This window comes from Nicotiana attenuata, unplaced genomic scaffold (assembly GCF_001879085.1).
Source record: "Nicotiana attenuata strain UT unplaced genomic scaffold, NIATTr2, whole genome shotgun sequence".
Classification (NCBI taxonomy): Eukaryota; Viridiplantae; Streptophyta; class Magnoliopsida; order Solanales; family Solanaceae; genus Nicotiana; species Nicotiana attenuata.
This window is the reverse complement of record NW_017670451.1, coordinates 60301-132389: the sequence shown is the minus strand read 5'-3', so window position 1 is coordinate 132389 and position 72089 is coordinate 60301. Positions and strand designations below refer to the sequence as shown.

Sequence of the window (72089 nt, the reverse complement as noted above, 5' to 3'; positions counted from 1 at the left end):
TTCTCCCGGTATTGTGAAGCTAAGGCACTTTCCTACTATTTTTTTTGTTTGAACATATTATTTCAAGTAATTTGAAGCTCGCTGGGGTCAGATATATGAGTCAACCACAACACTTGAATTGAAAAGTGTCTTCTCTTTCAGGGGCGGCTTAATACATTGGAGGGCCTAAAGCCAAACATTATTTAAAGGCCTTAAGTCTTTTCTTACATTTAAGAATCATATATTTTTATGTAAGATGTATTTTCCTAACTTGTTTGAGATGTAAAGTGGTTAAATAATTTTTTTATAAACAGTTTCTTCTTATAATTCTTTATCAATTGACAATACAATTAATCTATTTAACCTTTTTTTCAAACATTAATTTAAAGAGCTCCACGTTGAGGTTGTATTAACGTTTCAATCCCTCTTTCTCTCTTTTTTTTTCATTGTGTGATTAAGTGAGACGACCCAAAGGGTCATCCCCGGACTTCTCCCTATTTCCGAGCTTCCGAGGCCTTAAAAACCTCGCTTTTAGTTGCCTCGATTTGTGTGCGCAGTCCGAGCGCGAAGCCGGAAAGCTTTTATGTTGAAATATGTGAACTTTGTGAAAAATTTGAAGAATTTTGATATTAATATTGCTAAAGTTGACTTTGGTCAATATTTTTGGTAAACGGACCCGGACCCGTGATTTGGCGGTCCCGGAGGGTCCGTAGAAAAATATGAGACTCGGGCATATGCTCGGAGTCGAATTTCGAGGTCGAGAGCCCGAGAAATGAATTTTTCTGTGAAATTGTTTTTCTGAAATTCTTAAGGAAAATAGAAATGAAAATTGATTAAAAGACTATGGTATCGGGCTCGTATTTTGGTTCCGACGCCCGGTACAAGTCTTAAATATGTGTTAAGCGCTTTCTGTAAAGTTTGATCGGAATCGGACGTCATTTGACGTGTTTCGGACCTAAATATCTAAAGTTAGAAGTTTAAGAAGTTTGAAATGAAAATGATGATTTTGAGGCTTGATTCATGGATTTTGATGTTATTTAGGCGATTTGATCGCACGGTTAAGTTCGTAGGATGTTGTTGAGTTAGTCCATGTGTTGGGTTAGGAGCCCCGAGGGCTCGGGTGTGATTCGGATGTATTTTGGGATGGTTTTAGCCTTAGGAATGCTGCAGAAAACTGCTGTTGCTGGTGTCTGCGATCGCATACATTCTTCTGCGATCGCGTAGGGTTAATTGATCAGGCCCATTTTCTGTTCTATGCGATCGCATGAACTCCTCTACGATCGCGTACCTTAGCCCCTTCATTCTTTGCGATCTCATTAAGCTTCCGCGATTGCATTTCATTAAACCAACCCCGGTATGCATAGCCCCTTTTCTTCTATGCGTTCGCATGACCCATTCTGCGATTGCAGTGGTCAATTTTCCCTTCCCCTATGCGATCGCAAGCCTCCTTCTGCGATCGCATAGAGTAAATACGCCCAGTTATATTTTTATGTCCAGAACAGTAGCAGCACGGGATTTCTCATTTTTTTTCACACGAGCTCTTCTCTTAAACCCTCCATAGACGAAATTCAAGCTCTCCTTCCTCCATAACTCTTTGGGTAAGTAATCTTAACATCATTCCCTCATTATTTCTTCATCTAATTACTAATTTCCTAGCCCTAAATCATGAAATCAAAGTAGAAATTAAGGGTTATGGGCAGAGTTAGGGTTTTGAGAATTTTGGGTGATTCAACCTCAATTTGGGGTCGAATCTTGAAATAAATTATATATTTGAACTCGTGGGGTTATGGGTGATTGGGTTTTGGTCCGAGCCTCGTGTTTGGACCATGTGGGACCGGTGTCGAATTTTGGTGTTTTTGGAAGAATGATAGGAATTTCATTTCTAGGCTATGGGATTATGTTTTTGAGCCCTTATTGATATTATTGAACTAATTATGCCTAGATATCATTGTTTCGGAGTTGGATTGTAGAGGAAAGGCGGTATTAGAGAGTTGATTGCTATTCTTGGACCGAGGTAAGTGTTTGTTCTAACTTTGGCTTGAGGGAATAGGATTAGGATGTTATTTGCCACTTGCTAAATGTGGAGTACGGTGCATAGGCATGGTGACGGTTTTCTATGCACCGGAGTCTAGCATGACCGTGAGTCTTAATTGCTTTTAATTCGAATGATGTGACACAATTTCCTTGTTTAATTGATAAATTTCATATAATGTGAATGGTTGAGGAAGAATTGTGATTGGTATATTTTGGAGCGTTGGCTCGAACAAGAATGTGATAGTTGAGAAAGAAATGATTCAAAAGAGGATGTGTTGTGATTATTCCCTTGCCGGGACGTGTAGACTATTATTATGTACTCTCCCTTGTCGGGATATTTGGGATGTTAGTTGTACCCTTGCCGGGTTAAAGTGTTATGTTGTCGAATTTCCCTAATGGGGCCTTCTTTACAAAGTTAGATATTTTGAATTATAATATGGGATCGTGTGGCACGCCGACCACTTATATACTATAATATGGGATCGTGTGGCACGCCGACCACTTATATATTATGAAAATGGGATCGTGTGGCACGCCGTCCACTTATGAATTAAGAAATGGGATTGTGTGGCGCGCCGACCACTTATATATATGAGCTAAGATATTGAGATAGTTTCGACGTTATATCCTCTAATCTGTATTCGCTGTATTTTTCCGAGCATGCCCCCTTCCCCTTTTTAGTTGATATTCTCTGTTGTTATTTTATGTTGTCTTGTATACATTTATCTGCACAGGTTATTTTTGGTAGGCCCTGTCTAGCCTCGTCACTACTTCGCCGGGGTTAGGCCAGGCACTTACCAGCACATGGGGTTGGTTGTGCTGATGCTACACTTTTGTGCTTTTTGCACAGATCATAGTACCGGAGCAGGAGCCTTTGGTCAGCAGTAGGAGCGTTGGGAGCTTACTTCAGTCCGGAGATTTCCGAGGTAGCTTTCTGGCGTCCGCATGGCCCGGAGTCTCTCTTATCTCTGTCTTTCGTTTGATTTCCCTTGTATCGGATCAGACAGTACTGTATTCTTATTCAGACTTTGTTTTTAGCATTCAGTAGAAGTTCGTGAGTTAGTGACACTAGTTCTGGGTAGAGGTGTACTTGAAAGTCCGCACTTGGTTTCTGTTATTTATGTTTCGAGACTTCCACTTTTATATTAATTGCCTCGTTCTTCTTATACTGATAATGATGTTGAGAGAAATGTTAAACTAATTGGCTTGCCTAGCTCCTATTAGTAGGCGCCATCACGACTCCCGAGGGTGGAAAATCCGGGTCGTGACATTAAGTTTTATTGATATTTTCTAGTTGATAAATTTAAATTTTAAAGTAATATATAATATAAAAACAATACCTATATTAATGGGTAAAAACAACAAATCTCAAATTTAAAAAATAAAAAAGATAATAGACATTGAAACAATAAAGTATGATTCTAGAAGCTGAATTACTTGATATTAAAATATAATTTCATTGCTCCGACGCTTAAAAACTTGAGAAAGAATAAAAAAGTATGTGCAATTTAATCTATCCAATGTTCTTTGTGTTATTATTGAGAGAATAGACAGTTTAATACAAAGGAAAAAAAGACTGTACAAAATATATGCGACCGGAGAAAAAAGAAAATGTATATTGATGACAAAATATAAATAAAAGAATTACAAGAAAATGCACTTGACATCACACCATAACAAAAAATGGCCCATTTTTTTAAGTTTTACTTGACCTAGCCATATTGTACATAATTTGAAAGCACTAGCAAATTCAAAATCTATGAAATTAAATTTATATTCTCACAACCATTGCTTTCACTCTCTTTTCTTCTCACTTCTTCTACATATGTTTCAAGGAGCCGTCTGCCATTACTGCTTCTCCCCCTGTGTCATCTGGTTGCAATGTAAGAAAATTGAAGAGTAGAAGTCCACCATTGAAGGCTATTCAAAGCTTGCTTTCGAAAATAGGATTTTTTTTAGTTTGTTAGTTGTTTGGATTGGGTGTTGTTCCAATTGATTGAAAATATCAAAAGGAGTTCAAAATTTCAATTTGAAGTGACTTTGAGTAGATTTGAGCAAGATTTGAGTTAAATTTCAGAAAAGACGCAAGGAAGAAGACGAAGTCAGCTTTTTGTATAATTATGTATAATCTTGTATAATAGTGTATATGGGTGTATAAACACATCTTATACATTATTATACACTTTTATACACCTTTATGCTAGCGGCTGTAGACGAACTTCTTCCACGATTTTTAGTTGCAATTTTTGTTCAAAACCAGTCTAAATCTCCATTAAATGACTTCAAATTTTATATATAGCCTCCTTATATTATTTCTAACAATTCTAAATAACACCCACTTCAAATTTCTCACAAAATCAAATTCGGAATCTAAACCCACATATTTAAGCTTGTTAAACATCTAATTTTCACCATTCAAATGGACTTAGTTTGTTGAACTAATATTTGAGTATAGCTGCTGATTCAAAAATTAATTTAAAAGCTTGAGCAATCTTTTTTTAAAATTAAATAGTAATTTTGAAAATTTATTGGAGTTAGATGTTGAATCTTAGCCTATTATTTTTGGTTAGTTGGTTGTAAATTGAAATATGGGCTATAAAATTGAAAAGTAGGGGTCCAAGTTGTTCTAATTTTCCCAATATAAATTACTAAATGATCATTATTTAACCACTTTTATATATAAAGATCCTATAGTTTTATTTTAAAATATTCATTACTATTTTAAAAATTAAATATAAAATTCACTATTAAAAAAATGAGGCCTCACTAATTTGGGGGCCTAAGGCCATTGCCTTAGTATTAAAATAGCACAGGCTAGCCAGTTTTCAGACTGGTCATTCAAAAATAGTCAGCGTTTGCCAAGTCATTGAAAAATAATCACTATTTTGCTGCAACAGAGACCGGTCTAGCTCCAGCATAATATACTGGAGTTCCGTGCACCTGTGTATGAACTTCCAGCATATTATGCTGGACCGGTATACTTTGCTGGCTCCAGTATAATATACTGGAGTTCCAGTATACTTTGCTGCAACTCCAATATATTATACTGGAGTTCCAACAAAGTATACTGAAGTTCCAGCATAATATACTGGAATTTCAGTATAATTCCAGTATATTATGCTGTAGTATTTTCCGGATTTTGAGCAGTGTTTTCGTTCAGATTTATCTTTACATGAAAAGTGGCTAAATTTTGATGACTTTTGAAACTGTGGCTATTTTTGAATGATCACTTGTAAATCTGGCTATTCTTGATAGTTACCTCCTATAGCAAAGGTTCATACCTTATTTATTTTAAATAAATACCCTTTTAAAAAATTATATTCCATAGCTACCTTTTGATTTTTATAGCCAAATATCTATTTATGGTCACCTCTTACTCTTAAGCCACAAAATACGCCTTGTATTATTTCTTTCTTTCATTCTTTCAGATTTTTCTCCACCCTCTCTCTTTCAACTCCAGTCTTTCTCCATGAATACAACCACAATTCTCCCAAATACAGATCGAAACGGGCAGCTTTTGACTCTCAATCTGGAATTTTTCAGCAAGAATGGAATGGAGAGAGAAGTGAAGTCAACAACTATGGACAAAAATCAAAAAGCTTCAATATTTGATGCTGCCAAGAACCAGAAAGGCCACCAAAATACCCTTACAACCCTAAACAAACTCATGTGGACGTTGAAAATGGCACAGGCGTGATGATTTAATTTGTAATTTATGATTTATTACAGCCTATTAAGTTGAATTAACTCAATGTGCTATGTTGTGTCCTCTTCTCTTCGTCGTTCTAGGGTTCTGCCCAATTAGGGGTTTTCCGTCCCAATCCACAAGCGCCATTCAAATTCAATTGTAAAGAATAGGTTTTTTGAAGCGCACGTGGGGGTATTATGGTAACAGGAACAGTGGCGTCGATGGAGACAGTCTATTAGAGCAGCTTCTAAGTTTCTTCTTCTCCCCTTCATCACATGCTTTGTCTTCAATCCGGTAATTACGTGCTAATCGTCGGCAACCGGAGGCAACGGTGATGGCGAGCGAGGACTGGATACTGATGCTGCTTCAACGAGACGACATTAGGGTTGTTCTTGAACAAAGACGACAGAGATGGGGGCTGAGCAACTTGAATTTTCTATTAATATATTTCAATGTATTTCACTGTATTCATTGTCTTTTTTTCATTGTATTCCAATGTATCTCGCTGTATTCTATGTATTTCATTGTATTGGTTGTCATTTTTTTCATTGTATTTCAATGTATCCCGCTGTATTCTATGTATTTCATTGTATTCTGTCTCGCTATATTCCATGAATGCATTCATATATTTTTTTTAATTAATATAATTTATGTATTCAGATGTATTATATAATTTCTCTGAAGATTGCTATGTTTTGGGGTGTTTTTCGATTGAGAATCTTTTTTATAACTGAAAATGCAAAATTTGTGTGTTATAATTGAGTTTGTTGAGTTATATTAGGAGTCTATTATGTTAATTGATTCACTTTCCGTTTAAAAACAGTGTAATCCCCTGTTTCGCGCCATGAATACAGTCGAATACAATAATCTGCCCAGCTGTAATCCCATGTTTCACGCCATGAATACAGTCGAATACACTCGAATAAAAAAATCTGTCTAGCTGTAATCCCTGTTTCACGCCTAGAAATACTACTGTATTCATGAATACAGTAGCTTAAATACATCGAATACACTCTAAAAAATCTGAAAACATAGCTATAGGAGGTAATATAGTAAATGTTAGCTACAACTAGCTACTAACCACTAAAACATAGTGGTTTCTGAAAGTTTCTCTTTTTGAATTTCTCCCTAAGTGGCTTAGGCCTTGGAGCCGGCCCTATTCTCTTTTTCTCTAGATATTGACAGAGAATTCCGTCATAAAATTGGGGGATTTGCAGTCATACTCTATATTTATGATACCTTTTAACATGTACCCTATTTTTAAAAACTATTGAATTCGTAGCCAACTAACAAAAAATCCGTAAGAATATGACCATTATACCCCTTCCAAAACAAAAAATCCCTTTTTTTCATATGCTATGGATAGCCAGATATATTCCATGGAAACGAAAGTTCTGTCCAGCGGAATTCGCCACTCTATTATCCCTCAAAGTTATATCCGCCCTCAATCCGATAGGCCACTCCTTTCTGAAGTCGCTGATTGTGAAAATGTTCCAGTAATTGACATGGCCTGTGGAGATAGAAACCTTTTAGTTCATCAATTTGGTATTTAAGAAGTATACCAAATTGGAGGAATCTGACCAAGAGGATTACATAAGTTAGTGAGCACCTGTATTTCCATCTAATACTTNCAAAACTTCAGCTCTAGAGCTGAAGTTCGCCAAGTTCAAAACAAAACTTCAGCTCTAGAGCTGAAGTTCACCGGTTACAAAACAAAACTTCAGCTCTAGAGCTGAAGTTCACCAGTTACAAAAACCAAAACTTCAGCTCCTAAAGCTGAAGTTCACCAGTTACAAAACAAAAACTTCGCTAGTTACAAAACAAAAACTTCAGCTCTAGAGCTGAAGTTCACCAGTTACAAACAAAAACTTCAGCTCTAGAGCTGAAGTTCGCCAGTTACAAACAAAAACTTCAGCTCTAGAGCCAGGGGCGGATTTAGGGGGGCGGAAGGGAGTTCACCCGAACCCCCTTCGCCGAAAAATTATACTGTATATATAAGGTAAAATCTGGTTTTTACCTCTATATATTAAGTTTTGAACCCCTTTAACACAACCCAAAAGTGTAGTTTAGTGATCAAGGGGGTTCAAAACCTTCATAAGGTCATAGGTTCAATTCCCACTAGCTACAAAAAAAAAAAATTTTAACCCCCTTCGTGGAGATCCTGCCTCCGCCACTGTCTAGAGCTGAAGTTCGCCAGTTACAAAATAAAAACTTCAGCTCTAGAGCTGAAGTTCACCAGTTACAAAAACAAAAACTCACCAGTTAGAAAACGGCTCGCAGTATATTTCGACGCCGTGGGAACGTGCAATCACAGGTATAATCTATCATGAAAAAGATGAAGATTCTCTTTCCAGTGAATTCTTCCATGCATGTTCACTATAAAGAGGTAATGGCAAAGGCTTTTTAAGATCATCCTTCTGTAGTGCCAGAAGAAAAGAAAATTTTGAAAGTGAATTTATTGGTGATGAAATCAACTTTTCTCCCATTTTTGGTTCTGAAAAGTCCTAAAACGTGCTTTAACGACTTTGCATTGTTCCTTGAAATAACATAGGTGTACTGTTAGCTTCCTTTGAGAAAATTTCAGTTTTAACATAGAGGACTAGCGTATACTTGGAGAGAAAGTAGCCTTTTAATAAAGAAGGGCAAAATAGTCTTTTTAAAAGGCTTTTAACAAAAAACGGGAACGGGTGCAAACAGAAAAACAAAGCGGCTACAGGTTAAAAAGGGGCGCCCAAATAGGGCGCCCCATGCAATTTTTACTAAAATTAGCAATGGATTACTTAAAGGAGATAGGAACCGAAGTCAATCAAGAAAACCCATAAAGAGAAATTGTTTTCTTCCCCAAAAGATCAGCAACTTCATAAACTATTACTAGATGATTTTCAACTTGAAAACATCATATTATGACTATGAAACCTGCATGGCTTCATTCTACACCAATTTACACTTGTATGTGCAAACCCATGTCATCCATTTATTGGTGGGTTATAAGCACCGAGTGCAGGTAATTTTTTTCCAACCTGAGGTGTTGCATTCGCGATGCTACTTTAGAGTGGCCAACATGGCTCGTGACAAGCTTATGAAATTGTCGTTTTGAGTCACAGCCCCTACTCACTCTTATGTTGACAAAACTGGTGACCAGTAATTGGCTTTTTGCAAAATTAGAATGTCTCAACTATACCATCAAAAAGCTTACTCACTCTCACCATTACATGAAGCAACGGTTTGCCAACAAATGCAACATTGGAGTGTTTAAGCAAGTGAAGAAAAATGATGCTGAGAATCTACTAGCTGAATAAATCAACATATAACAACCACACAGCCCGAGTAAAGAACATGAATATTACAAAAGAGTTGGCAGGTAACACTTTAATACTTTATGCAGATTATCTGAGACTTTGAGCTTCTGTCAGTCTAACAAAAAACCCTCTAATAAATATATATACTGCACACGGGGATAAATCTCATGGATTTACCCCTTAAATCGGACAACAATGCATGAGATATCATCTTTACTTTCTCTGATCAGTGCTTCGATTGCTAACTGCTTGGCTGCCTTCTGTGGGTCCTTGACTTTCCTCACAATGTCAACTGCCTCTTGATTAGACATTACCTGGAGAATCCGAAATCAGAAGCAAGAAAACAAGAAGTTGCACCAGAGTGCCAGAATGGGAAGGGAATAGAGAGAATATTGGAGCAAACCGCACCTTCCATAGACCATCGCTTGCAAGTATGAGGAGATCTGTATCCCCATCGACATCAGCATTTGTTACATCAGGATCAGAGCTCAGGTGCGATTTCAGATTCTTGTCCCCAAAAGCGCGAGATACAGCTAGTTGGCCATTCACTCTAGCAACATCTCCTGAGATTATATACAGTATATATATAATAAGCAGGTCATTAACAATCTCCAAATACAACAATACTTGAGACACCTTTTAAGTCTAGATCAAATCCGTTTAGTTTGGATGTAAGGCACCCCGAAGGACTCTTGTGATTTCTAACTCTAGCTACGAGTAGGTTTTTAAACAAAGATATTAGATCACTATCTTCTTTCTTTCTTTTTTCTTCCTTTCAGCACAAAGCACAAGTGAACTAGCAACAGTGAAATGAGATATTTTAGATCAGATCATATCAGATAAACGAAAAAAGATAGTTGACACATGGTTAAGTTCTACAAAAAACCGACTGACCAGCTTATGCAACTATAAAAAGGAAGTCTATCGATCAAAAAGAATATTTTCGGTGAGCCACAAGCGATAGATATCAAATCATTAATCAGAACAAGCACCTGGTGTTATAAAGGTTGTAAAAACGAGAGGAAAAGACTTTCTCGAAAGAATTTGAAGGAAAGAGCAGTTGTCTCATTTTATGGTCTTCAGCTCCTCACCATATCTGCTAGCTTCTTTGACGTTAAGTTAGGTCCAAAGTCCATTTCTTTTTACATGGTATCAGAAGATCTCAAATATTTCAAGCCTTCTCCCATTTTTCTAATCTTTTTGATAGCCTCTAAACCACATGTCTAGTGAAGAAAAACGAATGTGGGGCTCTCTGATTAATTAAATCACTCTTCTTCTTCTTCTTCTTCTTCTTCTTCTTCTTCTTCTTCTTCTTCTTCTTATTCTTATTCTTCTTATTCTTTTTTTTTATAAGGACTACTCGCCCAGACCCCCTAGACCCCCTCAAGAACAACAGTGGTGATTGGTGATTCTAATTCTCAACCTTGTGGTTAGAGGTGGAGATTCCTTCCACGAGGCCAACACTCTCTTGTCATTCCAATTAATTAAAAAATTTAAACTCCTTTCTACCACCTGCTTCAAGCATTGCAGTTGGAATATTTCTTCTTGGAAGAAAACTTATTGCAATTAGTCGGATGTGGTTCTTCTGCTCTTGTTAGTAAAGAGTTTCTGCTCTATTTACTATTAGTTCCACAATCCATGTCAAAGATAGTCTCGGACCCTTCATGCACTAACACATAATAAACCACCATAAGATTTGACAATCTAAGTCTGTAGCCCGCTTCCGCACTCCAACACTCAAAGGACAGGAAGACCCATTTTTTTTTAATCAAACACAATGTTTGCAAATGAAGTTCACAGTGTACAACCTACAGAACCTATTAAAAGAACCCACTAATCATTCTCTAGAATAAAAACATCAACCACCAATTATTTCATCTAATTTATTTCCCAGTTAACTAACTTGTGCAAAAAAAAAACTTCATGTTTGTTCGACACAAATTCATGTCACTGGCTCATCTTCACAAATAGTTTTGATTATTGTATATTCATCAGGTAATGTAACTGGACCGGACATGTGGATGTAGAAAATGTAAATGTAATTCCCACAATCAACACATAGACCACACACCCACAAAGAGCACGGCAAAATCGGCTTTAACCCGACACCTCACACTCAACAAGTAGACACTTCCATTTTGAAACCGGTGACTTTACTTTGGTGGTGCTTGGTGAGGGGTGGAGAAAACTGGAAGGGGTGAAAGAAGGCTTCAAACATGGACGTCAAATTCGGCAGGGAGAGTCCTTCCTAACTAGAGATCTTGACCCAAATAGAGACTTCGTTAACAGGCTAGAAACCGCAGGACCAGCTGTAACTGACCTAGTTAATTGTAAACAACTATTTCTAAATTTTGGTAAATGGACTTCGGCAAACATATATCGTTAACACACTTCTATGTTTTTATTAGCTCGTATAATGTTTGGAGAAACAGTGAATCAAAGAAAGCTTAACATGCAATTCACAGTCCAACTCATGAAGCATTTTTCATTTACTCTGCAGACAAAATTGCTATTAACACATAGTCCACACACCCACAAAGAGCACGGCAAAATCGGCTTTAACCCGACACCTCACACTCAACAAGTAGAGGAGAGTTCTTCCTTCTTTGTACCGGGTATTCTTTGTACCGGGTAGTCTGATAGAGTTTTGTTTAGGTTTGTTAGCGGTCTATATTGTGTTCACATTGTTGTTTTGCATAGTTTTGTGTTATTCTCCTTTCACTTATTCGTGTTGTTATTTTCTTTCTGGCATCTTTTGTTGTTACATGCCTTTTCTCTTGTTTCTTTTCTGAAATTATTGTCTCTTCCGTTGAGCCGAGAGTCTCCCGGAAACAGCGTCTCTACCCTTTTCGGCGTAGGGGTAAGGTCTGCGTACACTCTACTCTCCCCAGACCCCACTAGTGGAATTTATTGGGTATGTTGTTGTTGTTGTTGTTGTTGTCTACAGACAAAATTGCTATTATCCAGAATCCAGTTCTCCTGTCCCTTTACCCTTTACCCTTTACTCGGTTACTTCTTGAGCGCAGCTGCCATTTCCTCTGCTTTTTGTCCCAGAAAGATTGTGTCAGTTAGTCCAACCACTAAGATTGTCTATTCCTCCTCTTCTAACAAAACCGTATGAGGTGTTTTTTATCATCAGCAATATTTACGTTCAAAAGTGAGTTAATAGCAGGTAAATTCTCAAACGTCATCCTAACTACAATTATTAGAGCAATTTTCAGGAAAAACCCCAAACAGTTTGCATTACATTTTCGTTACGATATCAACTGTAGAACTCTGACTTTTCCACATTAACCTCGAAAACACTAGCAAATATCTTCAATCACATAAAACCACAAAAATTTGGACTCCTTATCCTGAGCCCTACCAACGTAAGATGAAGTATCACATAAATTAGGTGTGAGATATTAAACTAGATATCATTGGTTTTTATTAGAAGCAGATAATTGGCACTAATACACTCGGGTCTCTGTTTCGAGCCCCTAAGAATGAAGAATTTCCTAGTAGGGAGCGCTTCACCCTTAAATGGGCCTTAGGGCGCGAATCTGGATTAGTCAGTCATTGATTCCGGAATAACAGAAAGTTAAACCCATACAGGCCTATGACTAAGATACTACATATGTATGAACCATGTTAGGACGACTTAAAGAACTAATTGATACAAGCCATTTTCAATTTGTACTAAAAGATACATTGAATAGAGAAAACAGAAACACTATTATATCCACAGGAGCAAGTCATGTCAGCACTTATAAAAGGAAAAAAAAACACAGCATATGAGAAGCACCTGGCATGTTGGAGACAAAACCACCTCTGTTTTCAATGTCGCCTCGCTCAGTGTTTGGTTCATGATCAATTGATAGCTGGATGGCCTGACCCCTCCTAGAAAGTACTGCTCTGGAATCTCCAACATTTGCTACCCATAACTTACGACCATTTATAAGAATTGCAGTCACAGCAGTAGAGCCACCTCTTCCAAGATCAGGACTGTGTGAAAGAATAGCTTGATCTGTTCTCTCATATGCTTTTAAGATTGCCCTATGAGGGTCATTCCGAAAATCCTCCTAGAAGTTTTAAATGTAAAAGGTGAGAGAAACTCAAAGCAAACCGCCGCCCCCTAACAGCCAAAAGTAAAACAATAACCCCAACATTTTATTTGAAAGTAAAGAAATAAAGCTGCCCAAGATTAAATTATCACGCATCTGATGCATTTAATGTTAAAAGTAATGCATTAGGATTTTGTTCTTGGCATGACACCCTTATATCTGAGTTGATCTCTAAAGAATACTTTAGCTTCTGCGATTCAAAATTCACTTTCCATAACCAATTTTGAGCTGAATGATCTAGCTAGAGCACCAATAGCATCTTTCAATAAAAACCACCATATGCAAGGTATAGAAAGGGGAGAAATAGGAAGCATCTTTAGAATATGTTTGAATGAAAATCGACGACATAGCCATCATTGTATGCCCCAAGTAAATTATCTTACTTAAAACACAGATAACACAACGAGCCAAGCATTTCTCACAAATCGTAGAAGTTTATTTTTGCTGATCTACCTAAAACCACAATTTACCTCATTTAAGATATTGGAAAACAAATGCTTCTGTAAATAGGCAGGAACGCTATCTCCCAAATGCCCATCATAAATAGCAAAAAGTCCTAGTTCACGTCCTTGCAACTGGACGAACTTAGCAACATGGAAATCCTCCATGGGATGACTAGCTTTCCCCTTAACCAGGCTGAAACCATACTTTGTAGGCCCTTGATTGCTTCTTCCTTTTCCCGAACTACATAATGACCGTCCTCCTGCAAGCTAAACGCAAAATGATACATCAGCTTTCTGAATCCAGCCAAATATGTAATGCAGACAAACCATAAATTGAGACTGAACAACCACCCCACCAAAATTTACTATAACAACTAAATTCCAGCTGATATGGAAGTAAAATTCTTGAAGTCATTCATCAGGCTTTCTTAGAAAGAGGACCAACGGAACACCAATCATGAAAAATGTCAGTAGTAATTCCTGCAGCGGGAGAGGGGCAAAAGTTGTAATACTACACGTCCCAACAAAACCAGAGGATAGAATGCTAAATATCAGAGAATTACTCCCCATCAAATACGTCCTCATTGAAGAAATTTCATCAAAAACACAATATGCAGGTAGGACAAACAGAAGAAGCCAGAACTTTAGGAGGCCAACTGAGAAGAAAATAAACAGATTAAGATTCCCAAGGGCTTCTAGAAACATGTATTCTACGAAGGGCCAAAGGTGGGTCGTTCAAAGATGGTTAATCTATACTATTATAAAAGCACGAATATAATGTTAGTAGACAAAAATAGCCTTAATTACATCAAGCTTTCCATCAAATCAATAGGTTATATTGGTAAAAAAACATATTGAGATAAATATGGAGTTCTAAATAAATAACTACTCTAAATATGGTCTTCTTTCATTGTTGAAACCAAATTGTAAACATCATCCAAAAAAATAAATGAGTCCGATTAATTGCAGCACTTAATTCAAAAAAGGAGACGAAAATATTCTATACGATGTTGAATCACAATAATGTCATAACTAAGGAGAAATATATAAACAACAAACAAAAGTAAACAAATAAATTAGATACACACAAACGAATAGAAAACTTAATAGTTGTTGTGTACCAAGGGAACAAAGTGAATACTTTTGAGACAAATTAATTGATTTTGTTTTAGCGTCTTTCGGTATAACAATTTTATCTGATGTATCTCTCTACACAACTAAAGTATTTCTTTCAAACAAGTAACTCTTATTGGATTATAGTGATTCGTAATTCAATTTATTGGAACTATACATTGAAAAATTATACAAGGATTACTATTTTGGATAACTAATATTTAGGACTTCAATATTTAGGAGTTAGGACTTTGAAACTAAATTTGTATCCTATCTTATTCATACAATGCTTACTTAGTATTAAAAGCGCCTTTATTCTTGAATTCAGAAGCGTCATATTTTCTGATATTTATGGGGGGGTTTTACATGTTGATTTTTATGGAGTTGATTTCTTTAAATATCACTCAAAATTGTGCAAGAAAGTTAGTTTCTTTGTTTTGTAGCAGCTCTAAGTTCCTAATCTGGCAATTCTTTTTGAATCCAAAGTTGTAAACACAAAAGCCATATTGTAATCGTTTTACTAACCCACTCCAATGACTCAACCTACTAGGCTTTATTAAATGTTACATAACAGAGCCCGCATTCTCATCTAGGGTTTATTTTAGCTTTTTTACTATCTATTGTTTGAATTAAAGAACGGCATGTGGGGTTAGAGTTTATTTGAGATTCCTTGGTTTTTCTTCTCGATCCACTATCAAATTTCATCTTCAAAAATAAAATTTCGTACTAGACTGAGAAAAAGCACAAAATCGCCTAAAAGGAGAAAAGGAAAGGAAGCCATCGTTACTTTATTTTATCAAAATAAGGCTGTGTCATGTAAAAATAAAAGCTAGCGGGTTTGACATTAGAGCATGTCAGCAAAATGGTTAATAGTTGGCTTTTTATGCTTAAAACGCTACCATAACAGCTAAAGCCAGCTAAAAATTTCAGGCTAAAATATCACTTGAATATGTTGCGTGACTTTGCAGGTGAAATAGTAAAAAGATACTTCCTCCGTCTCCATTTTATGTGACATTTTTCGCTTACCGAGATTCAAATTTCTTAATTTTGACCTTGAATTTGAACATAAAATCTTTAAAGTTTGGGAAATAAAACTTATATATTTGGAAATTACATAAAAAGTACTATAAGTCACAATAATTAACAACTCAAAATATTTAAAGGCATATAGAAGAATCTCCGTCAACGAAGAATTTGTTTTGACTCTCAAAATCCGTACACCTTACATAAAATGGGACAGAGGGAGTAGTTATTTTTCTGTTTCAAAATAAAGAAAAGCGACTTTATAAGTGAAATAGCAAATTAGAGTAACTTTTCAGTTACAAACCAAAGAAAAGTGACTTTCTTACATAATTTTCATTAGTTGAATGACCGTATGAAAAGTCAACTCAATATTTAAGCTACGGCAAGCCGTTCGAACTCATAAAAATAATTACGCGCAAGAACCAACAAAAGCAAATTGCTATACAATTCTGTAAGTTACAATCCAATCCATATGCTTCCTCCTTTTTTTAGGTTGTGAAGTTTTGAATCATTAGAAAATTTTGAATTTCTTTGAAGCCAAAACTCCAAGACTTAATTGTAATAAGTTTTTAAATTTTATTATATGTTCCTCTCAATTTATGTTTTGCGGCTATATATGGGTATTTTTTGGAAGAGCTAAAAGTAAGGAAGGGGATTCATCCACACCAGAAAGACGACCAAGTATATCCTATGAATGATAATGCTAAGTATGGAGATTTTTTAATAAGTTACATGTACTTTGAAACAAGGGTAAATAAAAAGTGATAAGTCATCCAAATTTCATGAACCAATCTCATTATTTATTTACCTACAAAAGTTTAGCTTTATGAAGTTATTTTGTGACATTCAATGTAGCCTCAAAATTAAAGTGAGATTAGTTTGTGAAACAAGCCAACCATGAAGGATAAATGTAAGAATTACCATCCTCAAAACCTCTACTATGTAATAATAAATCAATGTAAAATAATGAACACTCTATTTATAGGAGAAAAATTTATGGGAAAATGAAAAATGTTCATAGCATGATAATCAGTAATCAGTGGGTTGAGTCATATATAGTCCTTATTTACTAACGAGCTGAGATACAATTGTAACATTAATGTAGAAGCTTGCTTTATGAGTAAATATAATAAAGTATCTTTATGAGTTATACATAATGGCCATGATAGGTATATTGTTTATGAAATTAAATTGCTTAAGTGATCATACAAGGATAGTAGTATGTAGAGGTTTTGACGACATATGTCTGTACATACAGATTGGGGCCAATATGGCTTCAAACATGTGCTTATTTTATGAATTTAACTTTTTCCTCCAAAAAACAAAGGATATCCTTTAAATTTATATAAAAATAAGTACACTTACATTTTCAATGACAAATGTTCAAACGATCCTCAATGTTGTACTATACTAGCGACAGCATGTTTTCTCATTCAGACTACTTTAAGTTGCATTTTCAAGAGGCATATCGATGTAGAGAACGTATTTCTGAATATGGCAAAGTAACCAAAAGCGATAGACGAGAACATTTAACTAACCTAATTAAGTTGATCCTTTTTGCAGGTTCGAACAATATCTAATCATTTTAAATTTAAGTATCATGATGACTAAAGTTTTACGTGCATCGCAAGTACATACGAACTAGTTAAAATTGTTAAGGCAGAGAAGTCATGACACTAAGATGGCACTTTCCTGCAGCCAATCGTAAAGACTGCGCATAGGAAAAGGACAACATTTAATCCAGAATATTTCATAATAGAGCAATACATAGCTTATTTTCACTAAAAACAAAAGCCCCCTTTCGCCTAAGCCATAGATATCAAGAAAAATTAGAGACTCCTCATTCTTCACCAGGACATAACTCAATAAGACCTGCATAATTTAGCTAAACCCCTAAAATAACTGCTTAAGAATGAATTTTAGTTTTTTATCGAAAAGCATCATTTACATCCCTTGGAGTGAACGCGGGACGCTTTGTGCACCGGGCTACTTTTTTTTTTTTTTTTCTAAAGCATCATTTAAGGACTTCCATCATAAAAGCTAAAGGATCATCAGCCTATCATATATAGCCTAATTAAAGTAACAGCTAAACAATTAAGGATAAAACTAAAAAGGAAAACAAATATGCATCTAGCAAAACCTAAAAGAATCCTAAAAGAATTAGCTGCCAATTAAACCTCACCTGCGAGAAGAGAGAATTGAAGCAGCACAAATTACCCATATAATTCAGTCACTTCTCAGCCGCCTACTATAGTAAGTAACATGTACCATAACCACTCTTAAATTCCTGAAATTCACAACCTACAAAATCAAAGAAAGAATCTTGATCGTCAAATAGATAAAAAAAAATAATAATAAAAAAAAAAACAACAACAACAACAACCAAAACTTATCGAAGAATCCATCTTTCTTAAAAAATCACCAAATTTTTCAAAAATCAAGATTTGGGTATTGCAAAAAAGTCTCAACTTACCGATCCACCAGTCTCCAAAATTCCAAAGAGATAAATATTGATATAGCCAATAAGATTTGACTTTTAGCTTGACCAAAACTTATATATGTAAGATGTATAATTAAACAGAAGCAAAATCAAAAATTAACAAAGAAATTTTAGGAAGTTTGAAAAGTTTTGGAGATGGAATTAAATGGAGTTAGTGAAAGTGTTGGATTTGCTGTGGAGGCAAGAATGGCTGTCAAAAAGACTTTTTGCTTTGGGTTTTTGGGCTTCCCTTATTGACTTTGTTGTCTTTATTACTATATTTCTTTAATTAATTATTGTTTGTACTAATGTTACAGCCAGTCAGAGGGGACTACTTGTTTTTTCTTTCTTATAGTACAGCTGTGTTTCCGTTTTATTTCCTTTTTTTCCTTTTCTAACACTGAAAATATTTAATTTAAGTGGTTAAATGAAAAAGTAGTTTAAGGAATTAGTACTATAAATTATTTTATTAACAGAAAAAGTAGTACTAAAACTGATCATCAATTTTGTGACCATGTTCTTTGGTCAGCACTTGTACTTTTTAAATCCATAAAGAACCTTGCTTTTCAACTGTTTATCACCAGTTTTTACCACTACCATAAATAATCAATCTTTTATCTGAAACCTCTTTTTCTTATAATAAGATTTACTGTAGTGTTACACATTTGTAGCAAAAAGCAAAGTACAAAAAGATTGTCAACGGAATTAGAATCTGCAGTTCACGTGATTTGATGAGTTGGACTGAATTATTCCCGGAAAGTTGAAGCATATTATACCAGTATACTATTTCATTTTTTTATGGCCGTCCGCGTGCATCTTGATTATTTCATTACGTACTTGTTATCTTTTGTCAGCACGAAGCACAACTTTATCAATCAAGGCTTAAGCAAATATGATAAGATCACCTTATTTTTTCTTTTTCAAGGTTGACCGGTGCACGAAGTATTCTGCATTCACGCAGTATCTAAGAGGGAGGACCACATCCCAAAAAAGTGTGATGTAGGTAGTTGGCTGATTCTATGGCTCGAGCCTCTGACCTATAGATCACCTTATATTATTTTCCCTGCACTAAAATTTAAACTCGAAATCTCATGATTTTTTGAAAGATTGAAATCACCCGAAAAAGAATTTAGGCACAAGCAAAAAATTCAAGCAAGATTATATAAAAGAAATTTATTAAACTACGGAGAAATCGTAGTAGAAGGCTTTTTCACAACTCATAAACTCTTGAATATCTCTACATCATAGCTACCTCTCCATAATAGAAAATATGTATCAAGACCCCTATTTATAATACTACAATCCACTTTGACTAGACTAACAAAATTTATTCCAATATGAATTTGGTAAATAAAATCTAACTAGACATGAATTTAATAAACTACATATCATATCCTAGACGATGTAGCAATACTAATTAATCTTGGTTTATATAATTTCCAACATTTTTCACCCATTTTATTAACCATTAGGTCACCTTATATTATTTTTCCTGCAATAAAATTTAAACTCGAAACCTCATTATTTTTCACCCATTTTATTAACCACTAGGTCTCATCCTTGAGTAGTTCAAGCATATTAACATACCTTACTCATCACTTCTATTAAATGTGAGAAAGAAAAAAAGGAAAAAAAGTCAAGAAAAAGGGCTTTTTACTTCCACCGTAATTTTTGTTTTTACTACAAGCAATAGGATTAGGGATGAAAATAAAAATTTGGGCAAAGAAATTGAGTGCTTTCTATTCAAAGGACAAATGACATTGGCAATCAACTAATAGACCAAAGACCAGTTCCCCTAGTTTTACGATACTTCAATTGGTTTAATAGTGTGCATAATGCATATTAATGCGTTCCAAATGAAATAAGTAGCATTTTGAATAAAATAAATAGCATTATCAAAAGTTTGGACATCACACATGTTCTCTAATGTGAAAATCTTAGTTTAATTCTTGAACTACACGCTGACATCTTTGTGAGAAGTTGGCATTGGGCACTAATTGGAAGACTTTTTAAGCGATAATTTTAATAAATTGAATAATGGTTGGCATTCTCTAGCAGTTTTAACAAAGATTTAGTACATGTTAACTAGAACAATATCTTATATATAGAAAAAATAAAAGGAAGACCAATAATAGATTCCAATAGTTGATAAATGTGAAGTTCAACTCTAAAGGGTTGATCTATAATTCTATATACATTAAGGAAAAATTATTAATTTAGAGATCAAGAAATTGAAATCTCACCCAAGAACACTTTCTTTGAATAGTTCAAATTGCATGGAGTCGAGCTTTGCCGACCTATGTCCATCATCTCATTCCTAATAAGGGTTAGTCTAATATAAGTTTTCATGAGAGAATATTATATGCTTCTTGGTGTGTTGAGTTCGAACTCTAAAAATAAAATTCTTTCGTAGGAGCTAAAACTTTGCATATTGAGTTTCGCACGATATAAAATTAGATGGATCATGTTTAAATGTCTTACAATCTTTGTTTTGCCTCCGGAAAGAGTTGTTGAAGGTTCGAGAAACTTGCTTTACTCAAGTTTTTACGTGTTTATTGGATCCATCTCTTAAGGAAAGACGACAAAAAATTATCAGAGTGTTAGAGGTGGAAAGAGTGAGAGAATGTTATGCACTCCTAATTAAATCGCCATGGTCCCACCTAAGCCATTGAATTGTATAAATACACATAAGGGCACCCAAGAAATAATTAGGGTTGTCTTAACTCTTAATTGGCCAAAAATGTGATGATGACCAAAAATAGAATTGGATTAGCATGTTGAATGAAGGTCAAAAATCCATTGGAATAAATGCAGTCGTACGTCAAAAGAGGGCCCTGTCTCTACGCGCATTGTAGACCAATTTTGTTCATTAAATTTAGTTCATTACGAAGACCATTGACAATTCAAGTAGGTATTAGTTAAGTTCATCATATCATGTCTTCACATCCTATGAAGACAACAACATTTAATTTTCACATTTATGAAATTGAAAAGTCTATGCACTACCAAATCCACAAATTGATTCACTCTACCAAGAATTCCCAATTGAAATATTTTTGTTTAATGAATTCGAATAGCGACCTTATAGTTATAGTTCAAACTAGGAGTGGCAAACGAGCGGGTCGGGTCGGATATAGTTCGGGACGAAAGCTGGTAATAAAAAAATGAATCAATTATCCGACCCGATCCATATTTAATACGGATAAAAAACGGGTTAACCGGCGGATAATATGGGTTACCCATATTATTCATGACTTCTTGTATATGATCACTTTTGGGAGAGTTTTTAGTCTCCCTAACTTGAGGAACCCCCAATTTGAGGCTTTACAAATGTAAAAGTTAGACTCATGGTTATCCATTTTCTAAATGGATAATATGGTTCTTATCCATAATTGACCCGTTTTTGAAAAGTTCATTATCCAACCCATTTTTTAGTGGATAATATGGGTGATTAACTGTTTACTTTGAACCATTTTGCCACCCCTATTATTNNNGGGGGGGGGGTCACAAAAGCAACTGAGGATTTGTTCCAAAAAAAAAACGCCATTTTCTTATCCACTTTCGTCGTTCATGAAAATAGGGAATCTTACATAAATGTCTTAAATAAGTCCCAACTTATCAACCTCTAGCCATTAATCATAAATTTACTAAAACTAGCCAAACACATATAAAAGTTGAAAACCCAAATAAATAAGGTTCTTTGTCTCCATGAATCACACGCAGAGATCTCATCTCGTATTTTAAGCGTGATTAGTAACATTAGATGCAAGACGGAAAATAAATTTCATGGATAAGGTAGCAAATAAGATGATGAAATGCAAAACAATATAGAGACAAAATTCCGAAAATCTAAGCAAAAAATTTTCTTTTCAATGGGTATGGTTGAAATTCATTGAAAACACATAGATGAGTCAATATACAAATTTTGATAAAGATTTGAGGTGATTTGGACTGATTTGGCATCAAAATTCATAATTAAAATCGAGTTCAAAAAAATCTTCTGCGACACATGTATCGAACACGTATCTCGGACACAGGTATACATGTGATACACATTTGATGCAAATATGATACATATCGATACACAGTGTGATACACATATCATTTTTTCATGTTTATCTTCTACTTCGAATTTTCAATTCAAACCACCTCAAAACTCTACCAAATTGTCCCAAAACTGAGATTCGAGCTTCTTAACATGTACCCAATCTATTCTCATAACACTCACTCAAAAGAAAGCAAAAATTTGACCTTTTTTGGCTACAAATAGATCGGCTAATATTAATAATATTCTTTGAATTGGTCAATTTTTATAATAAGCTACTTATAAATGGACATAGCTAGTAGTTACCTAATTGAGCGCATTAACTTCTGAATAATGCCAAAACCAAATAAAAACTAAACAGAACGGAAAAATAAAGTAGAATGAAAATATAGTTATAAAGTGGAGGTTACGAAATCCATATAATAGGCTATTTGACCAAACTTCTAAAAATCAACTTATTTTGAAAATAAAAAAAAAACTTTTGGTGAGAAACAACTTGTATTTGGCTTATTAATTTGAAAGTACTTTTGAACAACAATTATTGTTTGATCAAGCTTTTAAAACGTACTTAGTGTATTTTTCTCAAATGTATTTTTTTTAAATATTTTTTAAGAGAAACTACTTTTTTCTGCTCCTAAAAAATTGTTTTTGCTTCTACTTAAAAATATTTTTTTTATTTCTGAAAACTTAGGCAAACACCTTACTTTAAAAAAAAGTACTTTTGACCAAAAAACATTTGGCCAAATACAATTTGACATAACAGACTATTAATTAAAGGAAATTTTACCTCATATAGCAAAGCTATACACCCTATTTATTATAAATCAAAATCATTTAAAAATATTAGTTTTTATAGCTACCTTTTATATATTATAGCAAAATAAGTATTTATGGTATATACTGTCATTGAGGCATGAAATACACTATTTATGTTTTTCCTCTCTCTTTCTTTCAATTAATACACGATTCTCTCTCATAATTTTTCTCCTTTCTCTCTCTTTTCAAGCAAAATACCTGCTTCTAATCGTGAATTGTCTGGCCGAATAAAAAAGATACTCGTATATGGTTGCTAAGTTAAACACCTAATAACCAAAGGAAAACTACGGGGAAACACTATACATATCTAAAAACCTGATCCGTACGGATCTTCCTTTTTTGTTGAGCGCACCACTGAGAAGAAACAGAATCAGCAGTTGAAAAATCGTAGCAGCGCTTCACATTCAATATCAGAATTTGTACTACTTAGTTACCGCGTCGGATATTTGCAATGGAGTTATACTACAACATTAGAATGAAAGAGACTGCAACTTTCTTCTACGCCGGATATTGCAATGGATTCCCCTACACGTATACTGCAATATTCTTTACACCGGAGAAGATTTGAGGGTCGGGGTTTTTGTTCGTCTACATTTTTAGTTTTTATACAATGTATACAATATTTTGCTTGACCGGAAAATGCCATCTCCGGCGAATTTTCTTCTCTTCTTTGCTATTTAGTCATATACAATGATACAAACACATTGTATTCTGTATAAATTCACTGAAATACATTGCATTTTTATATGAATACATTATTTTATGCATGTATTTATGTATTTCGAAGGTTTGTATTTTTTTAATACAACTGAATACACTTGTATTCATGCATGAATACAGGATATAAACATTAAAATACACTGAATACAAACGTTAAAGTAGAATAGAATGTAAACACTGAATACATTTAATTTTAAAATACAGTAAAATACACTGAAAACAAATAAAAATACAGTGAATACAACCAATGAAATATACTAAATACAACAGTAATAACATGTAAAGAAATGAGTATTTAATTCTTTTATTGCCTTATTCCACTATTCTGATCGAATTAATTGCTCCTCCGAACGATCAAGTCATAATGAGATTAAAAACCGATGCTTCATTGGACCCGTATTCTAGGTGTGCCATGGGGGAATATTCCCGCAATAATGGAATGCACACATTAATAATCTATGATGATCTTAGTAAGCAGGCGGTAGCATATCGACAAATATCATTATTGTTACGTCGACCACCAGGTCGCGAGGCTTTCCCAGTTAGGAATAACTAAAATACTGTTAATATAAATACATTTGAATACATTGAATATAAAATAGTGAATACAGTAAATACAAACATTGAATCTAATGAATGCAAGGTAAAAAAAAATTGAAACACACTAAATACAATAGTTATATACAACTGAAAAATTATTCAAATTAATTGGGTTGACAATAAGGCATGTTAGAATTGATTTTGTTGAGTTATATTAGGCGCGTATCACGCTAACTGATATTATTTTCGTTATTATACAGCTGGACATACCTATTTTTAAGGTGATTGTCGCTACTATATTCATGAATGCATTGCGCGAATACATTGCGCGAATATATACATGCGCGTACAGCTGGATTGCCCTGATTTTTGGATTGCCCTGATTTTAGGCGCTTTTTGTTGTTGTATTCATGAATACATCAGCGCGAATACGTGTGAATGCATGCACGTACAACTGGCTTGCCTTGTTTTTAAGCATTTTTTTGCTGTTGTATTCATGAATACAACAATGTGAATACAATGTAAATACATTGCCGTAACAATTGAATAGTAGATATAGGAAGTAATTATGTATATGGTATCTATAACCACCGATACTCAAAGGTAAGTTATATAAAGCGGTGGCTAGATCGGCCATGATATATGGGGCTGAGTGTCGGCCTGTTAAGAACTCACATATTCAGAAGATGAAAGTAGAAGAAATGAGGATGTTGAGGTGGATGTGCGAGCACACTAGGATGGATATGGTTAGGAATGATGATATTCAGGAGAAGGTGCGCATGGCTCCCATTGATGACAAGATACGGGAAGTGAGGCTCGAATGGTTCGGGCATGTACAGAGGAGAAGCCCAGATGCTCCGGTAAGGAGGTGTGAGCGGCTGGTTGTGGAGGGCACGATAAGAGGTAGAGGGCGACCTAAGAAGTATTGGGGAGAGGTGATCAGGCAGGACATGGCGAGACTTCAGATTTTCGAGGGCGTGTCACTTGATAGGAAGACGTGGAGGTTGAGTATTAGGATTGTAGGTTAGGAGGTAGTTGAGTCTTCCATTACTTAGTACCTTTGTGAGACTAGTCTGGTAGGGTTTTTGTCTAAGATAGCTAGTGGCAATGTTGTGTCTTACTATTTCGCTTTCCAGTGCCGGACCTACTTACTAGCTATCGCTTTTGATTTGCATCTTTCTTCTGGATTTCATTCTATTCCTATTTTTCCTATGATTTCTATGTGATACTCCTTTTGTCTTTTTGTCTTCTTGAGCCGAGGATCTTTCGGAAACAGCCTGTCTGCTCCTTCGGGGTAGGGGTAAGGTCTGCGTACACACTACCCTCCCAGGTCCCACTTGTGAAATTTCACTGGATCGTTATTGTTGTTGTAGCTATAGAAAGTTGATAGCCACTAAACAATAGCGGTTTATGAAAATTCCTCTTAACTAAATATTAAAAACTGAAACAACCAACACAAATTCTCTGTTCGGTGTCCTCAGCCTTATCCGGAGTCTAGCGATTCATCACCTTGAGGCCCAACCGAAGGATTTAGTGGGCCCTAAGTCCTATACCATGGGCCACAGACCAAGCCCAATCAAATTTTGGACGATGCCCAATATATTCATCTTTCCACTATTGTATAAAGAGAAATGGTTACACCTAATCAAGCATACATTTTAAAAAAGAGAGAGAGTATACTTCTGTCATAAATCAAATAAAAAAGGACCTAGTGATTCTTTGTAAAAATAGCACGATCTAGCCAGTTTTCGGATTGGTCATTCAAAAATAGCCAGCGTTTAACAAGTCAATGAAAAATAGCCACTATTTTGCTGCAACAGAGACCGGTCCAGCATAATATACTGGAGTTCGATGCACCTGTGTATGAACTTCCAGCATATTATGCTGGAACTCCAACACACGGAAAGTTCCAGCATAATATACTGGAGATTCGAGCACTTGTGTATGAACTTCCAGCATATTATGCTGGAACTCCAACACACGGAAAGTTCCAGCATAATATACTGGAGATTCGAGCACTTGTGTATGAACTTCCAGCATATTATACTAGACCGCTATACTTTGCTGGAACTCCAGTATATTATGCTGGAGTTCTAGTGTATTTATGCTGGAACTCCATCATATTATGCTGGAGTTCCAGCATACTTATCCTGGAACTCCAATATAATATGCTGGAGTTCAAGTATACTTTTGATGAAACTCCAGCATAATATACTGGCGTATTTTCCGGATTTTGAACAGTGTTTTCGCTCAGGTTTATCTTTACATGAAAAGTGGCTAAATTTTAATTACTTTTGAAACTGGGCTATTTTTAAACGATGACTTGTAAATCTGGCTATTTTTGAATTTCTCCCTGATTCTTTAGGAGTACAACGACAACTATGTCTGTATCTTAAGGTAATCGTGATTGACAATATGAATCTCTAATTTTCGGTCCATAAAGGACTAGAATAGAAATTATAAAATTGATATCATAAATAATCCTTCATTTAGTTAAATAATATCTTCATTCGATGATATTAACTTTATAACATTATTGCAAAATTACGTGAAAATTATTTTAGTTTCATTCTCGTCTTATCTCTATTTTAACACTAGGAGACAAATTGTAAGCGGTACACTATTGTTTAATCCTTCTTGACTAAGAAAAAAAAAAAAAGTAAAATATCCTTAATTGGTAAACATTGTTTCTGGAATTATAATCATTTCACTTTACTAAAAATAAATAAAATGAGATAAATTAATGTTTTTGCAATTGATAGAGTTAGAAGTTCAAGCCACATGAGGTAAATAAAGATATTACCTAGCCTATTCCTCCATTCATTCATTTTTATTTGTTTATTTAAAAATATATTTTTATTTTTACTTATTCATTTTAACAAATAAGAGAAAGATATTTTTTTCCCCTTGCTTTACCCTTATTACTAATTACTCATTTCTAAATTTTGTTAAGATTTTCTGAAATACTATCATTATTAGAGGTTATATGGTAAAATATATTTTATAATTATTATTTTGCAAGAGACTTAAATAGTTTAAAGTGGATAAGTAAAAGTGAACGAGGAACTATTTATTTTATAACAACAATAACTACCCAGTAAAATTCTACCAAGTGGGGTATGGGGAGGGTAATGTGTATGCAGACCTTATTCCTACCCGATAGGACAGAGAGGCTGTTTCCGATAGACCCTCGGCTCAGAAGAACTATTTATTTTAGTAACCCGAAAATAAGTGAAGATGTTTTTCTTCTTTATCCTTTTTATAGTTTCCATCAAAGCTTGTGTTATTAAATTTGGAAACTTTCTAAGTTTTGCATGAGATAACAACAATAGGAGAATCAAAAGTCAGACATCCTAAACTTCCCACCTTCCCACGTGTTTTGCACACGTGTCCATCCATCCACGTGCGCCCCCTCCAAACCCTCCACCCCTTCTTTCTCACTTCGTCACTAAACACTGAACACAGCTTGATTTTCTTCCTATTCAGTTCAAACACAGCTTGATTTGCAGTTCATCATTTCTGCTAATCTCACCTGAGAAACAATGCTAAAAGCTAAAAGCTTTTTTCTTGAAGTTCCCATCTTTGATTGGTTTAACGGAGTGGTAGAGGTCTCGAATAATGGGAAAGAAGGCATCTTTTATACTCTTTGTGCTGCCTACGCGTTTGTCTCCTTCATTGCCCTGGTACACTAATTTTAATCATTACTTAGGTTTCTTGGATTATACTTCTGTTTCCACTTATGCTATAAAATTAAACTCCAAGTAGTACTTTTTAACCATATTTTATGACACGAGATTTATTGCCTATCATCTGGATCTTATTGGATTGACCATTAATGCTAGTTGATTAAGTGTTGTAGTAATACCCACATTTACTGTAATACCAAATCACTAATTAACCTCGTTTTTTACCCAATCTTTGGGTCCATCTTTTATTAGGGCAATTTCTTCGGATTTATTTCATCCATTCAGAGTTTAGATATTTTCCAATATGAGCTCCTAACTTACGTTGGGTTGTTTAATTTTGTGGACACGTTTGTTTTTGGGTATGCTCCTAGGTCTAGTTCGTAGATCTAGGATTTTGTCGATGAATTTGCCTTTGGCTTCGTTTGGATGTCTGGAGGAAAATTTGGTTGTTCATAGAAATTGCAGCATAATATCGTGAAGCATAGGAGATTATTTTCTTGGATGCCCTTGTTCGAAAGGAAAAGGAAGTTCAAAATAAGATAAAAATAATTTTCCTTCAGGTTTATATATTTTTGCAGGACTTAAGGTTGCAATTTTTTATTTTGAAAATTTGTTGAAAGCTTTACCTTTACCCCACTTGTGGGGAACTACTGGGTTTGTTGTTGTTGTCGAAGGCTTTACCTACACGTCTCCTTCCGATCAAATGCACAGAAATGCAAGAAAATCAACTTTTCGACCATTTTTCTCCTGAATCATGGCCACCAAATGGTACATTAAGGTTAAGATATTGACTTATTTTAGCAAAGGGATCATTTGATTTGCAGTTGGATAAGGCGTGGCAGTGACCAATGATGAGAAAATTTTAGTGATTATGTCGAGTGCATACCATAGGCCTATGTCTCATGGGCTTAGTGGGCTTGTGTTAATGCTCACTAAGAAAGGCTCAGTTGATTCTCTGTTGGTAACCATGGGCTAGGCATGCTCGGGCAAGAGCTCCACGCTTGTCAAACCATGGGTTTGAGTCTTGCTTGGATTAGGAGAAAGGTAAAGAGGAGTTGAAGTTGACACCAACCAAAGGTATGGAGAAAATATTTTGTCCTGGGGAAATGTTTCACCTCGGATACTATTTTCTGAATCATTCTTCCCGTGCTTGATTGGGTATATAGTAAACAATTTATGGTTATTGTTAAGTATAAGATAGGTAGAAAAACGATTTTGTGATGTTGACAACAACATCCAGATTGGTTAAGGCAAGTTATGTGAAGTAAAACATTTTTTTTTATAAAAAAGTGCAATTCATGTTTATATAAGTAACAGAAGTCATTTATCGGCTTTAGGTGAAAAATATTTTCTCCAGAGAAAAAGCATTTTCCATAATTCATGAAAAATCAAATCAAATACCGAGAAATGATTTGATCAATCACTACATTTCTAGAAAAGTTTTTGTATCATACCAAACGCATCCGTATTATTTTTGGATAAGCTACTCCGTCCGTTCCAATTTATGTGGCGTAGTTTGACTCCACACAGAATTTAAGAGAAAAAGAAAGATTTTTGAAACTTATGATCTTTAAATTGACATTACATTTTTGTGGCGGTAAAAGTATGCTAAGGATAGCACCCAGGGGTGTGGCCTAGTGGTCAATGAAGTGAGTTGAGAATGATGATATCTTAGGTTAAAATCTGAACGGAGATAAAAAAATTAGATGATTTCTTCTCGTTTGTTCAAGCCCTGGTGGATAGAGTTACTTGCTTCCTGTTGCTGGTGGGAGGTAGCAGGTATTCCGTGAAATTAGTCGAGGTGCGCACAAGCTGGTCCGGACACCACAATTAAAAAAAAATGCTAAAGGTAAAATGAGAAATTTATAGTTGTATGCTTTTAAATATAGAAAGGTGTCATTATTTTTTGAACTAACTAATAAGGAAAAGTGCCACATACAATGGAACAGCGGGAGGAGTACTGCTTTTTTCTCTCACTTTACCTCACTGTCTGAGATACTTCTTTGAAGTTACATTGCCTTACACATAAAAAGTGATGGACCCTCGTTTTGCGCTGCTCCATTGCTTTAAAAGATAGGGTGATCGCTTTTAGTAACACTAGACTTTTTACTGCTAGGGTAATAAATTAATTGGCAGGTAAGGAAACACAGGAGTTATGTTCAAAGATACAATTTGCGGAAGTCAGAATACTCTTATTTTCCTGCTATTCACTATTACCAAACTGAGGTTGGCATTTGGTTGTCTAAGTTTTATTTATGAACTGTTGAGCTACCACTCTAAAGTGCCTTTAAGGTATAAGTTTCCCCCTTAACTTCATATCTTTACCTAATCAGGAACTATATTCTCAAATATGTTGAATTCAACTTAACTGAGATTTTTTGCCTAGCCTGAATAAGAAACTTATAGTATGCATTGACAGCAGAGCATAAAAAAGGTCACACAGTTGCAGTCTCCTCTCCTTAGTCTTTGCAACAGATATTCACAAGAGGTTAAGAGCCATAAAAATGAGCTTAAAGTAAATGACAACATGCAAGGGAAGCAGACTTGTTAACACAAGAGATATTTAATTTTGACTCGTGATCATGAAGTGGTAAATGCATTTCTAGGCTCGAAACAAAAGAAAGATTAACACATCTATTGGTAGTAGTCTATTAAATTCTGTATAATTGACTTAAGCATTGCAATGACTATCTTGTATTCATATTCATTTTTTAAGGATAATTTAATCAAATGGAAAACAAATAGTTCATCCAACAAAACCAAAAGGGACAACAACAACAACAATAACCCAGTGAATTCCCAACAACAACAATAACCCAGTGAATTCCCAACAACAACAATAACCCAGTGAATTCCTACAAGTGTAGCCTTACCCCTACCCCTACCCTGGAAGGTAGAGAGGTTGTTTCTAAAAGACCCTCGACTAAGGAAAAGAAGAAAAAAAGTAGTGGCAACAAGTAATAACAACAACAAGATATTATGGTAACGAAGCAAAGATAACAATCAAACAATAGATAGTACTAGCAATCTAAGGATAAAAGGATACCATATTAAAACAAATGCTACCGACTTGAGAAAGACAAAGGGACACGCTCGCCTACCTACTAACCTTCTACCTTAATCTTCGACCTCCACGCCCTCCTATCAAGGGCCATGTCCTTGGTAAGCTCCGGTTACGCCATGTCCTGCCTAATCACACCTCCGCAATATTTCGTAGGCCTACCTCTAGCCTTCCTCATACCCACCAAGGCCAACTTCTCACACCTCCTAACTGGGGCATCTGTGCTTCTCCTCTTCACATGCCCGAACCATCTCAACCTCGCCTCCCGCATCTTATCCACCACGGGAGCCACTCCCACCTTATCCAGAATAACTTCATTCCTAATTTTATCTAACCCGGTACGCCCGCACAAAACCAAAAGGGACAATGTAGACAAAAGAGCTTTACAATGATTGTAACTCCATCAGATGAAAAAAAGAGGAATTTATTAGAAGGTCTGCCACCCAATTATATTTCTCCGCCTTTTCTTTTGCATGTGATTTTTAATTATTGTTTTTATGCTTTCCTGTTGAAGGATTATGTGCGTGTTTGTATGTCATGTTGGTCAGCAGGAGAGGGTGTGTGGAAAGGGGTGACACTTGTTTATTGCAAGCTTGTGTTGTACTATTTTAATGGTCTGGGCACTAGTAGTAATGATGACACTGCAGTTTTTTTAATACTAGAGTGGAATTTGAAAAACTTGGAAATTTATCCAAATTTCCATCTTTATCTCACTAGCTTGTCTTGATTAGGCCTACTCCAAAGTCCAAATTCTCGGAATTTATCATCTCAGCAAGTTTCCATATGTGGTATTGCAGGTACAACTGATCCGCATCCAATTGCGTCTTTCAGGAATTGGTTGGACAACACAAAAGGTTTTTCACTTGATGAATTTTGTTGTCTGTGGATGTAAGATTTCCTTTACTTTCTAAAAGTTTTGCTAGAAACTGTTCGCATCAAGTTATTCTGATGCTCACAAGGACCAAATGATTTGTTGGCAGTGAGAGCGATTCTATTTGGCGTCTACAGGAGTGTGTTTAATCTAAGACCAAAAGTAAGTCTTTTCTTTCCCGTAACCATTCTAATATCCACTTTGCAGGTGAATAACTTGCAGAGTAGGCTGCTGTCTCCTAAAATTCTAGAATGTACTCTCAAGGGAATTACACTGCAAGAGAAGGAATTTAACTCATGAATGTCACCGTTTAAGTAGCATTTGTCTCATTTTGATGAAACAATCATTTCCAATTCTTTGAGCCTGAACTGAGAACAATTTATCCTTGTTTAGCATCAACTCATCACCAACCTAGTAGATCTCACAGAACTGTATCAGTAGCTGCAAGCCTGTGGTTAGTGTATAATCTATGGACTTAACTTCACCTTGTTTAACATCAATTTACTGTCTGTTTGAACTGTCTTGTGAGCAATTCCCAGTCCCAGAGCGAAAATAGTCAAATCATCCATTCCTTCTACTCTCGGCTTTCTTCTGTCTCTCTTCTTATTCCATGACTTTGTAGCTGATATGAAAGTTTCTGACCTTAACAGATTGATATTTCCAACTCTTGCTGAATTTGATTGCAGGCTACATATTAGAACAGTTGCGTTTTTATTTTTATTTTTAACCATACCATGCATCAGAACTGGGATCCAAGTTTTCATATTTTCTTTAAAGAACAGGCATTGTGGCATTTACTTTGTCAATTTAGCTAACACCAATCAACATTTAAACAGGCACTTGAGATGATGCTTCTGGATCTCCCTGGTCTTCTATTCTTTTCCACATATACGCTGCTAGTTCTATTTTGGGCTGAAATATACCATCAGGTAATGCTATTTGATTCTCAAAAGTCTTTAAGGAATCACTCAGACAAGATAGTTTCAAGGGAATCATGTTAAAATATTCCTTAATATATTCGTTGTGGAAGAAGCCTTACCTATTATAATTATTTTCCTCATGGATCAGGCCTTACTCTTTTTTTATTATTTTTCTCAGGCAAGAAACCTTCCCATTGATAAACTTCGACCTGCATATTATGCAGTTAATGCAGTCGTGTATCTTATACAGGTAGTGCATCAAAGCTCTATTCACTTCACAGATAATATATCCCATGTATAAGCAATGGAAGCCTCTCTAAGTTTCTTGCTATTTATAGAACCGTGATATGACTGCAGATATGCATCTGGATCTTCATCAGGCTTGGCCCGACTTCGACTGGTGTTGAAACTGCTAAACTTTTTTTCGCAGGTAGGCTACATATATGCTAATTGTTACTAAAATATTGTTGTCTACAATCTTAATTTAAAAAATCTGAGTCTGCACTTTCTGCAGTTATTTCGTTTTGTGCTGCTCTGGGATTTGTCATGTATGGTGGAAGGTAATTGGTGCCCCAGTGTTGTACAAGTGCCCATATTCTCTTTTCCTATATTCATGTTTCATGAAATTGATCTTTTTTCTTTTCCCTTTTTAATCTCTCTTAAGGTTATTTGCAATGCTTCGGCGCTTTCCTATTGAATCTAGAGGCCGTCAGAAGAAGCTTCATGAGGTTTGTACCTGTTGTAACTGCCTTCATCTTCATTCCGTCATTCTCTTGCCATGTACATGGCAATTAGATGCAAGACTACATTCATTTTGGTGCTTGTTTTTGCCTTTGAGAGAAACAAATCCATCTTCATTGAAGCTTTGGTGCCAAGTCCTACCTTGTCTTTCCGGCCATCGTAATAGTATCTTCACCAATTAAAAACTAGAAATGTAGTTCCCAGCTCCATCCATCTTTGTTTTTGGTTGATAGTGTAGACACTAGGTGCTATCTTCTAGCATGAAACTGTCTAATTTTTGGTAGAATCATGAGAGGATATGGGGTACCTAGTGAAATGCTGAAATAGTCAAAATACACTGATTTATTTTTTCCGCAAAAGTTAAAGGAAAAATGTTTTATCGTGTACTCGATATCAGCCAATCAATCTATTGAGCCTCAATCTCAAACTAGTTGGGGGTCAGTTCTTCAGGTGCATGATTCGTTGTGTATTATATCAAATCCAAATGGTTTCATTGTACTTAAAGGATAGCGTAAAAAAATTTGAGCGTTTAATGTAGTATGTTATAATTATAAGGGGAAAGATAATTATTCCTGTGTAATGAGAATGTGATCTACTTTTGGTCTTTGATGTCTATCGTTGTGCAGGTTGGCTTTGTGACTGGCATTTGCTGCACTTGTTTCCTGATCAGATGTGTAGTGGTAAGTTTCCACTATATCCAAGATACACATATTTGACCGTAGCATGATTAAGAAAATGCATATTTCCATGTTATTTATTTGCAGGTTGCTATTTCTGCTTTTGACGGGAATGCTGATGTTGATGTCATTGACCATCCTGTTCTCATTCTCATCTATTACATGGTAATTTAAGTTATTTTAAGAGTTCAGTTTCTAGATTTTTTACACCATTAGGTTAAATTTACCTACACCAACTCTTGGGAAGCCATGATAATCTATTAATCTCGTAAATAGAGTTAATAACCATTCTATAACTGATTAAAATTCAATTGACAACGTAAAAGTTCTTTACATTGTTATGTCTGAAATTGAATTTAATACTCTATTACGAAATTGAATTTAATACTCGATAAATGTTCTTTACATTGTTATAACCAAATTCAGCCCTTGTGGAACATTTGCATCTGTAACTGTATTTTTCCATTTTCAAGTCCATTCTTAGGTTTATTTAATATTTTATTATTTATCTTCTCTTACTTTTCAAGCTCCCTTGAAGCTTTTTATAGGCGTAAAAGATCTTTCACAAAGATCTTTTTTTTTCCATTTTATTCAGGTGGTGGAGATATTGCCTTCTATATTAGTGCTCTTTATCCTGCGCAAATTGCCTCCACGACGCGTATCAGAGCAATATCATCCTATTCAATAACTGATAAAAGAGCAACACTGATATTAATGCTTCATAGTTTTTGTTGGGAGAAGCCTTTTCCATGCAGCGAAGTCATTAAAAATATTCACAATCTTTTTTTTTTTTTTTTTTTTTTGGGTGGGGTTGGCGTTTGTTCAATTGTATGGAAAAGAGTTCTAGTTTGACTGCAACTCATATTTGTTTAGAAGTCCTGAAATTATTAGCTATTCGGAGTGTCTAAGATATAGAAGAATTTTGATACACCTAAGAGAGTAGTAGTTAGAAGTTTAATGGGACTCAAACGTACTACCTGAGGTTAAATCCTTTCGTTATTTCAATTTATATCGTTGCTCTTGTAAAACCTCAAAGCTAATCTTTTCTTAGTTGAAACATGTCGAGAAGTGGTACATTATGGGTAATTCTTTTCTTGGGTATTTGCATGGGCATGGTTACTGCCACTGCAAGGGAACCTAAAAGTGAGAACGTGGAGTTATTTGGTCGAAGATGGCCGCCTATTCCTTGGTGGAGACTAGCATGGTGGGTACACTACCCAAACTACCCGCCATTGCCTCCGCCTCCGCCCTCGGTTGCTAATGTGATTCCGCCACCGGTGGATGCGGCTCCTCCTCCGCCGCCGCACCCTGCTCGTCCGCCACCTTCTCTGCCCCTTATTACTAATGCAGTTCCGCCACCATCTCCACCACCGCACATGGCTCCACCTTCCCCTCCGCCACCACACGCGGCTACATCACTACCTCCGCAACCAAGTCCTTCTCTTCCTCCAATTGACAATGTGGCTCCTATTCTGCCACCACCACCTCCAGCATTTCAGTCACCGATGGTTAATAAACCTCCTTACACTCGGGGTGATGAACCAAGTGGTTGTTCGATGGTTTTGATAAACGTGGATGGGTGTGTATCAGATTTGATCACTTCCTTTTTCAAGGATCAAGTTTCATTATCCGTTGATTGTTGCAGAGTCATTTCAAGAATTTCAGATGATTGCTTTGACGCAGGGTTCACACACTTCAGGGTGCCCGTTTTCCTAACAAAAGTGAGGGACTATTGCAGTCACCACCCGACATCACTTCCACCTCCGCCCTCAGTTGATGATAACGCTGTCCCGCCGTCACCTCCACCACAACACGCGGCTCCACATCTGCCACCGCATGTGACTCCATCACTACCTCCACAACCGCCTCCGTCTCCGCCCCCAGTTGATAATGTGGCTCCTATACTACCACCATCTCCTCTAGTGTTTCACTCACCGGTGGTTAATCCACCTACACCGCCACCTCCTCCACCTTCGCCATTGCACACGGCTGCACCACCACTGATGCCACCGCATGCGGCTCCATCACTACCACCTCAACCGCCTCCATCTCCGCCACCAGTTCGTGATAACATGGCTCCTACAGTGCCACCACCACCTTCATCGACTCCTCGGGGTGATGAAACAAGCGATTGCTCGACGGTTCTGATCAATGTGGATGGGTGTGTATCAGATTTGATCACTTCCTTCTTCAAGAATCAAGTTTCGTTATCCGCAGATTGTTGCAGAGTTGTTTCAAGAATTTCAGATGATTGCTTTGAGAGAGCGTTCACGCACTTTAGGGTACCAGTTTTCCAAACAAAAGTGAGGGACTATTGCAGCCACCATGGCTGAAGCATAAGCAAATCTTAACAATACATTTTTCATGAAAGCCTTTGTTTCCTAGGCGAGTCCATGCAGAGTCATATTCCTAATAGAAAAGAAAAAACGGATAATTAATGTAATTTTTTTTTTTTTGGTGATTTAATTTACTTGATAGGATTCTGAAGAAAAATGACCAAAATTTCATGTAGTTTGCTTAATGACAATTAAGAGTGGTTGAGTTAAATACTTTACTTAAAATTTATTTATGTAGTTGATTCATCTCGATATTACATTTAGGACAGCAATAGTGACTGCAAGGCAAAAGTAGATTTACCAATAAAGCAGACGAAAAGAGAGACAATAAAGCAATAACAATAATCAGTAGATAAGGTCCAACACATAGATATACTAAAAGTAAGATAATGAAATGGTAAAAATTTACCTACACGGAGTATTTACACTAAACTGTATCAAATTATTATAAATTTATAATTTAGTGATTTGCCTATTGAATTCTATCCTAACGGATTGAGAACAGGGGTTAAATAACATTTGGACCACACTTTTCTACATTAGCCTGATTATAATGCTATTAATGCATAAAAACTAAACCCTTTGATTCTAATATTATCGAGGATACTTTTTAATGCCTTTTAATTTGGCATATTACGGAATTTCTTTAGTTATTTCGCATTGCACGTAGAAGTGACTCATTTCTACATTCTTGTTTATCTCCTTAAAGATATAGATCATGACAGATTTGGCCACAACCACAATAAAGGATTTAGAATAATGAAACAAATATTTAATTATAAGGACTTGACATCATGCTTATTTCCAGATTAAGAATATTTCATATTGGTCGGACTTTCTTCAAGAGAGATACATTGCATCAAATCTACATTGACTTCGTGTTTAATTATTTATTTGCCAAAGCAGGCAAGGGATATCACTAGTGACCAAGGAGAAAAGGAAAATATGTATTTTATATTAATTCAGGAAAATAGCGTGTGTACCATTAAGCATCATCCCATTCTCAACAAAATGGATTAGTCGTAATTTACTGTTCATTCCATATTTATTCTTACTGTCACCTCTTTTTGTCATTTTTCTCAAAAAAAAAAAAAAACGACCAAAATATACCTTTTTGTTTAATAATCTGTTATGCATTTAACTGGTTTTGTAAAAAAGACACGTATTCCCTCCCTTCACTTTTTACTTGTCCACTATTGACTTTGCACACCCCTTAAGAAATAATAAATGAAGTATATAATTTATCATGATACCCATATTAATTGATGTATATTCTTAGCGGTGGAAATAATTTGGAATAAGTAATTAATATTAAGGGCAAAACAGAAAAAATAAATTACTCCATCCGTTCATTTTTACTTGTCCACTATGGACTTTGAACACCCCTTAAGAAATAATAAATGAAGTGCATAATTTACCATGATACCCATATTAATTGATGCATATTTTTAATGGATTTGAGAAAATAACTTGAAATGAGTAATTAATACTACGGGCATAATAGGAAAAAAAAATTGTCTTCTCTTGATATGCTAAAAGTGACAAGTAAAAGTGAAAATTTATTTTTAGAATACTTGACAAGTAACACGGAGAGGGTACTTTTTTCTTGATATATGAAAATGGACAAGGAAAAGTAAAAATCTACTTTTGGAATAATGGACAAGTAAACGGACGGAGTATAAAAGTTCTAAATACATTATTAGGGAAGAAAGTGAAGCTCACCTAGTCCTGAAATATGAAATTGGCTAATTAAGCTTCGGAAGAAATAATCAAAAATTATATCTTGTGTAAAAGAAGAACAAATAAACTGCAAAGGACTTTATTTCACCATCTATCTAAGGAAGATTATTGGTGTTCGACCAAAAAAATTTAGACTTTTTGTTGAACCAATTAAATAAGAAAATTTTAGGTAAATTCCAGCCAAAGATAATTTACACTAGATCTAAGATAGAAGATATGAGTAAGCAAACAAAGCAAGCATAAGATTTGACTATAACATTAAATTAAATCCCATTACATAAGAAGAGGATGATTAGTTTTATAACATTAAACAATAATGAAGAATATATAGATGAAAAGGGTCGTCGATATTTAACGAGGTAGAACCTTGTACCTTTGATATGATGGGACTAACGATATATATTGAGGATCTATACTTCTCTGCTTCTTTATCTTTCGTGGGGAGAGAGGGAGATGAAGGTCTATCCTCCTCTCAGAGAACATGTCTGTGTGTGGATTTATTTTCCGCCCCCTTTCTTCTTCTTCTCACTTAGTTTATATACTAGGTCTTCTCCTTTACCCAATGGTCATTATCCATCGCACCTAAGTCGTTTGACTATACTACGGGTTGACCCCTTGAAATGCCATAATATCCAATTCACCTCTCAAGCATTCTGAATACATGACCTCGGCCACGGCCGAGGTGCGTGTCATTACAGCGTTGTATGGATGTGACTGTCCCAAGTAACTTTTCGCCGTCCCTTTCCATGCCGATTCTTGTCTGGCCAGATTTTGACACATACAGTTAGTCCTTCCGCCCGTTGAGGTCGCCTCTTGGTGAGCTCGATGGGCGGACTCTATCGATTCGAAAATTGTGAGAAATCTGAACACTTTGCGCGAAAGACGAGCACCTTATGGCGAGGCAGTGACGCGACATTTCGAGATCTGCGTCAGACCGTCATGTCAGTTCAGAGCGTCATTAACACTTCTCATGCGTCATTATGGCGCACATTTTCTGTGCATCATATCGTTTTCCGTGCCCTTTCCGTTTTCTAAATGGCGGCGTTTGGTTTCCCCGCTCAGGGCATTTATATCCCTATAAATAGGGGAGAATCTTTCATTTGAATGTTATGCTTCTTAATCGCTCAAGAGAGATTTTTGCAACTCTTCTTCTCCTTCAGTTTCTCATATTTCTGTTTCTGTTAGGATTTGTTGTGACCACTACCTTTTTCCCTTATCATTCTCGTTTCTTTCAATCAAAGAAAAAATGGCTAGTGCTTATCCCCGCTCTAATAGAGCCGTTGGTGCTCCGGTCCGGAAAATGTACCCCTAATCGAAGAGGTAGTGGGTCCGGTGGAGGACGAGAGTTTTCCGACGGTGGATGAGGTGGTTCCCCGTCCAGGGAAGACGAGGACTGATTTCAACAGCCCTGCTGGGGATGAGCCGGAACCTGTTTTCTCGATGATGGATGCTGCGGCGCTCATGGCGTTCAAAGCCAAATGGGGGATTCCCGATCACATTGAGCTAGTTTCGGCGGGTCGGGACATAGTGCATATACATCGTTCGGGCTACTGCCCATTCTACGCATATCTTTTCGTCATTGGATACACGCTTCCCCTTCCCTCGTTGGCGGTGGACTTATGTCGCTTCTACGAGGTGTGTCCAGCCCAAAGCTCTTCGTACGTATACAAGCTCTTCTTTATGCTTAGCAAGTACGGGGAGTTAGCCGATCGAGGAATTTCTCTACAACACATGCTTCACTTCTTCGCCCCCCATTTTCATAAGGGCACGATGATTCATATGCGTCACCGAGGAACCAAGGGTTTGGTGGTTAAGATGGACGACAAGACCAACCGCCGCTTCTGGGAAAATTACTTCTATGTCCGGATGGAGCACGTGGTGTCTAACCCCGCTGGGTTCCCTGAGGTGTGGAATTTCGCCCGTAGGTTTCCCTTTCCTTTTATTATATTACATTTTCTGAACATGGCTGTTGGTCGTCTCTCTTTTATGACCGTAGTGTTTTCTGTTTTCGCAGCCGATAGGGTGCCTCCTCCGCAAGTTGCCAACATTCGCGAATGGGTGAGCGCGATTCTACCCCACATGATGGGGATCCGCGAATGGGCGCCTTTTCATGAGAAGTTTGGGCGCAAACCTTCCACTGGTAAGTCGGCTTGTTTCGGCCTTAGTTGCTTTATTCTTTGCTCTGTCCTTTTTCTTTGTCTTATCTTTGTTATCCAATTTCTTGTTGGCAGGTCGAAGAGGAGCGAGAAGGGAAATGGCTCCTGCCCTTTCTTTCCGTCAACCGGCTTCCTCTGCCCGGCCCGTACCAAGAGCAATTACGGACGAGGGCGGCCAAAGTTTGGTTGCTCGCGTACCGCGTCCGCGACCGAACCCGTTCGTTTGGAGGTTGCTCCTCGGTCGGAGACTCCGGTCCCCACAGTCCGTTCAACGGGCGAACCTTCTCGTGGCCGCGGCGAAGAGACCCCGTCGAAGAGATGAAGGATAGTGTTGGAAGGGACGTCTTTAGCTGAAACACCCTCGAGGGGCAACCTCATTTCGGCGGTGTCTGAATCCGGCGGTGGTGCCAGCCTGGGTGTGGAGGCGATGGCCGGGGGACGCATAGGTGTGAATTCGAATGGGGTCGAATTGTGACCCGTGATGAGTTCGAGCAAGGTCGAACATCGATTTGTTAACTTGAGCGGAGTCGAATTTTACTCACTTGGTGATGGCCGGGACCGTAAGGGTGTAAATTCGAGCGAGGTCGAAATTGTAACCCGTTGTGAGTTCGAGCGAGGTCAAACTTTAACTCTACTTGGCGAGGGCCGACGGCCGTAAGGGTGTAAATTTGAGCAAGGTTGAAACTGTAACCCGTTGTGAGTTCGAGCGAGGTCGAACTTTAACTCTACTTGGCGAGAGCCGATGGCCGTAAGGATGTAAATTCGAGCGAGGTCGAAATTGTAACCCGTTGTGAGTTCGAGCGAGGTCGAACTTTAACTCTACTTGGCGAGGGCCGATGGCCGTAAGGGTGTAAATTCGAGTGAGGTCGAAATTGTAACCCGTTATGAGTTCGAGCGAGGTCGAACTTTAACTCTACTTGGTGAGGGCCGATGGCCGTAAGGGTGTAAATTCGAGCGAGGTCGAATTTTCCTTTCACTCGGCGATGCGCAGGCTCGGTGGAATGGTGAGACTTGTCTGTATCATTGCTTTTATTGGAGAATATTACTCGTTGCTGCATTGTTTATGCGCGCGTCGGGGTAAGTCCCAATTTATTTAATTTTGCTCTCATTGGAGAGCATTGTGCGTCGGGGTGAGTCCCGGTCTATCTAGTCCCTTCATTGACGGGATGGTCGATGAATTTTGTTGCTTGTGCTACTGGGCACCCTGGGACTTGACTGACTCGAACGAAGTTCGGGTGTGATTCGTAATATTTAGTCGGTTGAACCGGCATAGGATTGCCATGGCGAGCATACGTGCAAGCTTTTTGTGCTTATGTTCTATCTGTGTTGGAGAGGCTATGTTCCATGGGCTCACTGCCCAATCCCAGGTTGTGGAAGTTTTCTTAATAATGCCGACTTGTTTTGAGCCGTTTGTCTGTTATTCGCAATATGGTACGGAACGTTTTCCGGGCGTGTTATTTCGGTGGCGTCTGTTCCCAGTTCGTGCACCTGGGAGAGTGCTCGTGTTCCTGTCTCAATCTAGAAAGAAGGAAAAATAACAAGTTAAAAAACCAAACGAAGTCATCCGTTACCTTGACCTGATTGGCTGGTGAGGTGAGAGGGGCACTGTAGGACAACTCATTTAGTCCTGTACTCGAATGATGGTTTCAAATTTTGTAGCCCCGTGCTTAGCTCCGTCGTTAGTCGAGTTTGGACTTCTTACGGACTGACAACTTACTTCGTCCGTTGGGATCTCGAACTCGAGTCCCGATCCGGTCTCGTCCGGGGTGCACAAAAATAAAGGAAACATAAGTTATATTCCGTACATACGGGTAGGACAAGCTTGTTATTTCAAAGAATCATACAACAGGCTATCGTCCTTTCCAGGGGGGGGGGGGGGGAGCTATGCGCACGAAGTATAGATCGGTATCTAACGTTAATATAGCAGATAGGATTGTGGACGTGCTCAGTGCGTAGTGGCCATAATTTCACTTTGACAGCTCATACTCACTACGTGCCAAACCCATCGCTTCAGCAAGACGTGGATTTTGTATAGATATCAGGTTTTGATTTCATGCAAAGATCTGACCCTGGCTGGTTCGGTTATTTTAAAAGCTTGCATACGAAGTTTTCAAGTTGGTGTTTTTAAATGAAAGGGCGAGGTTACGATTACCGGAAAGTGCAACTCTAGCTGACTTTAGATCTAGAGGAAACTAAAATTTTGGCTAGAAAATTCCCATAGACGGCGCCAAATTGTTCTACCGAAAAGATTTAGACTTTTTGTTGAACCAATTAAATAAGAAGATTTTAGGTAAATCCCAGGCAAAGATAATTTACCCTAGATCTAAGATAGAAGATATGAGTAAGCAAACAAAGCGAGCATAAGATTTGACTATAACATTAATTAAATCCCATTTCATAAGAAGAGGATGATGAGTTTTATAACATTAAACAATAATGAAGAATATAGATGAAAAGGGTCACCGATATATAACGAGGTAGAATCCCGTACCTTTTATATGATGGGACTAACGATATATATTGAGGATCTAAGCTTCTCTTCTTTCTCCTCCGTGGGGAGAGAGGGAGATGAAGGTCTATCCTCCTCTCAGAGAACATGTCCGTGTGTGGATTTATTTTTCGCCTCTTTCTTCTTCTTCTCACTTAGTTTATATACTAGGTCTTCTCCTTTACCTAACGGTCATTATCCACCGCACCTAAGTCGTTTGACTATACTACGAGTTGACCCCTTGAAATGCCATAATATCCAATTCGCCTCTCAAGATGCGACTGTCCCAAATAACTTTTCGTCATCCCTTTCCACGCCGATTCTTGTCTAATCAGACTGTGACCCATACAATTGGTATCCAAATTTTCAAAAAAAAAAAAGGCTCAACAAATGATTAATGCTATTCTAGTATTGTTATCAGCTGGTATTGTTATCAGTATAAAACTTTTGATTTTGGAAATTAAACTGTCATTTTTAGTAATTATAACATCTGATATCTCAACCTAATAATAGAAAAATTAAAGAGAAACAATAATAACAGGAAAAAAAGAAGAAAAAAATCAGAAGCAAGAGCTTTGGGTCAAAGGTGGGAGAGAGGGGAAATGCCAGATGGCTAGTGTACACACACCGCCTCTACAAGCACGCCTTTGAGAATTGAAAGGAACGACACATTCAGCCTAAAAATTCAACACTAGCTCCACTTCTCTTGGTCTATAAATTCACATCGTAGTCTAGAGTCCTAGACTCTACACTACATAATACTGTACTGTAGATAGATAAATACCCCATTTGTGATTGTTGAATTTGAAGAAAGGAAATAAAGAAAGCAGAATAGAGGGGGAGTATTGGTATTTGGTAGAGGAGGGGCCGATGGGTGCAACGGGTTCCAAGCTGGAGAAGGCCCTCGGCGACCAATTTCCCGAAGGCGAACGCTACTTTGGCCTCGAAAACTTCGGCAACACTTGCTACTGCAACAGCGTCTTACAGGTCTTCTTTATTCTTTTACTCTAAAGTTCCCAGTTTTTTTGAGTTTATAAAATCTGGGTTTAGCTTGGATTTGTAAAATAACAACAATTTGTCTTCATCCCTAGCTAGTTCTATATCTATCTTACTCAATTTGGACCTCTTTCCTTCGGATAATTCAAATAGTTTATGACAAATTAGTTTATCTAGTTATGTGTTTTTACTATTTGATCGGTTTCTTATAATGAATTTTGTATTCACTATCTGTTTACGAATTATAGGTTTAGTGAGGATTTGTCTGGATGCATAGTTTTGCAATTTGATTACTGTTTCGATGATGGATTTCGTTATCAGATAAAAAGTCAGTATTATGTGTAATTTAGGTTCAATAAACACTTCTATTTTAGGAGTAATTGCTGCCTTTTCCGATGTGATTAAATTTGTTGTGTTCTGAAACAGGCGCTGTACTTTTGTGTACCATTCCGTGAGCAACTGCTAGAGTATTATGCAAATAATAAAAGCCCTGCAGAAGCGGAGGAGAATCTTTTAACTTGTTTGGCTGAATTGTTCTCGCAGGTACCAGATACAATCTAAACGTGTGAGCTTTCTGTCTAATAAGTGGTATTTTAATGTTTGATGCTATATTCTGCTCCATTCGGCATGAATTTATTATTCTTTTACTTGATCAAAAGAATTCATGTGAAAAGTTTGATGTCATCCATGTGTCAAGTTTATCATGGGATTTGGCAAATCTAGCTTTAAATGCCAGATATCTCTGTGTCGTTCAACCAAAAAGTGGAAAAGGATGACATATAGTAGAAGATATCTGACTGTTGTGGACTTAATTCAATCAAGTGCTAGTTCAGTATGTTTAGCAACCTTATTCCTATTATCTTAATTTTGGTTAGAGGAAATTGAAGGAATGAGCATTTTGTAGCATGAGATTTTCTAGTTTTCCCGATTGAGAAGGCCAAAAGATTTGATAACCTGAGGTAGCATGACCGATCTGCATCTTTAACTGAAGAGTCATTTTAAAGTGCTTGGGAAGTAAGAAAATCAAGATAACATGATAGTCTAAGAGAAACAAATAAGAACTTTAAGCTTTCTCTTCTAAATTCCCTTTCCTTGAATTTTAACTTGGTTATGTTTCGTCGTGTAGTAGTGGTTTTCAAATTTTAACCTGAATATGAGGATTTGGTATTACCAGTTTTGCGATAACCAGGAATTTTTGTCTATCACCAGGTCAGTCTCAACATGATGTCTACAAGTTAAATTTTTAATTGAAAGTTGATAATTTAAGAATTACCATCAGGAAATAAAATTTCTATCGGGAGAAAAGTTTCTTTGTCGTTGATTGTTGACAGATTGTAGGCACGTAAACTTGTTGTTGTCATGCAGATAAGTTCACAGAAGAAGAAAACCGGTGTTATTGCTCCACGACGCTTTGTGCAAAGAGTCAGGAAGCAAAATGAACTTTTCCGAGGTTACATGCATCAGGTATTTGTTTCCTTGTACATTTTTGTATGTTCGTTACATCTATGTAAGAATCATTTTTTGGTTAGATCACAAAGGAACAAGTCACATGAACTTCTTGATGGCCTCAAAAGAATTTTGAAGGTGCAATCACTGTATTTTAAGAATTGAAATATTAGTTCATAGTGGTGACGTATAGAAAGAGACCTGTTTGAAAGAGAATAAGAAAATGAAAGAAAGATCATCTGAAACAAGTGCGGGAATACCTTTAAAATGTCAAACAAAGAGATGTGCCATGTTTACGTTTACTTAGATGTATAATTTTTAACTAATCTAGATCAGTTTGAAACAAGAGACAGGTCGGATGGCGATCCTAGGTCATCTTATGTGCTTTAGCATCGAAAGAATGCACTCTTCGTGTTACATTGATGTTATCTATCTTTTATTTTGAAGCATCTTCAAGGTGTAGTGATCCATTGCCCTTATACATTGTATTTTCCTCTGGGAGACATACCTGGTCCTTTTAACTATTTTCACGGCAAGGCAGAGGAAGTTTTTACCTTCTGACTCATCCAACTCACCCATGTTGTGCTTTACATGCTAAAACCACACTACTTTATTGTTAAACGATTACCATCTTTCTGTGATCATTTACGTAGAGGTGGAAAACGAGTTTCGCTGGGGTTTATGGGGTGGTTGGTTGCGTGAGGAGAAGAAGAAAAAGGAGGATGAAAAAGAAGAGTTACTGTTGAGATGCTCGTCTGCCTATGGCACAGGGAAATGACTATGAGAAGGAGAAAGAAATAGTTAGGAAGGAATGATAGTTGCAAGTCCTATTTTGACCTTAAAAATAAGAGATGTCAGTTAAACCTACAGAAGGTTGAGTGACTATTCTTTTTAAAGCTAAAGGGTTTAACTGCCATGGAAAATGGTTTAAGAAGCGAAGTGGCAAATTATCGTATATGATCTATACTCCATGTGCTATCCAGAATTATTAGAACACTGCTTATAATGCAAAATAAATTCCTAGTTCATCTTGGTTTTGATACATTTGATTTCTGTTCATGCTTTTGCTTAGGATGCCCATGAGTTTTTGAACTTCTTGTTAAATGAACTTGTTGATATCTTGGAGAAAGAGTCACATGCATCAAAAAGTTTAACGGCAAGTTCTCCTGAAAAAGTCGCAAATGGATCATGTAATGGTAAGAGCAATGGTGTTAAGAAGGAGCCACTTGTTACCTGGGTGCACAAAAATTTTCAGGTAAACTATCTGTGTCTTCACTCATTTAGAATTTCATCATTCTTGTCTATACATAATTTAACCACAGCAGTCAGTTTAGCATCCATGTTGCAGCTTCACAGGAGGTAAAAGAAGAAGACAGGGAAGAAAATTTCAAGTTATCTCTTAAATTTCTGCCAATGAACTTCTTTATATTGTCATTTGAGAGGATAAGAGGAAGGTTCTATATTGGGTCTTTCGACTTCGTTTCTCAGAGTAGTTAGAGGAGGACAAGGAGGAAAATCTGAAGTTGTCTCTTAAAATTCTGTCAATGAAGGTTATCAAAAAGATCTGTCTTATGAAATTCTTTTGTTCTGTCATTGGAAAGAATAAGAGGCAAGGTTTATGTTGGTCTTCTGAATTTGTATCTGATGCTCATGGATCAGTGAACAGAATCTTACTGTATAAATTAGAAGTGCTTACTTTACTCCACTTGTGATGCAATATTTGGATCCTAGAACTTAGCAAATAGTTTACTACTTTCTAGATCTAGAGACTGCTTAACCGGGCTATTTTTTCATATGAATGCAGGGTATATTAACCAATGAAACAAGATGTTTGAGGTGTGAGACAGTCACAGCAAGGGATGAGACATTTTTTGATTTGAGCCTTGATATTGAACAGAACAGTTCAATTACAAGCTGCCTAAAAAATTTCAGTTCGACAGAGACCCTCAATGCGGAGGACAAATTTTTCTGTGACAAGTGCTGTAGGTAGGTGCCTTCACCCTTTCCTTTTTAAACAACTAAAATGACAGGGAAAGTTACTTTCTTTTTATGAATTCAGCTTGCAAGAAGCACAAAAACGGATGAAGATAAAGAAACCGCCACACATCCTGGTCATTCATTTGAAGCGTTTCAAGTATATGGAACAACTAGGTCGTTACAAAAAATTGTCTTACCGTGTAGTGTTTCCTCTGGAGCTGAAACTCAGCAACACCATTGAAAACACGGACTCTGAGTATTCTCTATTTGCTGTTGTTGTTCATGTTGGGAGTGGGCCAAACCATGGGCATTATGTTAGTCTTGTGAAAAGCCACAACCACTGGTTGTTCTTTGATGATGAGAATGCTGAGATCATTGATGAGTCTGCTGTTCAGACCTTTTTTGGCTCAGCTCAAGAGTACTCGAGCAATACAGATCATGGCTATATTCTCTTCTATGAGAGCCTTGCTGCTAGCAAGAACTGATAAAGAGTTCTCACATGTCGAGACCTAACTATTTTGCCTGTCTCTGCTTAACTTCTGTCATGTTCAGCTTTCCCATGGTTTACTGGACTTGCTTAACAAATGTTTATGGTTCCGTGTACAACATACGAGGGTTTTCTAGCATTTGACTTGTTTTAACAATAAAGAGATGTAAATCCTGGTACAGAAACTTCAAACGAGATGTTGATATTGTATTATTAGATATCAAACTGCAAGGAGCACCAATGCACTTTGTTGGCAGAACTCCAAAAGCAGGAATAAGTGTCTCCTTTGTGTAATTTCAATCTGAAAGGATAGACTGCTGCTTTGTAGCTTTGTTTTGAAGTGGTTGAGATGAACACTGATGGACCTTGGTTCTAGTACTATATTCTTTTCCTTACAACTATGTGGGTATAAATTTTTTCTGACAAATTTTCCTGAGATAAGTTGAGCCTAATACTTGATTCCCTTCTCTTAAACTATGTGAGTATAAAGTTAATCGAATTTAGCGCTATAAAGTTAATTAAAACCCGCATAACTCTCTTATCTCATCATCCGTCTCAACTATACTGAATTTTGTGTTGGGTAGTTTGTGCTTAACACTCCTTTATAGGTATTCTTGACTATTAACTGCAGACCTTGTATATTCAATCAGTTACATTATTATCCTTAGAGAAATCTGTCTAGCAGTGATTTTTCTTACGTATGATCAATGTCAGTGTAGTTGAACCTGTACCTGGATGCCCGCAGCCCAGTTCTTTAAATGAATATAAATGATGACCCTTTATATAAGATCAAGGCGGAACGGCAATATAATATAAAAAGGAGAAGTGGAAATATAGACCTCTTTAGTGATTAAAGAACGAAACAGAGAATAGCAGCAGATATTCCCCTCAGCAGGATTAGAAAAGACTAGAGCTAGAGTTCCAATTAATTAAAGACAGGTACAACGATTAGACTCGTAGATTGCTTTAGTCTCTTTACAAGCAGTCATCTCCCAACAGATCACCCAAATTTCTGCTTATTAACTGGTTCTGAGAACAAAGATTTTTCCCAGGTGTGAGTAGCGATGCTATTAATAAAATTGGAGTGAAACTAAACGCAGAAGAGACAAAGAAAGCTAATGCAGCAGTCGTCTGCTAGAATTTTGAAACACCTGTCATTTACTAAGATTGTATAAATTGTTAGAAATGGAAAACAAGTTTCCAGAAGTGAAATTGAAAAGGAAAATTTATTTTGGTGAAAATTAATGGCTGCACATAGTAGCATTTCTTTTATGTTAACAAAAATCATAAGAATCTATATTGTATCGAAGTTTCCCTCAAGTATGCTAAAAGTGCAGAATTAGCTAGCTACTATTTTCTATGTATATACAATGAATCAACTATTAATTGGGCTAATCAAGGCAAAAGAAGCTTATTCAAATGCTATAGACATGAAAGTATCATCATCCAACAAATTTTCAACATCAAGCAACTCCTCTTCAGGATAGCTGGTATCTTCTGGGCTCTCCAGAATACAAGTTGGACCATCCTGCTGAAAGTGAAGAAGAAACGAATTACACAAAAAGCCAATCAAAACCATGAGTTCAGTTAGGCAGCTGAAACTTTGATTCACCAAACATGGTCAAGGGTAAATGCTCAAGTTCAAGGTAGAGCCAATATCTACAACCCAATAGAATTGGCTGTAATTTTCTAAAACTCTGCAGTGGTAAGGATATCAACAATTTGAAATACTCAGTCCATCAGACTACGTTCAAAAAGTCAAGGTACACTAATCCATCTATGCAACCAACAGCAAGATCTCTCTGCAACACAGAGACCTGTCCTAAACAATTTTTCCTGCTTTTATGTTACGTAAGTATATCATAAGAGGGTAACTTCAACTAACACAGTTCATAAGACGCATTTGGTCATGAAAAATAAACCAAGCTTATCAACCTAAGAGAAGATTTAGATTTTCCACAACGAGATGTAGCATTCTATTTTTCTTTTTTTCCTCTACTTTTCCCCGGAAAAAACCCTTTTCCAAGTTGTTTCCCTACAAAGGTCAGTCAAATTTTGATCTAGGAACTCGCCTAAACCCATAGTTCATGTTTTGCAACTTGAGAGCAACAACCATAGATCAAACCATTAAGTAGATGTGCATGCCAGATAATGGGAAAAGGAGCAGTTGTTATTTTCTGTTCAGTCAAAAACCCCAGTCAAAAAAAGTAAGCTACAGTTCTCTCCCTTTTCTCTAAACATCCTAGTATTGCATAAAAGCCATTCAACAACTCTCTGATGTAGCAATCATATTGAAGCATATTTGATGACATCAATGTTATACCTTTACTTCACGAAGTCCTTCAGCAGCAGTAAGCAGCCTACGATATTGAGCACGGCCCTCAGGATACTGAGTCATGGACTTCACCCTAGCAAGGGCTTTTTGCATCCTTACTTCAGTCTGTTTTCTTCCTTCCTTCAGAAAATCATAATCATCCTCTGGTAATGAGTCATCTTGTATGCTTGGCTTATTCATGACCACTTCTGATCTAAATCCCCTCAAACCACTTCTTTTACGTCTCCAGCGCAATATCACCTTCTCCAAAATTCCTACTGACCAGATAATTGGTTTATATTTCTTCCTCACCTGATGTCCCCTTACATGAGCCTTCACCATGAACAGTGAAAATGTCAGCGTGAAGAAAGAAAAGGACTAATAGATGTTGAGCACTTGAGCTATAGAAAAAGGGAAACTTTAAAACGATAGGTCAAATGTAATGTATCAGCTTAAGACAAGGACCCATATATGAAAATCTGATGATCATTTATCACAGCTTCCATATAACACAATCTGACTCGTGAATAAAATTTTTGCATTTGGAAGTCGGTTAAGCAACATAAAGGCAAGATAACCTCGGCATCACAGAAACAAAAACATATGTAACTTCCCGCCAAGTGTATAACAATATTGTGATTTGAAGGAAGCAATGCACCTGAATTTTAACGATTTTTTGCCGGATTAAAAGAAACTCTTTTCTCTTATTCCAGCCACGGAACTTTTTCTGGATTTGAGTGGCAGCTGCATGAGCTATACCATTGTTTTGTCCCAACTTACAAGCTCTAGAAGCAACAATGGAAAGAGCATTCTCATCAGATGATAACTCATTGTCGCTACGCTCAATAATTTGCTTCCTCTGAAACGACTGAACCCTGAAAATTTGATGTATCCGAGCAGCTGCTTGAGTAGCATTGCGTATAGCAGCCAGAGAATCCTTAAGTGAAAGTACATCTGGCATATCATCTCCAGTAGTTGTAACAGCCACACGCTCTGTAACTGTTTCTCCAACTTTTGCTCCAGAAACTTCTGAAGCAAGCTCTTCCTTTGCATCAGTCACAGTAAGCTTAGAAAGGTGAGTGGTCAAAGAGGATTCAGCAAGAAATCCAGATATCCCCTTGTGTCCATTGGCAGATGCCAGATCAGCGGGGGTTCTACCCAAGGGAAATTCAGCAGATGGGTCTGTCAACGCTCCAGGAGATGCACCTAAAGAGACAAGACCAACAACAGTCTTCTCCCTGTAAGATAAAAGCTTATTAGCAAGCTGCTCATTCTGTTGGAAGCTTTTTACGGGAATTAAATGATGATTGCACTACTTAATAAGATTACTAATGTCACCCAAGATAAAATGAAAGTAAGAAGTTACTTAGTCTTTAGATTTAAATTTGCTTTCAGCTTTCCGACTTGTCAATAGCAGATATGGAATAGATCCTTTAGACTTTCGTCTTTTTACAGCTATAGCAGAATTCATTAAAGAAAATCAGTTTTGATTGCCATGCCACCAATCATTACAATGAAATCCAGCTAACCTACATTCTTTTTATCTGGTAAAAAGCGGACTCTACATTGCTTGGACTACAAACAAAAGGAAATGGGCTTTATTGATGTTTGCTTTAATTGCTTTAGCATAGCACTTGTCTTTTTTCTTTTTTTGTATTGAACTCTAAGATAACTACCAAGACATATCCAAAAGTGTTAGGATCTCAACAAAACTTAGACCAGTTCTATCGGCCAAAGATCTCTTTTCGTTAAATGTTAACTAAGAAATTTCAGTTATGAAACAAAAATCACAGAACAATCAACACAGAACAGTGAGAATTGGCCACTGACTTGCTAAGTGAAGCATAAATGAGGAACTGAAAAATCAATCTATGGAGTATTTACCTGCCATAGAATGCAGCCCAATGAAGTGCAGTCCATCCATTCATGTCACGAAAATCTACACTTACCCCTGATGCTAAAATTGGCTTTAAGGCCCAATCATAACCAAGTGCAGCTGCCAAATGAAGTACACCTTGACCTTCATCATCGATAGCAGTTCGCCCTCTGCCATCATCAGTAACTTGGCGAACCAGCCATGCATAGAAATTCTGCTTCAGCTTTCTTTCAAGAAATAGATCCTCTTTCACTCCGCATTGGGATGTGTCATAGCCCGACGCTCTCTCTATCATCTGCTGATTCTCTTCCTCCATCATACAGATGATTTTATTCACTATACTTTGTTTCTCCTTAGCAGCCTCCATACTATCAGAACTGTGACAACTACTAACAGGTCCCAAGGACAATAAACTTTCAATTCGTTCAAGGAGATGCATCTCAGTTGCAGAAACATTGGCAGCACCAAATTCCTGATAAGCTCCAAGTCTGTATTCGAATTCTCTGACTTCACTACAAGCCAATCTATTTGAACATGTCACATAAAAAGGGAGTACTCCTGGTTTGTGTGGGGGAGCATGACAACGAAGTACCCCATCTGCTAAAACCTCTGCGGGAACCTCTATTTCCCCAAACATACATGACCACTTGCACTCTATCAGCTCGCCTTCACTCTTAAGAAATCTACCAGTAATCAATACCTGCTTTGTGTGTCGAAAAATCAGAATTTGAAAAGTCATCTAATATCTTTCAGTAAGTAAATTTCAATTCCTTAGCTAAAATAATGAGATTATGCATAATCTAGGCTATCGAATAATTGGTTGCATGATTGTGAAAGCTTGGGTGGAAATAACCAGTACGCAGCAAGGTCAAGAGAGGTAATTGCATTTGATAGAAAAAGTGGATACTAAGTCATGAAACTACTGCAAATCAATAGAGATTTCAGACAACAGGCGCCAGCAGTTCCAATCTAGCACTCATGCTAGAGAACATAAAAGCCAAATGCTTCATAATTTACCTTCGTTTCCAAGTTTGAATAAGCCCAATTAGGCGAAAAATCAATGATGCTGAAGACCTGCTCCTGGGAAAGTGAGGGATTCAGTGAATCTGAATCCACGTGCAGTTGGGTGGGTAGACAGGAACCATCATCCTCAGTATCTATAACATTCCATGAAATTTGATTAGTAGGCTGCCTATGCAACTCCTCAACATCCTCAAGCTCTTTCACAACCCATCGGGAGAAACTGTCAACTTTTTTCAGGCCTTCTTCCATTTTTACACTGTTCAAATGAGGTTGCTTGATCGTAGAATAGTCTCCAAGCCCTAGCATATCCATACTATTTTCTTGATTGAAGTCACCTTGAACTTCCACGAGTGAATTCAGATACTGAATATTCAATTGTGTTAGCTGCTCTTCTTGCTCATCAGGATACAAGTACGATTGCCCCCTACCAGTATATAGGTCTGAAGATAGGTTTTTGTTGTGAAAATTATTTACCAAATCATAGCTCGAATCTCCAATCAAATCCTGATTGACAATTTGTCCATGAAACTGCGATGCAGAGTCTCCAAAAGAATACTGATAAATTAAAAAAAAAAGAAGAAGCAAAGTTTAGCACATCATTGAAGAACAAGGAAGCATGGTAAATAAAAGGATGAGAAGCAAGGGCAAGGAGAAGATAAAATAAATAATTTCCAAATTCAGACTCAGTAAAAGATTGGAGTCGCCGAGACACATGCTCATGAACACATTCTTAAATTGTCTAAAATAGGTACTTATTTGCCACAAGAAACGGGCACCATTCAATTTTAACGCAAGAAAATATATACATGCAAGTCTTAATTCTTAGAAAAATTTATTTTTTTAAGAAAGCAAAACAGAAATCTTCTAAATTTAAACAAAGTGGATGCATAAGAATCCTGGAAGATTCCGTTAATTTCTAAAATACAAGTGCTTAGTAGATCCAGATTTACAGACCTATGAGTTGACTGGAGATGTCAGCTAACAGTGGAATGACTCCAAAAGAGCAGCTCAAAAGAGTTAGAATGAGGATAGGTATTGGTTTTGTACTTAAACCAGTAATGTTGATCAGTAATATAATGTAATTATGTAAAAAATGGACCTTAAACAGCTCTACCTGCCAATTTCTTTGGACTGACAAATTGTTCTTAAAATCATCTTGGCATACCATCTCACCTACAAAATACTTGGTTAAAGCCCAATTCATTTCCGAAAATGATACCAGAAAGGCTCTGAAGCGATTTAGTACCATTTGAACCATGCTGAGAAACTGGTTCCTGAGATCCCAAATCAATTGTTCTTTGAGGACCAGATGCAAAATTACCAAGACCACACTTTCCACCTCCATCTATACCGGGAAGTGATGTATACTCCACTGCAACAATAATTAAAAACTTTTAAACATAAAATAAACAATAAAAGAATATGAAAGAGTCTTGAAGAAACCACAGTGATGAAAAAATGCAATAACTTCATACAAAAACTTATCAAAGGCACCTGAAGATTGAGGTGAACCATATGAACAATAGATGGTATCCCTATTTTCCACCAGATGCCTGTCCATTCCAGATGCTCGCTCTGGACATGACTGAAATCTAGAACACGCTTGGTGACTATCTTCTGCAATAAAATTTCAGTATGAGGCCTTTTGCAACAGATTTAGTGCTCGGCACTTACCAACTAGTAATCAAGTATAGCCATAAAAATTCTACAAGACAGCTGAAGAAATCACATTAAAACCAACCGCAGACAACATTACCCGATTCAGCTTCTTCATGTGCTGAAGTTAAAGTGCTTGCTACACTTGTTGAGTCAGCATTTGCTGAAGCTAGTTTCTTGTGACTCCGAGGAAAACTATCGGACAATGAGCAATCATTCAGATAGTTTGAGTGAGCTGATTTAATGCTTCTGACGCAACCGTCATTCGCCTTGTTACCCTGTCAAGGAGAAATAACAAAGAACTATAATAAAAGCGGCAGTCTATGGATCTTTTTGATAAGATAACTAGTACCAAGAAGGTACTGGAAAAGTACATAAAGGGAATTACATCATCAGCCAAATAGCATTCAGCTCAAGAAGACAGTCCATGAATATAGCAGTCATGCTTTAAAAAACTTGCTATTTCCATAAATATGTCATAGACCCAGAAAGTCCTGTGTGACAAGAAAGTGCCACCGATACTCAAAGGTAAATTTTATGGAGCGGTGGTTAGACCGGCCATGTTGTATGGGGCTGAGTGTTGGCCAGTTAAAAACTCACATATCCAAAAGATGAAAGTAGCTGAAATGAAGATGTTGAGGTGGATGTGCGGGTACACTAAGATGGATAGGTTAGGAATGAGAATATTTGGGAGAAGGTGGGCGTGGCCCCCATGGATGACAAGCTGCGTGAAGCAAGGCTCGGATGGTTCGGGCACGTTCAGAGGAGAAGCCAAGATGCACCAGTGAGGAGGTGTGAGCGGCTGGCTTTGGTGGGTACAAGGAGAGGTAGAGGGCGGCCTAAGAAGTATTGGGGATAGGTGATCAGGCAGGACATGGCGTGACTTCAGATTACCGAGGACATGACCCTAGACAGGAAGTTGTGGAGGTCGAGTATTAAGGTTGTAGGTTAGGAGGTAGTTGTGCATATTTCTACGGCACTCCAGAGTGAGGCTAGTCTGTTAGGACTTAGTCTTAGACTGTTAGTGGTTTATGTTGTGTTCACACTACTCTTTCGTTCCTCTTAGTGCCGGGCTTTATCTACTGGTTATTGTTTTGCTTTTCATCTAGTTTCTGGTGATGCTGTTATTTTTTTTCTTCTATGGTTTCTATTGATGGTACTGATATAATTGCCTCTTTTCGTCTTCTCTTTGTCTTCTTGAGCTGATGGTCTTTCGGAAACAGCCTCTCTACCCCCTCGGGGTAGGGGTAAGGTCTGCATACACACTACCCTCCCCAAACCCCACTAGTGGGATTTCACTAGGTCGTTGTTGTTGTATGTCATAGACCCAGAGTCTGGTTAAAGGGATGTGCAACAGGCATAGTGTGGATTTTCTTAGTTCAAATGAAACCAAAAGTATGGAACTAGAAAAACTGATGCTGGAAATTTCCAGTTATCACTGTAAGTTTACCTAAAGAGTAAGCAGAAAGAAGGCTGCAGAGATCATGCTCAAACTGCACTCTCAGATCCCGCTTAGTGATAGTAATTTGATTTAATCCCTCGTGAGTGTGTAACAGTTAACCAAACTGATTAATGACCTAATAAAGAAAGAAAACAGTAGTCTAACCTTAACTTCCAAGTAGTGAACAAAAACTATGTGCATGAGATCCCTGCACCAAATCAAATGAAAAGAAAGAACTTTTAGTGCAGAGGTGGTTAGAGATGACGAAAAAACAGATTGAAAGAGTAAACAAGAACGTGCAAACAGTTTAATCTCTCTTTGTAGGACTAGTGACGGAATGAACAGTATGTTCTTATGAACTCTTGTATAGTCCCTTATTTACTGTATTCCTATGAAATAGACATAGTACTTATTCTAATCTACTTTTGCTTAATACCTCCTTTTTTTGTGCTTAATACCTCCTTTATGAATGTATTTTAACCAATCAATAAGTTCTTTAGTTCCTTAGTTTGAGCTTCTTCTTTTGCCATGAGAAGTAATTGGACGCAAAAGTAAAAAGAGAAGAGGTCCAAAAAGAAAATACAAAACGAAACAACGATGCCACATCTATTGGTCCATACTCACTGTTCAAGCATCCAATAACTACGCCTTTGAAAATTATCATCTTCTTCTCCATGGGCATAGTAGCAGTGTAGCACATCAATACTTCCGACCTGCAGAAGGATTTTATCAACAGATAGTATGAAGTATATAAAAAAGTTCACTAGCTTTAGCTAGCAAAAATTAGACTCATCTAGCCAACCCAAAAAGACGGTACTGATGCCCAAACTATCAACACCTACCTTCAGCTTCTCATGAGCTTCTTTAACTGTCTTCCCATCCTTCTTCTTCCTCCAGTTATGCCCATCCTTCCTAAAGTATCTTAGCACCTTCCTATCGAAAAGAAAAACAGAACCACCTGAAGAGTAAAGCACACATTAAGAACAAACATCTAAAAGCACGAACAGAGGGAAAATCAAACCGTTTCCTTTTTAGGAAATGCAGGTAACAATGCTAATAAAATGGATCTACAACGGACTGCTCCAATCATCAACAGTCATTTAGAGTTGCTAGTCTCACATGGAGGATAATGTATATTCTTTAGTCACTTTGAAAACAAAATCTGTTATTCTCAGAGGATCTTCTATTTCCTACTTAATTGAGAATTTTGCAGGACTGCAGAAAAGTCAATTATAATGTCTAAACAAATTAGGGTCTCACTGAGCATGAAAACCAATAAACGTAAAGACTATATGTTTTTAGATAGAGAAGCAGCATGTTATTAAATGAATATTTATCATTTCATTGACAACTATAATAAAAGAAATTTAATTAGATTCCTTGTACAGAAAGGAAACTGCTGCTTTGTCTAAACTCAAATCCTCTTTAATTTAGCTTAAATTGAGACAGTAAGTCTTACAACTAAACTACACATTGAGGTTAGGGCATACATGCAAAAACTTTAAGAATTCCCATCAAAACCAAGGAACCAGAAAGTTTTCTTTTGTAGAAGTGTCTGTTAGGATGTGCTAAGTGGCATAGTTGCTCTGAAGTCAAAAGAATATCACAAATTTAGAAAATAGATGGATAAAAATGAAGAAGACATACTGACTGGCCTGTGTGGAGCCTCTGGGGTTATATGAAACTTCCTGTAGTTCCGCAGGATTTCACAAATCTCTGCAGGTCTCAACCAACGGTGTTGTACTTCTGATAATATCTGTGTAATGTCTGCAACTCAAAATCAACAAAAAATATTATGTTTACCAAGATACATAGTCCAACTTTCGGAAGGAGTTTTATGTAGAGTCAGTCAGACATAATAAACCTCATTGTAGCACCTTTAATTCAAAACATGCAAATGCAACATCAGCCAATGCTATGGATCAACACTTGAAACACTCTTACCAATGCCTTATACATTGTATATAGTTAATAATTGTGTCTGTTTTCTGAGAGAAAAGCATAAGAAAGAGACTCCAGCCTATAGTACACTGCTAAGCCATAGCTGAAGACCAGTTTCTCTTGCAGATCTGTGGCATAACTACAAATCTCATTTCCACATACTTCAATAAGATGGAGTTGGATAATGTTGGACTTGAAAGATCACTAGTGACACATCGGTGAAGGTGTTTGGGTTTGAAATTATATCTGTGAGATGTCAACAATATTATTATAGCTAAGGAAAGCTAATGACGAGGTCTCATTTTTCATTCAATTCTTTGCGTTAGATTTCTCAAGATGAAGCTGTTATGCAAATAGATTGCTTCTCCCTGGCTTATGCATTTTATTTGCAACATCATGTCACAAAAGTCTTGAGCTTTTTAATTGCTCCAGCAAGCCAAGCTCAAAGAACTAACTTGTGCTTGGTTACACTTGAGCCCACTCAAGCTAAGAAGTTTTCAATTTGAGAGATGAGCCAAAGAAAAGTTGACTTGGCTCTCAAACACCCATCCTCTACTATTTTATACCAACATATGAACAGTTTCTTTCTCCAACTAAAACTACTTACACAACCAACACATTAAGTTTCTCTCTTGTGGGTAAGTATCTTGCATATTTATGGAAGCATTGGCAATTAGATTAAAACACTTTAGTTGGGTCCACTATGGCAACAGTGTTTTGCGGAAGGTCAGCAATATCTTGTGAAATCTTCTCTTAAAGATCTGGTACGGAGCAGTAGATTTACTTTGTAATTCTTATCAAAAGAAAGAATATCTAAGAAATGAGGAGCAATATTGCTAAGAACAATTATACCTCAATTTTAAATGACTTCCCTTATTTACCCTCAAGTGGTGGTTATCAATTTATTTGTTTTTATAACAGTGGTGACCAAACTAGCTTGCGTGCACTTCAACTAATTCCACGGGGTACCTGCCACCTCCCACCAGCAACGGGTACTAAGACCACATTTGTTTGCACTTAATGGAGGTCTGAATCTTAACCATTCCGGACATTAAGTGCGGTTGTTTTTAAAGTCTGAATCTTAATCATTCATATTTTAATCATTAAGTGTGTTTGTTTTTTTTACATCACAACCACTTAATGGGTCTTAATAGGTCTGTATGATTAAGATCTATAACAAAAACTTAATTTCATTAAGATGTTATCATCCACATTCATTACTAATTGGCGCCACCGCTTACCATTATTAACTACTACTATGTCACCCACGATCATCATAATCAACCACCACCACCACCACCATCGTTCTCAACCACATACTTATCCACCTCAACTACCACAACTAACCACCCCATCACCATCAACAATCATAGCCGGTACTGTCCGCCATTAAACTACCACCATCACCTTCCTCAATCACAACCACAACCACCACTACCACCCACCATTATTGACTATCACCACCCACCACTACCATCCTCAACAATAATCGCTATCGATACCAATCACCACTAGCTATTACCCATAACCACCACCATCAACCAAAACCACCAACAACCACCGCCTCTAGTCGGCATTCACAAGCACCACAGTTAGCCATCACCACCACCAAATACCATATTCCATCAATATATATATATATATATATATTGATAGAATGTTACATTAATTAGTATTTTATTTAAATTTTGTATTTATTAATTTTCAAATAAAGATAAATTTTATACATTCAGATGTTAAGAAACAAACAGTCTTAATCATTTAATATTCAGATCTTAATACACATCTTAATATTCAGATGTGTATTCAAATTCAAATATCTTAATCTTAATACGCATCTGAATATGTGTATTCAGATTCAGACGTCTTAATCTTAAAAAAAGAAAACAAATGAGGCCTAAGTGACTCTATCCTCCAAGGCTTGACCTTGGGTGCAATGGTTATCAACTTCTACGTGGTTTTATTTCTTCTTATGCATATTGCTACTCTTAGCATGTAGTTAACCTTTAGTATTAAAATATGACACAAAAATTTGAGAAACACGATTGAGATTTTGAAATGGGCAAGCCAAACTATGAAGTCTGATCTACAGAGAGAGATTAGAGCTACAACATAAATACTCTGCACACCATTTGAAGCTATAAAATGAGACCGAATTCCAAATTTCGCGGATAAATCAAACACGCTTTAACCATCTCAATTCCCCATGATTTACAATATACTCCATGTCACGAGTTCCCCGAAGTTTTATAGCTACATGTTAAACCCAGAATCTAACTTCAGAGTCTGTACTAACTGCCTGTTTGCACCCAAAAGCTAGAGAAATAAAAAAGCTAAAACTCCTATATTTAGCCGTTTTCATAACATGTATAACCTATCACAGTTAGCAATAACTCTTTCACCCAAATAATGTCATAAAGAATATATAAAACTCATACTTTTATATTGTTACCCATGAATTATCAAAGCAGAGAAAGAGAATACTGACGTGCAAACCATATTGCGTCGGAACCAACAAAAGTAGCTAATTCTCCAGTTATTTACGAAATTTAATTAATTGTAAATTCAATCAATTCAAAGAAAAACTAAATCACTGCATCCTCTCCGTTGTGCATTTGCGTTTACAGTTCAATCGAAGTCGACTAAGTTTATACCAGTGAGTTATATTATGAATCAATCACAATTAATAGCCATGTAAAGTTTAAAGCATAACAGCAGGAATAACAAACAATTAGGTTAGCTGGGTGGAAAGAGGAAAACACAAATTTACTTTACCTAATCGAAATCCAGGAGGATCCGATCCACAATCCGCCATTGATGATGACTTGATCACAAGACCGAATTGACCGAAGATGAATGGGAATGAAAATGAGAATCGAGAACACTTTGGTGTGAACGTGATGGATTAGATTTGAATATTGCGGATTTTTAGTACTCCATTAAATTAATTTAAGACTTCAGACTTGAGAGGGCAATCAATTCTCATAAAGTAGTGGGACATGTCTTAACCAATTGTATTGCGACATGTGTCATCGATAAAGCAGTCGGAGGCGAATGTACCCCACTCAAATATTAGCATGACTTGTCAACGCGTGGACCAAATAGAAAACCGTCCGGTTCTCCACCTCAGCTTCCTTCGGTTCACTGTTCTTTTCCGGTTTTCAATTTTTTTTTCCAAATTTACATGGTTGGTACGTCCTCAATTATTTTTAAGTCTGAAGTAAATTCTTTCTAGTTTCATGTTGAAACTTTCAACTGCCAAATGGCTCCATGAAAGTCATATATAAAAGGGTAAAATAGGTTTATGAAGTATGACTCTCAATTTCTCCGAGTATAGAGAAAAGGCCGAAAAATTCTCCTTACTCCATCCGTCTCAAATTATTTGTTGTGTTTCTCTTTTACACTCTTAAGTTAGAATAAATTTTTAATTATTTTACTCTTATTTATATCTTAAAATATAATTTTTTATTGAATATTTATTCTATTTATGTGTCATCTCCATCTTCAGGAACAATTACAAACTGAAGGTAAATGAGAGAAAAATAATTAATTTTATTTTGAACTTTTAAAATAACAAATAATTTTAGATAATTATTTTTGTAGATCACGAGAGATAATTTTAGACCGAGGGAATAATTTGAGTTATAATTTTAGACCGAGGGAATAATTTGAGTTTCAAAATTTCAACTTTTTCTCTTTTTTTTTTTGTTTTGTAATGACTATTGTCATTATTATTCCACTTCCCAAAGCTATTAATTTCGTTCCCCTATGCCAATTCTATCTCCTAAGGTTTTTGTTTCTTAACTTTTGGCTAGTAATGTACACCATGCAAGGGTACAAGTAGTAACTACTAATATCAATAGTTTAGTAAATTTGATGCCAATAAGGCATTCTGCTCCCTGTACTGATATCCACTCTTAATTTTTTTTAATATAAGTATTTCCTTATGACCAAAAAAAAAATTGGTATACCATATAAAACTTTATCAAAATACAAAAGTAACTACAATTGGAAAAATAAGACTATCTTTAAAAATGGGTTAAAAAATAGATAATAAGACGTCATCTGTCCAAATTGATCCACTAATTAAAAATGAAAACTGCGAAGAAAAAAGGGTTCATCACAGAAGATTAAAATAGATAGATGGCATGACAAAATCCAACATAGGACAAGAGGTGTCGAACTTGCAACTAAAAAGGAATGAGTTACGAACATGTTACGACCTGGATTTTCCACCCTCGGGAGTCGTGATGGCGCCTACTAATGAAAGCTAGGCAAGCCAATCAACTGAATTATTTCCGTTGTTTCCATTTTTAAATTCGTTAACAATTTAGAACCAAAAATCTATAAGCAACATAATTTAATCAAGCGGAAGATTCAATTTCAGGTTTAAGAATACTGCTAACACCATTCCAAAACAAAACTACCCCAAGATTGGTGTCACAACTTCACAGACTGTCTAAGTTACAAATAAAGGTCTGAAAGAAATAACAAATTACTGTCTCTGGGACTACATAAAAGAAACAGGAAGATAGATAAAGGGAGACGCCAAGGCCTGCGGACTACCTCGGGTCGCCTGATGAACAAGAAGCGGAAAATCTCACTGCGGTCCGAAATCTGCAGCACTAGGATCTGCACAAAAGAGTGCAGAGTGTAGTATCAGCACAACCGACCCCATGTGCTGGTAAGTGCCTAGCCTAACCTCGACGAAGTAATGACGAGGCTAGGACCAGACTACCAAATAAACCTATGCAGATAAATAATGTACAGCGGAAAAATAAAAGCAGAAGTATATATATAGTCCAGGATGGGAGGGGGAAACATGCTGCGGGGAAATTTCCAATGTCAACAGGAGGACAACAAGCAAATATATGGAACACCACAAGTATTCAATTATCAACAAGAATCAGAAATCAACAAGTGCACGGCATCACCTTCGTGTTTTTACTCTCATCCTCACCATAAAATCAATATAAACTGCACGGCATCACCCTTCGTGCTTTTACTCTCATCCTCACCATAAAATCAATATAGTCAGCACTGAATGGTACATCGTGCGGCACGGCATCACCCTTCGTGCTTTACACTCTTCCTCACAAGATAACAATAATAATACACGGCATCACCCTTCGTGCTTTAACACTCTCTCACCAAAACAATACACGGCATCACCCTTCGTGCTTTACACTCTTCCTCACCCAAACAACAAACACAAGCAATAAGGGCAAAGAATAAATTAATCGTAATAAAATCCCGGAAGGGAACAAAATCAAACCACAACATCCCGGCAAGGGAACAACATTAAAAGTAACAACGTCCCGGCAAGGGATCAATACCCTAATCCTCTTCTCATTTTCACATTTACCTCACAACTTGGTTCACAATTTGAGCCAATGCTCTATAAGGTTCAATTGCCAAATTATACTTCCACAAATCACTTTACAACTTGAGCCAACGCTCTTCAATATAAAATTACCAACAGTCTTTCCACAAACCTTGCTCAACAATAGCAATCACTACATTAAACATGAACAATACAAACAGAGTCATATTAATCACAACATAAGACTCACGGGCATGCTTGACACCAACGTATAGGTACTCGTCACCATGAATATACGTCGTACTCAACAAATAACACATAGCAGTTAGGACACAACTCCTAATCCCTCAAGCTAAGGTTAGACCAAACACTTACCTCGATGCCACGAACACAGTTCAAGCCTCAACTATCACTTTACCTCTTGATTCCACCACCAATTCGCTCGTATCTAGTCACAAGTTACTTAATTACATCAATAAATGCTAAATAAATCAATTCTAATGCATGGAAATAAGTTTTCTAAAGTTTTCCCCAAAAGTCAAAAATTGACCCCGGGCTCACATGGTCAAAACCCGATGTTCGAACCAAAATCGACTACCCATTTACTTACGAACTCAAATATATAATTTGTTTTGAAATCGGACCTCAAATCGAGGTCCAAATCCCCAAAATTTGAAAAACCTAGGTTCTACCCAAAACACCCAATTTCCCCATGAAAATAATTGATTTTGAGTTGAAATCATGTGAAAAGATGTTAAGGATTGAAGAAAACTAGTTAAAACGACTTACAATCGATTTGGAGAAGAAGTTGCTTTTGAAAAAATCGCCCTAGAGTGTTTATGTTTTGAGAAGATATGAAAAATGGTTAAAAATGCATCTAAGTGTGGATTTACAGGTCTCTGATGTCGCAATTGCGACCAGGGTTCGCAATTGCGAACCCAGACTCTGCTGTTGTCGCATTTGCGAAGTGACTTTCACATTTGCGAAGTCGCTTTTGCGATCAATCTATCGCATTTGCGACACTGGGGAAATCCGGGCCTCTTCGCAAATGCGATGGCCCTTTCGCATTTGCGACATTGCATTTGCGATGACAGTTTTGCATTTGCGACCCCAGAGCATACCAGGTCTCTTCGCATTTGCGATAAATTCCTCGCATTTGCGAGGTCGCATTTGTGAGCCAGGCTTCGCAAAGGCGAAGCCTGCAGACCTGCAACATACCAGCAAACTACTAAGTCCAATTTCACTCCGTGGCCTATCCAAAACTCACCCAAGCCCTCGGGGCTCCAAACCAAACATGCACGCAAGTCCAAAAACATCATACGGACTCGCTCGTGCACTCAAATCACCAAAATAACATCAACAACTATGAATTTAGCATCAAAATCATGAAATCACTTAAGAACATCAAATTTGCTAATTTTCTCAAATAAGGTCCGATTCACGTCATTTCAAGTCCGTTTCTTACCAAATTTCATAGACTCAACTTAAATCATATATAAGACATGTACCGTGCTCCGGAACCAAGATACGGGCCCGATACCATCAAATTTCAAACACATTTCATTTCAAAAACTCATGTATTTTTCAAAAAACAATTTTCTTTAAAAATTCATTTCTCAGGCTAGGGACCTCGGAATCCGATTCTTGGCATATGCCCAAGTCCCATATTTTCTTACGGACCACCCGGAATCGTCGGAACACGGATCCGGGTCAGTTCGCTCAAAATGTTGACCGAAGTCAACCTAAATTTATTTTAAAGGCAAAATTCTTTATTTTTCACAGATTTTCATATAAGGGCTTTCCGGCTACGCGCCCGGACTGCACACGCAAATTGAGGTAAGGTAAAAAGGAGGTTTTTTTGGCCTCGGGACACTGATTTTGTTTCTAAAACAAGTGAAGACTTTTTGGGTCATCACATCCTCCACCTCTAAAACAATTGTTCGTCCTCGAACGGACATAAGAAGGAAGAACCTGAGTCGGGGAAAAGATGGGGATAACGGCTCCGCATATCGGACTCGGACTCCCAGGTCGATGCCTCAGCAGGCTGACCTCTCCAATGAATACGAACAAAAGGAAAACTCTTTGATCTCAACTGACGAACCTGCCGGTCTAGAATAGCCACCGGCTCCTCCTCATAGGACAAGTCCTTGTCCAACTGGACAGTGCTGAAGTCTAACACATATGATGGATCGCCGTGATACTTTCGAAGCATGGACACGTGGAACATTAGGTGCACGGCTGATAAGCTCGGCGGCAACGCAAGTCTGTAAGCCACCTCTCCCACTCGATCAAGAATCTCAAACGAGCCAATGAACCTAGGGCTAAGCTTGCCCTTCTTTTCAAATCTCATCACGCCCTTCATAGGCGACACCCGAAGCAATACCCGCTTACCGACCATGAATGCCAAATCTCGAACCTTATGGTCGGCATAACTCTTTTGCCTGGACTGAGCTGTACGAAGCCTATCCTGAATGATCCTGACATTATCTAAGGCATCCTGTACTAGATCCGTACCCAACAACCGAGCATCCCCCGACTCAAACTATCCAACCGGCGACCGACACCACCTACCATACAAAGCCTCATAGGGAGCCATCTGAATACTCGACTGGCAGCTGTTGTTGTAGGCAAACTTTGCTAAAGGCAAGAACTGATCCCATGAGCCTCCAAAGTCAAAAACACAAGCTCAGAGCATATCCTCCAAAATGTGAATAGTCCGCTCGGACTGCCCGTCCGTCTGAGGATGAAACGTTGTGCTCAACTCAAATCGTGTGCACAACTCTCGCTGAACTACTCTCCAAAAATGTGAGGTAAACTGCGTACCTCGGTCCGAGATGATAGACACGGGCACACCATGAAGACGGACAATCTCCCAGATGTAGATCTCAGCTAACTTCTTGGAAGAATAGGAGACTGCCACAGAAATGAAATGTGCTGACTTGGTCAGCCTATCAAAAATAACCCACACTGCATCGAACTTCTTCTAAGTCCGTGGGAGCCCAACAACGAAGTTCATAGTGATTCACTCTCACTTCCACTCAGGAATCTCAATCTTCTGGAACAGACCACCAGGTCTCTGATGCTCGTACTTAACCTGCTGACAATTTAAACACCGAGCCATATACGCAACAATGTCCTTCTTCATTCTCCTCCACCAATAATGCTGCCGCAAATCCTGATACATCTTGGCGGCGCCCGGATGAATGGACTACCGGGAACTATGGGCCTCCTCTAGAATCAACTCCCGAAGTCCATCCATATTAGGCACACAAATACGACCCTGGATCCTCAAAACTTCATCATCTCCTAGTGTGACCTGCTTGGCATCTCCGTGCTGCACCGTGTCTCGGATACGCTCCAATAAAGAAGAGCGAGCAACTTTGCAAGCTAATATACGGCTTGGCTCAGAAAGATCCAACCTCATGAACTGATTGGCGAAAGCCTGGACATCCAAAGCAAGCGGTCTCCTACCGACCGGAATATATGCAAGACTGCCCATACTGGCTGACTTCCTACTCAAGGCATCGACCACCACATTGGCCTTTCCCGGATGATATAAGATAGTAACATCATAGTCTTTTAACAGCTCCAACCACCTTCTCTGCCTCAAATTTAGCTCCTTCTACTTGAACAAGTATTGCAAACTCTTGTGGTCCGTGAACACCTCACATGCCACGCCATACAGATAATGCCTCCAAATTTTCAACGCGTGAACAATGTCTGCTAACTCCAAATCATGGACTGGATAATTCTTCTCATGAATCTTCAACTGACGCGAAGCATAAGCAATGACCTTGCCATTCTGCATCAACACCGCACCAAGCCCAACACGAGATGAATCACAATAAACTGTATATGGGCTTGAACCTGTGGGCAAAACCAACACTGGCGCCGTAGTCAAAGCTGTCTTGAGCTTATGGAAGCTCGCCTCGCACTCATCCGACCACCTAAACTGGGCACCCTTCTTGGTTAACCGGGTCATCGGGGCTGCAATAGATGAAAACCCCTCCATGAATCGACGATAATAACCTTCCAACCCCAAGAAACTCCGGATCCCTGTAGCTGATGTGGGTTGAGGCCAGTTCTTGACTGCCTCTATCTTCTTTGGATCTACCTGAATACCCTCTGCTGAAACCACATAACCCAAGAAAGCAACAGAACTCAACCAGAACTCACACTTCGAAAACTTAGCATACAGCCGACTATCTCAGAGTCTGAAGAACCACTCACAGATGTTGCTCATGCTCCTCCTGACTGCAGGAATAAATCAAAATGTCGTCAATGAAGACTATCACGAACGAATCCAAGTAAGGCCTGAACACTCGGTTCATCAAATCCATGAAAGCTGCTGGGGCATTCGTCAATCCGAATGACATTACCAAGAACTCATAATGCCCGTACCGAGTGTGAAAAGCTGTCTTAGGGACATTGGATACCCTAATCTTCAACTGATGGTAGCCAGATCTCAAGTCGATCTTAGAAAACACTTGGGCACCCTGAAGCTGGTCGAACAAATCCTCAATCCTCGGCAATGGGTACTTATTCTTGATTGTGACCTTGTTCAATTGTCGGTAATCTATACACATTATCATCGATCCATCCTTCTTCTTGACAAACAACACTGGCGCACCCCATGGCGAGACACTGGGCCTAAAGAAGCCCTTATCAAGCAAATCTTGCAACTGCTCTTTCAACTCTTTTAACTCAGGCGGGGCCATGCGATATGGCGGAATAGAAATGGGCTGAGTGCTCGGAGCCAGGTCAGTGAAAAAATTAATATCCCTGTCGGGTGGCATACCCGCCAGGTCTGAAGGAAATACCTCAAGAAACTCACGAACTACTGGCACAGAATCAATAGAAGGAACCTCGGCACTAGAATCACGAACATATGCCAAATAGGCCAAACACCCCTTCTCAACCATTCGCTGAGCTTTCATATAAGAGATAACACTACAGGTAGAATGACCAGGAGTCCCTCTCCACTCTAAACGAGGTAAACCCGGTAAGGCTAAGGTCACAGTCTTGGCATGACAATCCAAGATGGCGTGGTAAGGTGATAACCAGTCCATCCCCAGTATGACATCAAAATCGACCATGTCCAATAGTAATAATTCTACTCGGGTCTCAAGACCCCCAATCACAACCACGCAAGAACGATGAACACGATCTACTATAATAGAATCACCCACTGGGGTGGACATATAAACAAGAGCACTCAGAGAATCACTGGGCATAACCAGATACGACGCAAAATAAGACGACACATAAGAGTATGTAGACCCTGGATCAAATAGCACTGAAGCATCCCTACTACAAACTAGAACCGTACCTGTGATGACAGCATCGGAAGCCTCAGCCTCCGGCCTGGCTGGAAGAGTATAAAATTGAGGCTGGGCCCCACCACCCTGGGCTACATCTCTGGGACGGCCTGCTGCTGGCTGGCCTCCACCTCTAGCGGCCTGAGCTCCACCTCTAGAACCTCTAACCCCACCTCTGGCTGGCTGGGCGGGCTATGGAACACTCGGTGCCCGAACCATGGCACGGGAACCCGGATGCTGAGAGCTGCCTGATGCTCGAGGACAAAATCTAGCAATGTGACCCGTATCACCACAAGTATAAAAAGTCCACGGCTGCTGAGACTGCTGACCCCGACGACCTGAATGGCCACCCCAAAAACTCTGGAGCGGCGGTGCACTGATAGGAGCTGGTGGTGCACTGTAGGATTGCTGATCAGAATACTGCATGTGAGAACCACGGCCACCTGAAGCACCGTGAGGAACCTGAAGTGCCGACTGAAAAGGCCTAGGAGGATGGCCTCTACCATACGAATCCCTGCCTCCCAACGAGGCGCCGCTGAATCTGCCTGAATGACGAGGCCTCTTATCAGACCCCTGACCACCTCCTTGTGATAAAACCATCTCAACCCTCCTGGCCACATTGGCCGCCTCCTGGAAAGAAATCTCATTCCCCGTCTCCTTAGCCATCTGAAGTCGAATAGGATGGATAAGTCCCTCAATGAACCTCCCCACTATCTCTCTCTCAGTGGAAAGTATAAGTAGAGCATGACGGGCCAACTCGATAAACCTGGTCTCGTACTGAGTAACAGTCATGGAACCCTGCTAGAGGCGCTCAAACTATCTCCGATAGATCTCTCTCTGAGTAACGGGAAGAAACTTCTCCAAGAATAGCTGAGTAAACTGCTCCCAAGTCAAAGTTGGTGATCCGGCTGGTCTAGCCAAACAGTAATCTCTCCACCAAGTCTTGGTGGATCCAGATAAGCGAAAAGTAGCAAAATCGACCCCATTGGTCTCCACTATCCCCATGTTCTTGAGAAGCTCGTGACAACTGTCTAGATAATCCTGGGGATCCTCAGAAGATGCACCGCTGAAAGTGGCAGTGAAGAGCTTGGTAAACCTATCCAATCTCCATAAGGCATCGGTAGTCATAGATGCCCCGTCACCGGTCTGGGCTACCACACCCGGCTGAACTGCTCCAAATGGCTGAGCTGCTGGAGTCTGAAACTAGGGAGCCACCTGCTCCGGAGTGCGAGTAGCAGGAGTCAGGGCCCTTCCTCCAGCCTGAGAGACGGCTGGGGCTACAGGAAGCAAGCCTGCGTGGGTGACACTCTCCATGAGGCCCACTAGACGAACCAGAGCATCCTGAAGTACTGGAGTAGCAATGAACCCCTCTGGGACCTGAGCTAGGCCCACCGGAGTTGTCTGGGCCGGAACCTCCACGTCAAACTCAACCTGAGGCTCCGCCTCTGGTGCTGCTACTCCGGGCTGAGCTCTGCCCCTACCTCGGCCTCTAGCACGACCTCAGCCTCACCCTCTGCCCCTCATGAGAGCTGCTGCTGGGGGCTCGGGCTCCTGATCAGCGAATGAGGAAGCGCGTGTTCTCGGCATCAGCGAAATAACAGAGTAGAAATTCGACTAGCATTGAGAAACCAAACCGCACGACAGGAAAGAATAGATGTGAAGTTTTTCCTAACTCTATAGCCTCTAGGGGATAAATACAGACGTCTCCGTACAGATCCCTCAGACTCTACTAAGCTTGTCTAAGAATTGTGAGACCTATGTAACCTAGAGCTCTGATACCAACTTGTCATGACCCGGATTTCCCACCCTCGGGAGTCGTGATGGCGCCTACTAGTGAAAGCTAGGCAAGCCAATCAACTGAATTATTTGACTTGTTTCCATTTTTAAATTCGTTAACAATTTAGAACCAACAATCTATAAGCAACATAATTTAATCAAGCGGAAGATTCAATTTCATGTTTAAGAATACTGCTAACACCATTCCAAAACAAAACTACCCCAAGATTGGTGTCACAACTTCACATACTGTCTAAGAGTACTACAAATAAAGGTCTGAAAGAAATAACAAATTACGGTCTCTAGGACTACATAAAAGAAACAGGAAAATATATAGAGGGAGACGCCAAGGCCTGCGGACGCCTGCAGGACTACCTCGGGTCGCCTGCAAAAAATCTCACTGCGGTCCGAAATGTGCAGCACTGGGATCTGCACAAAAGAGTGCAGAGTGTAGTATCAGCACAACCGACCCCATGTGCTGGTAAGTGCCTAGCCTAGCCTCCGCGAAGTAGTGACGAGGCTAGGACCAGACTACCAAATAAACTTGTGCAGATAAATAATGTATAGCGGAAAAATAAAAGCAGAAGTATATATATAGTCCAGGATGGGAGGGGGAAACATGCTACGGGGAAATTTCCAATGACAACAGGAGGACAACAAGCAAATATATGGAACACCACAAGCATTCAATTATCAGCAAGAAGAAATTAACAAGTGCACGACATTACCCTTCGTGCTTTTACACTCTTCCTCACCCAAACGACAAACACAAGCAATAAGGGCAAGGAATAAATGAATCGTAATAAAATCCCGGCAAGGGAACAAAATCAAACCACAACATCCCGGCAAGGGAACAACATTAAAAGCAACAACGCCCCGGCAAGGGATCAATACCCTAATCCTCTTCTCATTTTCACATTTACCTCACAACTTGGTTCACAATTTGAGCCAATGCTCTATAAGGTTCAATTGCCAAATTATACTGCCACAAATCACTTTACAACTTGAGCCAACGCTCTTCAATTTAAAATTACCAATAGTCTTTCCACAAACCTTGATCAACAATAGCAATCACCAAATTAAACATGAACAATACAAACGGAGTCACATTAATCACAAAATAAGACTCACGGGCATGCTTGACACCAACGTATAGGTACTCGTCACCATGCCTATACTTCGTACTCAACAAATAACACATAGCAGATATGACACAACTCCTAATCCGTCAAGCTAAGGTTAGACCAAACACTTACCTCGATGCCACGAACACAGATCAAGCCTCAACTATCACTTTACCTCTTGATTCCACCACCAATTCGCTCGTATCTAGTCACAAGTTACTTGATTACATCAATAAATGCTAAATGAATTAATTCTAATGCATGGAAATAAGTTTTCTAAAGTTTTTCCCCAAAAGACAAAAACTGCCCCGGGCCCACATGGTCAAAACCCGAGGTTCGAACCAAAACCCGACTATCCATTCACTTACGAACTCAAATATATAATTTTTTTTGAAATCGGACCTCAAATCGAGGTCCAAATCCTCAAAAT

At 37.8% G+C, this 72089-nt stretch overlaps 5 protein-coding genes across 6 annotated transcripts; 3 read left to right on the top strand and 2 right to left on the bottom strand.

Annotated features, from left to right (window-relative positions):
• Positions 1-8950: 8950 nt before the first annotated feature.
• Positions 8951-18430, bottom strand: LOC109239600 (probable protein phosphatase 2C 10). The gene is made up of 6 exons (XM_019406186.1): positions 18159-18430; positions 17868-17986; positions 13577-13816; positions 12788-13064; positions 9409-9563; positions 8951-9314 (listed from the first exon to the last, which is right to left on the bottom strand). Exons 2-6 carry the CDS (start codon positions 17904-17906, stop codon positions 9174-9176), a joined length of 852 nt encoding a protein of 283 aa, XP_019261731.1. The 5' UTR covers positions 17907-17986; positions 18159-18430; the 3' UTR covers positions 8951-9173.
• Positions 18431-27651: 9221 nt separating this feature from the next.
• On the top strand, positions 27652-35246 carry LOC109239599 (tobamovirus multiplication protein 1-like). Its single transcript, XM_019406185.1, has 11 exons — positions 27652-27968; positions 31830-31920; positions 32013-32065; positions 32740-32832; positions 33002-33073; positions 33181-33253; positions 33338-33383; positions 33488-33551; positions 34191-34244; positions 34329-34406; positions 34837-35246. Exons 1-11 carry the CDS (start codon positions 27828-27830, stop codon positions 34927-34929), a joined length of 858 nt encoding a protein of 285 aa, XP_019261730.1. The 5' UTR covers positions 27652-27827; the 3' UTR covers positions 34930-35246.
• A 29-nt stretch (positions 35247-35275) lies between these two features.
• On the top strand, positions 35276-36680 carry LOC109239598 (leucine-rich repeat extensin-like protein 3). The gene has a single exon (XM_019406184.1). It carries the CDS (start codon positions 35300-35302, stop codon positions 36572-36574), a length of 1275 nt encoding a protein of 424 aa, XP_019261729.1. The 5' UTR covers positions 35276-35299; the 3' UTR covers positions 36575-36680.
• Positions 36681-43542: 6862 nt separating this feature from the next.
• On the top strand, positions 43543-48262 carry LOC109239597 (ubiquitin carboxyl-terminal hydrolase 3-like). The gene is made up of 6 exons (XM_019406183.1): positions 43543-43948; positions 44384-44500; positions 45323-45421; positions 46476-46658; positions 47208-47389; positions 47463-48262. Exons 1-6 carry the CDS (start codon positions 43832-43834, stop codon positions 47863-47865), a joined length of 1101 nt encoding a protein of 366 aa, XP_019261728.1. The 5' UTR covers positions 43543-43831; the 3' UTR covers positions 47866-48262.
• Positions 48263-49074: 812 nt separating this feature from the next.
• On the bottom strand, positions 49075-61070 carry LOC109239596 (calmodulin-binding transcription activator 2-like). Of its 2 annotated transcripts, none has more exons than XM_019406180.1 (14): positions 60894-61070; positions 57825-57944; positions 57020-57135; positions 56802-56890; positions 56343-56385; positions 54837-55014; positions 54575-54697; positions 54327-54452; positions 54195-54253; positions 53075-53635; positions 52066-52757; positions 50840-51419; positions 50191-50514; positions 49075-49398 (listed from the first exon to the last, which is right to left on the bottom strand). In XM_019406180.1, exons 1-14 carry the CDS (start codon positions 60931-60933, stop codon positions 49279-49281), a joined length of 3171 nt encoding a protein of 1056 aa, XP_019261725.1. In that variant the 5' UTR covers positions 60934-61070; the 3' UTR covers positions 49075-49278. The 2 variants fall into 2 exon arrangements, with proteins under 2 accessions (XP_019261725.1, XP_019261727.1); XM_019406182.1 differs by having other exon boundaries at positions 49075-49395.
• Between the last annotated feature and the right edge of the window lie 11019 nt (positions 61071-72089).

Bases quoted from the DNA above. Each gene is read 5' to 3' on its own strand.
- LOC109239600 (XM_019406186.1), bottom strand. From the start codon at position 17,906: ATGGGTAATTTGTGCTGCTTCAATTCTCTCTTCTCGCAG. The intron at 9,564-12,787 runs GTGCTTCTCATA...ATATAATCTCAG, and splicing joins TTTTGTCTCCAACATGCCAG to GAGATGTTGCTAGAGTGAAT. The intron at 9,315-9,408 runs GTGCGGTTTGCT...CGGATTCTCCAG, and splicing joins CAAGCGATGGTCTATGGAAG to GTAATGTCTAATCAAGAGGC.
- LOC109239599 (XM_019406185.1), top strand. From the start codon at position 27,828: ATGCTAAAAGCTAAAAGCTTTTTTCTTGAAGTTCCCATCTTTGATTGG. The intron at 33,074-33,180 runs GTAGTGCATCAA...ATATGACTGCAG, and splicing joins CAGTCGTGTATCTTATACAG to ATATGCATCTGGATCTTCAT. The intron at 34,407-34,836 runs GTAATTTAAGTT...CATTTTATTCAG, and splicing joins TCATTCTCATCTATTACATG to GTGGTGGAGATATTGCCTTC.
- LOC109239598 (XM_019406184.1), top strand. From the start codon at position 35,300: ATGTCGAGAAGTGGTACATTATGGGTAATTCTTTTCTTGGGTATTTGC.
- LOC109239597 (XM_019406183.1), top strand. From the start codon at position 43,832: ATGGGTGCAACGGGTTCCAAGCTGGAGAAGGCCCTCGGCGACCAATTT. The intron at 45,422-46,475 runs GTATTTGTTTCC...GCTTTTGCTTAG, and splicing joins TCCGAGGTTACATGCATCAG to GATGCCCATGAGTTTTTGAA. The intron at 47,390-47,462 runs GTAGGTGCCTTC...TTATGAATTCAG, and splicing joins TTCTGTGACAAGTGCTGTAG to CTTGCAAGAAGCACAAAAAC.
- LOC109239596 (XM_019406180.1), bottom strand. From the start codon at position 60,933: ATGGCGGATTGTGGATCGGATCCTCCTGGATTTCGATTAG. The intron at 56,386-56,801 runs GTGAGTATGGAC...GATTTGGTGCAG, and splicing joins AGTTATTGGATGCTTGAACA to GGATCTCATGCACATAGTTT. The intron at 50,515-50,839 runs GTGCATTGCTTC...TTCATGGTGAAG, and splicing joins AAAAAATCGTTAAAATTCAG to GCTCATGTAAGGGGACATCA.